Source organism: Physeter macrocephalus, chromosome 14 (assembly GCF_002837175.3).
Source record: "Physeter macrocephalus isolate SW-GA chromosome 14, ASM283717v5, whole genome shotgun sequence".
In the NCBI taxonomy this organism is placed as follows: Eukaryota; Metazoa; Chordata; class Mammalia; order Artiodactyla; family Physeteridae; genus Physeter; species Physeter macrocephalus.
Window position 1 is genome coordinate 104,977,089 of NC_041227.1, and position 72,089 is coordinate 105,049,177.

A 72,089-nucleotide genomic window follows, 5' to 3' on the forward strand; every position below is an offset into this window, starting at 1 on the left:
CTATACAGATGAGAAAAGTGAGGCACATGTAGGTTATGTAACTTAATGTCACACGCTTAGGGAGTAGTTAGAGTCCAGCCCAGGCAGCTGAATGCCCCTCTTACTAGACGTGAAGCAATGGCAGCTTTTAAATAGTAACTGCCTTCTCATACATTCTCTGTCTCACGCACACACACACGCACACACACTGGATTTTAAATCTTTCCTTCATGGCTCCTCCAAATGCTATCAGAGTACCCACTTACATTAATGAGCGAGAAATTAGTGTTGGAATGATCTGGTAAGTCTTCAGAAAGGAGTTTTGGTGCTGAAGCCCTTCCAGGGAGGAAAGGCTGTCCCCATGTACATACCTCCCAGCACATGACAGTGTACAGGCTGCCCAGGAGCCATACATTCTCTGTCTCTCTCATACACACACGCACACACACACGCACACACACTGGATTTTAAATCTTTCCTTCATGGCTCCTCCAAATGCTATCAGAGTACCCACTTACATTAATGAGCGAGAAATTAGTGTTGGAATGATCTGGTAAGTCTTCAGAAAGGAGTTTTGGTGCTGAAGCCCTTCCAGGGAGGAAAGGCTGTCCCCATGTACATACCTCCCAGCACATGACAGTGTACAGGCTGCCCAGGAGCCACTTTGTTTAAGTGAGAAGTTGGTTGGTTCCTCACTTCCTGGCTCTGGCTCTGCACAATGACCTTCCCGGGGCTGGGATCCACACCAGGGCTTTCCCGTGATGATACCGATAACATCTTCTCTAGGACCCTTCTGGAATGCCTTCAGCTGCTAGTGACACAAAACCCAATTACAAGCAGCTTCAACAAATAGGGCTTTTTTTTGCTGTTTGTTTCTTGTTTGCTCTCACCTGATGAGTGTCCTGAGGAAGGCAGTTCAACTCTGGGGCAATGCCAACTGCTCACGTTGTTTTCGTCCTGCCATCTTAGCTTGTTGACACGCTGCCTTAGGATTTTACGACGGTGTCTATACCTCCAGGCATTTGGTCATGTCCCAGGAAGAAAGGGGGAGGGCAGAAGGGCTGTGTCTTTTTATCTGGGAAAGGAAGCCCTCCCAGGAGAGTCCTTGCACTTCGTTAGCCAGAACTGGGCCGCACGTCTATATGCTGAGGCCGAGGGTAATGAGATGGTCAGGACTGGTTTAGACCTGTAGGTATCTCCCATCCCCAAGATCAGGGAGTCCCTGACTACTACCTGAGTGATAACAGAGGCAGGAAGCATGGATGGCGCCTGCCGCCGTAGCTCCTTGCTCTCCTCCAACAATCTCTTCCCTAATCACACCTCCACCCTGCTTCTCTGCTTAGGCTTGGGACAAGAGGGTGTGTGATCTGCATTCCCATCAGTGATGTAGCTGCCGGAATGTAAGCACAGAGAAGGGAGGGACCACCTCTGCTGGGCTCCCCACGTTATCCCCAGAGCTTATCACGTGCCTGATGCATCGTAAGCACTCAGTAAACACTGGAGTGAATGGATGAACGAATACTGGCCAGGAGCCCGTGTGCTGGTCACTGTCTCAGGAATCAACACGAGGATCGGGCCTCCCGCTGCTGCCGGCCTGTGCAGAAGGGACGTGTGTGCGCACAGGTGTGTGACTCTGTGTGTGCGTGCACACCTGCAGCTCCTCCCGGCCTCAGATTGAATTGCGTCTAAACAGGCCTACGCCGACCTGGCAGAGTCTGAGTTTCAGCATAACAATGTCCATCATTTCCCAAATTCTTCTGATTTGGCCAAATCCCAAAACCAAAACAAAGCTCCCCACCGTCTTCCGCTCAGCCCGCGGAAGAGCTCTGCTCTTTGGAGCCCGGTGCCCAGCTTGACAATGGGCTCTGGATGTTTGGGACTCCAGAGCCTACTAGTCTGCCTTTTCTTCCTCCGCATGCTCTTGCCTGGGACACGGCTTCCTCCTGGCCTCTCCCTGGAGGTGTGCAGGGTCAGCTCCCAGGGCCCTCTGGGCCCCTCCTCCGAATGGGCTTTCTCCCATTCTGCATTCTGGGTTTCTCTATCCAGGGCATCTGTTGATGTAATTCTCTTGACAAAGGAATTGAGAGCAGTCTCCCTCTGTCTTCAGGAATCCCGTGGACCCCAAGATGGATGCTGCTACAGTCTCTCCAGCCTCTCGACCCTAGGAAACAGTGTGTGGGTGGCCATTTTCATTTAACTTGATCCTTAGACCCCAGGATGTACGAACCACCTTTCACTATTATCTCACGTGTGTCTAGGATCTGGCACACATGAATTTGTGAGCTTCTTATAAATCAAATAGGAGGTTAGATTAGACTCTCTTTGAGGTTTCTTCTAACATTGACTAGGTAGTTATAACAATTGTTATTATTTTTAATATAACCGAGGAAGCTGAGCCACAGAGAGGTTAAGGGAGAGGCTCAAGGTCACACAGCAAATCAGTAGCAGAATTGAGAAATGAACTGAATCTCAGTCCAATGAGCTTTCCGTTACACCATCCTGTCTTTCCAGTTAGTTTCCCCATGAATCCCCAGTGGATTGAGGCACAGAACCCAGTCTTTCTCCATGAGGTTTCCACCTCTCTCCCAGCCCTTAAGATGGTAGCCCACAAGCAGGGTATGTTCTCCAGCCAAGGCTGCAGTGACGAATGTTGTGTGGATGGGCCCCAAGACAAAGAGCGTCTGGAACTTGGAGCCTGGCACAGGCAGTGGCCTGGAACTTCCTTACCCCTTACCTCCCACCACAGCCCATGCCTCCTCTGTGCTAATTAAAGCGGTCCCTTTCTCAATTCCTGTTTTTTTTTTTTTTTTTCTCAAATGCATGGACAAACACCAAGTACAGTACTCTATTGCTAGGAAGGAAATAGCAAAAGGCTAGGACTTCAGAGAACAGGGCTCGAGGCTTGACGTGGCCACTCACGAGATGGGGCGTTTTCTCACATGTTTTCATCTTTCAGGATCTCAGTGTTCTCTTCTGTGAAATGGATGTAGGGAGGTGTTAGACTAGATGGCCTCTAGGATCCCTTCTGTTCCGAAAGTGCTATAGTATGCCTTTGCAATGGTATAATGTAACAATGGCACAGACCTACATGAGATCAGGAGCAGAACATTATGGATGCTGTGTGTGTTTCCATATGGTTTGGAAACCTGGAAACCCAGGAGTCTGTTAGGTGGAACTTGTATGTTAAAACTGCAGCAGGATCATTGGGAGAGAGAGTGGACAGTAAGGATTAGGTGCTGGGCATGTCACACGCCTCTGTCTTAGTTAATCCTCGTGTGGTGGAGCTTGAGGCTGGCCCTCTCTAACTCCTCACTTCGTGTTCTTTCTATGGAGCTACGCTGCATCTAATGGCATCTTCTATTTGGTGAGCGTTTATGATGTGTCAGGTACCACTCCAAGTAACTTAAATATGCAATTTAATTGAATCCTCACGATAATCCTAAGGAAGTTAATAATGGATCCCCACTGTATGGATGTGGCAATGGAGGCACAGAGAAATGCAGTAACTTGCCCAGGGTCACACAGATAATGAGTGGCAGAGCCTGAATTCTCACCCAATTCTGTTTGATTGCAACACCCATGCTCTTAACCACTAGGCTGTATTGCCTCGACTTTGCCTTATTGATAGCTACTGTCCCTCAGCAGGTTGTCTACTGTGTACTTGCCCAGAGTTTTTCAAAGTGTGTTCTGAAGACCAATTGCATCAGAATCTCCTGGTGCTCTTGTTAAAATGGCCAATTCCTAAACCTCTCTCCAGACCTCCCAAAGCTGGCTTTCTGGGGGTGGGACCCAGGACTGTTTAATATCAAACTCCCCGGGAAGTTTTATGCCCACTAAAATTTGAGAACCACTCAACTTGGGAATGAATAGGTCTTATTCTCATTAAGCAGACTTTTCCATGAGCATGGGAGATCCAAGACGTGGAGAAAATTTCCAGCAGGGAGCCAAGCATCATTATTACCTTACTGAGACACCTGTGGAATATAGGTACTTTGCAGTAGTTTTCTGAATATGGGCTTTCTTTGTGCTTTAACGTGAGGTAAAGCCTAGTGTTTCAGTTAGCCAAGACTAGGTTAGGCTGCTGCTACAAGCAATCTTCAAACATCAGTTGTTTAAAACAATAAATATTTGGACAGCTACATGCAAAAGAATAAAATTAGAACATTTTCTCACACCGTATACAAAAATAAATTCCAAATGGATTAAAGACCAAAATGTAAGACTGGAAACCATAAAACTCCTAGAAGAAAACATAGGCAGAACACTCTTTGACATAAGTCATAGCAATAATTTTTGGATCTGTCTCCTAAGGCAAAGGAAACAAAAGCGAAAATAAACAAATGGGACCTAATTAAACTTAAAAGCTTTTGCACGGCAAAGACAACCGTTGACAGAATGAAAAGAAAACCTACTGAATGGGGGAAAATATTTGCGTGTGATATGACTGATAAGGGGGTAATGTCCAAAATATATAAGCAGCTCATACAACTCAATATCAAAAAAACAAAGAACTTGAGTAAAATAAAATGGGCAGAAGACATGCATAGACATTTTTCCAAAGAAGACATACAGATGGCCAACAGGCACGTGACAACAATAAAAATTTATTTCTCTCTCAGACTACATGTCCAGTGTAGGTCTGTAGGGTGGAAGGTGAGGGGCTGTACCCGTATTTTATTATCTCACAGTTTCTGTAGGTGAGGAATTCAGGAGTGACTTAGCTGGGTAATTCTGGCCCAGGGTCTCTCATGAGGTTGCAGTCAGGATATCAAGAGGAGGTGCAGGCTTGACTAGGGCTGGAGTGTGTGCTTCCAAAATTGCTCACTCACATGGGGGTTGGCAGGAGGCCTTAGTTCCTTATCACGTGGGCATCTCCACAGGTTGCCTGAGTGTCTTCACGACACAGAACCTGGCTTCCCTCAGAGCAAACAATCTAAAGGGGAATGAGCAAGCAGGAAGCTGTGGTGCCTTTCATGACCTAGTATTCAAAGTTGTACACCATCACTTCCGCTTTATTCTATTCATTACAACTGAGTCACTAAGTCCAGCTCACACTCAAGGGGAGGGAAATTTATTTTCAATGATTGAAGGGAAGAGTATAAAAAAATCTGTGGACGTTTAAAAACCAGTACAGTCTGGGCTTCCCTGGTGGTGCAGTGGTTGCGAGTCCGCCTGCCGATACAGGGGACATGGGTTCGCGCCCCGGTCCGGGAGGATCCCACATGCCGCGGAGCGGCTGGGCCCGTGAGCCATGGCCGCTGAGCCTGCGCGTCCGGAGCCTGTGCTCCGCAACGGGAGAGGCCACAATGGTGAGGGGCCCGCATACAGCAAAACAAACAAACAAACCAGTACAGTCAACCCACTGTTCATGACCTATTTATGTTCTTCTCCCATGCAAAATCTACTCACTCCCACCCGAGGCCTCCAAGGTATCATTCCATCAGAGCATCAGTCTGAATTCTGGAATTTTTGTCATCTAAATAAGGAGCTGATGAGGTTTCTCAGGTGCAATTCCTTAAATTCAACTTCTTAAATATAGTTCCTCTCAAATACAAAGACCTGTGAATTCACACACTCAGCATATAATGATGGGACAGGCATAGGATAACCACTATAGACATTTTTGTTCAAAAATGGGAAAAAATGGAAGGCAAAAAGAGCTCTGGTCCATGGCAAGTCTGAAATATAGCTGGACATGTGTTGGTCTTACCCTTGACTGGGAGTAACTCTTCATGGCTCTTTGCCCTGCCCTCTGGTGTCTTGGTTCTAACTCTGAGTCATCCTTACTTTTCCATGATATGTAGTCTTGTTTGCAGATGTATAGTTTTCTCAGCCTGTTTCCTGCCAGAATTTGTGAGGAGAGGTTTAAAGATCATTTTCATTTTCTACTGTTCTGTTCCTTTCAGTCCAAATTGGCTGTGTTTTTGCAAATATAATTTTAAAAAAAACTTTGTGAGTCTCCTGTGAACAATATTGGGTTTATTACAGTAGAAAAAGGCTACACCCAGAAATCTCTTTGAGATAAGTCAGTGGGCTTAGGTGGAAATGGCTGAGGGACAATATTCTTAAACCTCTTAGAGACTCTATTGTTTATTGAGAGTATCTGTGAGCACATACTTAAATTTTTTAGAGGGATTTCTCTTCTGACTGAACAGCTTTCTGAGATATTACCTTGGAGCTTTCTGAGGTCTCAATAAAGGACTTTACTGTCACACCCTTGGCTCCATCTTCTACATGTTTCCCTTGCAGGGCCCTGGAATTAATCATTGTGTGGAAGACATTTCTTAATTTTAGCCTTGTTTGCCATCTTGGGAGGTTGAAAATTTTCAGTACTATCAAGTTCTGGCTCTTTCATGCTTAACAGTCCTTTTTTTTTTTTTTTTTTTTAGCCTATCCGTTTCCTTTCACATTTTATTTTAAGCAACAGGAAGAAACCAGGTATCATCTTTAACACATAGCTTAGAAATTTCCTTAGCTAGACCCACTTCACTAGGTACGTTTTCTTTCTGCATAGCTGCAGGTGACAGTGTTGCTAAACTTTCTACCACTATATAAGAAGGATCCCTTTTCCTCTCCACTTTCCAATAAGATTTTTCTGTCTCTTTTATGCCCTCATCTGCAGACTCCTCAAAGGTCATCATGCATCTGCAAACAGATTTGTCAGAGCACTTCAAGTTTTCACTAGCATTCTCCTCAAAATCTTTCCAACCTTCTGCTTAATTCTAAAACCTCTCCTACATTTTTAGATATTTATTATGACAGTACCTCACTTCTCGTACCAAAATCTGTGGTAGTTATCAATTGCTGTGTAACAAGTTACCCCAAAACTTCACAGCTTAAAACAATGTTTTAATCCCACCAGTTACTGAGGACCAGGGATCCAGAAATGGCTTAGCTGGATGGATCTGGCTCAGGGTCTTTCATGAGGTTGCAGTCTCTCAGGTCAGGGCTGGAGGAATCACTTCCAAGATGGTTCATTCACATGACTCTTGTTTGCAGGTCTCAGCTTCTCACCACGTGGACTCTTCTATAGCGCTTCAGAAGTGTCCGTATAGCATGGCACCTGGCTTCCCCCAGAGCGAGTGATTTAGAGAGAGAACAGGGAGGAAGCGTCAGTGGTTTTTAGCCTTGGAAGTGATGTGCCATAACTTCTGCCATATTCTATTTGTCACACAGACCAACCCTGATACAATATGGGGGGGGACTATTCAAAAGTGTGAATACTGAGAGATGTAGGACCATTAGGAGCCATCTTGAAGTTGCCTACCATATACCTCCATTGAATCATCTCTGTGGGTTGCATACTACTGCTGTGCGTTGCACTGTGATAAGGACAGGGAGATCTATTTTTGTTATGCTTTGTGATAGTAGCCTTGATTTGATACAGAATTTCAGCAACCTTAATTCTTTTTATTTTTAGTCACAGTGACTCATTTTCTAGGATCTGGGCATGAGACTATGAGGGAGGCTGGCCAGGAGAAAGAACACAGAAGCAGATGCTATGCTACTGTCAGAACCACCTTCCCCCTGAGTAAAGAGGATTTGTTTAGTCTGCGACCCTCTGCCCCACTCTCTGTTCTCTTAGGGTGAGGCATTTCTTAGGAGGCCCCCTCAACTTTTTGTGTGAATAAATAAGCTTCTGGTGGGACTCCAGAACATCCTAGAGTCATATCTTAGTCTCTAGCTACAGACATAGCTTAGGCTCAGGCTGGGACTTTGCTAAAAAGGTCAAGAACTAAGAGGGTATAATAAGGTGACTTAGGGGAGAAAGAGAAGTAGAAACTGTCCTGGAAATGCTCTCCATAGGCCCATGGTCCCTCAGCTGATACAGGCTCTGGGGTGCATCCTCTGGGTACAGAAGCCTTGACATCCGTGGTTAGCCAATAAGAATCCATTCTGGCAGTACCGAAGAGTTTGATAAGACTCTCTGGGCTGCCCCATTTGGAGCCCCTGCAGCCGTGGCCAATCCTTGGATCCTCCTCCTCCAGACTTAAGATTTCTGATTTCTTTCCAAACCCCACTGTGTCTTTCTGGAATGATCTGAAGTACTCTTTGTGAATGAATACACCTATTAGTGACCCCGTGGCCCACCACTGGTGCTGTGTTTTGGATCTTGGCCCAGATATTACTATCTACCATGGTGAAATCTGATTACATTCTCAGTTCAGCTTCAGATTGCCTCCTTACAAGGGCCTTTTAAACCAGGTATAGCCTCAAAGGGGGTAATTCTAGATGTTCTGAAAAATTCCCAACTTAAAACTCATCCACCGGCCCACTGACAGGTATAAGCAAGTGGAAGGGGTGTACTCACTGTTCCAAGGAGACACGTGCATCACAGCGATGAGCACTGTTCCCCTAAGACATGATATGGCATTTTCTATGAGTAGAGCTGACATGACTTAATCGGAAAGTACTCTGTGCAGGACCTGGGTGTCAGGTGTGATGAAGAACCTGCCAACAACCATCAGAAGCACTGTCACTGCCTACTCTTCCTGAATTCCCTGAAAATCACTGATGGGATGAGTAGATGTCTGGGCCACCAAACTATTGGGATTTTTGATACTGTAGATAAGAAACTGAATTACTTGAAGATATAGGAGGCATATCCGTCTCTGTGTCCCTCATCTTCTTTTCTCTCCTGAGATTAGGGCTTTCAGCTAGAAGGAATCAGGGCCCTTTACAGAGAGTAAAATAAAACAGGATTTGGTATCTGAGCCCATGGCTTAAGATAACAGAAGGATGATCTGGGTTTGGAACGCCGGTCATAAAATCCAAAAAGAATATATGTGAAGGAGACTTGCCTATCCGATCAAAATACTTGAAACTGAGGGAGAAAAAAGTCTCAGATAAAATGCTGTAAATTGTACAAGTGAATGAAAAAATTCTTTTGTCTTGAACCAGAAGTCTTCTTAAGACAGAAATTGTTTCATTCAGGAAAATGCCTACATAAGCAGTTTGGGATTGAAGGTAAGACCCTGTAGAAATGATATAGTATGAGTCAAGGAAAAAAAAGGATCAGCTAAACTTTTGCATGTTGGTTAGAAACAAGAATTTGGGGCACATGGGGGAAAGCTGGGAAGAGAGTAGAAAGTAGAGAGAAGACAAGGTAAAGCATCATATCAAGGTAGACGAAGGAAAGATGCTCCATGTTCATTTGGAGTTGTTTCTCCGCTTGTGTGAGTGTTTTTTTGGATACCAAGGATAAGTACTTGGCTTTAAAGCTTGGTTATGTGATGCGGCAAGGGGAAATGCAAACAAAATGGCAAGATGGTCCATAAACTGAGCAAAAGCTCAGGGCCAGCCTCTCAGGCAAAGGTAACAGGAAACAGAGGTGAAAACAGGGAAGCAGAGAGGCTCAGGGGTCTGGGCACCAGCACATGGAGTAGAGGAACAAGGCGAACTTGACATGTAACAGGAAGAGGCAAATATGGTTTCAGAGAGTTGGACACCTGTTGGGGTGGTGCTTGTCCAACAATGGGAGGATGCAACTGGTTTAAAAGAGACAGAGTTCTTACAAAGGCAGGGAGGAGTTACCCAGTAAAAACAAGGAGTGTGAAAATTAATTGACCTGAGGGTGAACAGGGTAGAAAACTTGGGTAATGAAATATGAAAATGATAATTATTTCTGCTAATGTTTTTTGCTTTTTTTCTCTTGGTAGGTATCATCAAAGCATTTTACATGCAATATCTCATTTAATTTTCACTAGAGTCATAAAAATTGTGAAAATTTTCACTACCATCTCCACATTATGGATGGGGAAACCAGTGATCAGAAGGGTAAAGCAAATTGTCCAAGGCTACCCAGATAGGGAATGGAGTGAGAATCCAGACCCAAGAAGTCTGCAGAGACTGTGGTCTTATGAACGTGTGACTACTTGTGTTGCAGGAAGGGGGACCCCTTCCAGGGCTCGAGAGTGGGCTCTAACACTAGGAAATGAATTGTCCGAGGAGGCACACATATTGACAAAACGAAAGACTTTACTGGGAAAGGGTGCCCCGATGGAGAGCAGTAGGGTAAGGGAAACCAGGAGAACTGTTTGGCCGCATGGCTCACAGTCTCAGGTTTAATGGTAATGAGATTAGTTTCCGGCTTGTCTCTGGCCAGTCACCTTGCTTGGCCTATATTTGGTCTGACTCAGGGTCCTTCCTGGTGGGATCTCTCAGCCAAGATGGATTCTAGCAAGAAGGATTTTGGGAGGTTGGTAGGGCATATGGACTGGTATCTCCTTCATCCTTTCGGCCCCTCCCGAATTCTTCTGGTTAGTTTTCGGCGACAGTCCTGTTCCTTACCAGGACCTCTTGTTGCGAGACAACTCATGCAAGTGGTTATTATCGTGCCTGGCCTAGGAGGGCAGGTTCGGTCAACGGTTCCCTAACACATGGACTAACAGAAAATACAGATGGTTTTTTTAAAGGTTCTGCTCCCCGGCACAGATACAGGCAAAGAAACCATGAGGACTTCCAACTTGCAAGTCATCTGCTGCGGGTGGAGTTCTCATGATCCTAAAAGCCCAATGTTTGGCAAAAGTCTTTTCACTGTGCATAGCAAATAACATCTTCTCTGAAAAGACAAAGGAGACAAGGAAGAATGCTATCTCTTGGCAGTTTGCACATTGAGGGATGACCTTGCTCTCCCTATGAAAATTATGGGAACCTTGGAAGAAAGAGATGTTGTAATCTTGGAGGTTGTGAGGGTGAAGAAGAGGGTGTTGGCCACAAACATGTGCCCCAGACATTAGGAGGGCAGACATATGTATTAAGCAAGGCACTTTCACGGGCAATCAAAAAAAGAGAGTAGATTGGCCCTTGTGACTAGGAAGCCCACGAGTGACTGGCTTCAGGCATTGCTGTAGTCAGGAGCTCAGACAAGACAGTTAGGGCTACTCTGATCTCTCTTGTCTCGTCCCTTGGTTCTGTGTATTGGCCTCTGCAGATGGGTGGGAAGGCAGTTGCCTATAATTTCAGATTTATAACCCAGGTGGAAAAGTGCTCTTTATCTCTCTCCCTCTCTATTTTTCAAGGCAGGCCAGATCTTTTAGTGGCCTTGCTGGGTCTCATGCTCTTCTTGGGACCCATCACCATTGCAAGATGGAGCACATACTGTGGCTGACCCAGCCTGGGTCATTGTTTCACCCAGCAATGGAGGTTGGGTTGAGGATGGTGGGTGAGGAGCAGTTCCACAAAGGAAATAGGGCCCCTGGGACAACATGGTGATGTCCATCATAACGCGTTTTGAACATTCATAGAGAAGTCTGGTCCAGTAGCTGATGACTTCATAAAGGAAGATAGAATGTTCTAGAAAAGACATTGTAACACTACAGTCAGAGCTGATCCCAGTGAGGAGCAAAAGGGGGAGGGGGAGTGACTAAAGCCACCCAGGGGCTGTGCAACTTTCTCTCGGGTGAACTCTGACCTTAAAAAGACATACAACCCCAGGACCCTGTGGATGAGAACCAAAGAGAAGAGTGGGTTTGTGGGAATAGTGACGGCGAGGCTGAGGCTCAGGGTAAACTCATATTTAAAGAGGGAGACATTCTGAGGACAATACAAAGTCTTTGTTTGGGCTGTGTTTAATGAAAGAAAAACAGTGCAAGTGTAGACCCATTGCTCGGGCAAAAGAAAATAATGTTAGATAAGAGGGCAGAGAAAATCAAATAGAAGTTGAAAATATAAATTTTCTATTAAGGATGTCAAACTAGAAAGAGAGGAACAAACAATATGTAGAGGTTTGAAGTCCATGGAGAGACAGTGATAGCCCACTCAGTGGTTACTTCCTCCCTCCTTGTTGGTAGATGGCTGACTTTTTAAGGGTTAACACCCCTTCACCACGTCTGAGGGATAAGTTCTGAGTTGTCCAAGACAGTTGTGTGGTTCCATGCTCCTCATCACTGATTGGTTTGAGGATAAGCAAGAGACTTACTTCTGACCAATGAGATGTGAGGACTGCTCTGTCAAGGTTTCTAAACAGTGTCCTTGCTTCTAAAACATGTATGGAACCAGCAGTCCTTCTTTTACTGCTGGCCATTGTTGTGTTTGCATGGGATTATTAGAAATGCAAAAACCATCTTTTGACCATGAGGGACTTGAATTGACAACCTGAGGATGGCAGAGTAGAAGGGTAGAGAGGTATCCTTGAAGATGTACTTGAAGTAACCAATCCTGAAGTCCCTCTACCTACCACTTCTCAGTTTATGAGGTAATCAATTTTCCTTATTGTTTAAGCTAGTTGAACCTGGATTTTCTGCTCCCTGCAGCCCAAGGCGTTCTGACTGGCTCAGAGCTCAAGGGAGATGAAGAGATTAGATAAGAAGGGGGCAAGAAGCAGGATTCAACTGGGTCCAAGTATCTGACCCAATGACTCACATCCCGAGGTGTGGAAAGAACTTTCCGGTGGGATTGGGGAGCCACTGTCAGTAAATTTTAAGTAATTGTGGAGAATAGAAGGTGGTGCCAGAATCAGGAACTGGGCAGAGATTGTTCTGATTTTCATAAAGGAGAAAAAAGATTGTTTCTGGGAACTCCAGACAAGTGAGTTTGAGGTAGATCCTTGACAACAGAATAGATTAAGAAGCAGATGGTGGGTGAGCATTTAGGAAGGAATGTGGTGGTCAGTCAAAAGCAAAATGACTTCACTGAGCACAAGTTATTCCAAACTAACCTCATTTCCTCTTCTGATAAGGTTACTATGTGCGTGAATCAGGTGTATGCCCTAAACATTGCAGGTCTTGATTTCAGCTTAGGGTTAACAGTTCCTCTCATGGTTTCCTTGCGGCTAAGATGGTGAAATGTGGGTTGGATGAGAGTAGTGGTTTTATGTATTTGCAGCTGGCTCACCAGCTGAATCCAAAGTGTTGACTATTGGATGGATGTCACTGCCCACGTGCTGAACTCGGTTGGGGTGGTGGAGAGAAGTCACACATTGGCCTGAGCTTGGCTGTGGCTCACTCTGGGTGAGAAAGCCCTGGGATGGGCAGGAGAAGTTCCAACAAACCCTGGGCCTATTGCCCAGAGAGATTGGGTGAAGCTGAGTGGAACACGTGGATATAGGATGGGGCAGAAATGAAAAGAAGTGTCATCAAGAAGACCCAGAGAGGTGGACGCAGACAAAGAGGCAGGTTTCAGGAGGGAGGAACAAGAAGGCAGAAGCAGATGGCGCAGCAGAGGGGGAGTCAAAGGCAGTCCCACGGATGGGTGTGTATGGAGCCCTGCTCAAGCGCAGGGCTTAGAGGGGCCTCCTCACTGCTTAGAGGGGCCGTGTTCCACTCGTGACAGTGGATGTCAACCTTCAGAGAGGTTTCTTGCAGAGTGCCAAGGGCTCTCTCCTTGATCCTGTCTGATTTATCACTAGATGAAAACTCAGGAGGCATACTGATCAAAGGTGTAGATGTCACAAATCCGGGAGGGAGAGCTAATACCAGAGGTGACAGAATGAGGACCCAGAGTGGTCCTGACAGGTTGGAATGCTGGGTCAAAAACAATAAGACACAGTTTAACAGGCCTACGTGTAAAGTCTGGCTTTTACGTGCAAAAAAACAAATGGCAAATACACGGAGTGGGGGAGATTGCCTTGGCAGGAAATCATGTGAAAAATATCTGAGGCTTCTAAGTGACCACCAGCTCAGAATAAGCCAACAGTGTGATGTGATTGCTATAGCAGTCAACATAGCATGAGACAGAAGAATGGAAATCCAGTCCTCTTGGGAGGGAGCCGTCCCATTATACTCTTGGTTAGATGACACCTGGGGTATCATGTTTGGTTTGGGGCACCAGATTTTGAGAAGGGCATGAACAAATTGGAGTGTACTCAGAGACGAGCTAAGATGGAGAAAGTTCCAGAAATTATTTGATGTGAGGAGAGGTTGAAGGATAGGAAAACATTCTGCCTGGAGAAGCAAACACAAGAGGACTTGGGAGAGGGATTCATGTCATCCAGGAAGAAGTTGGTCCATTCTCTGAGATAGGACTAAAACCAAAGGGAGAAGGTACGGAAAAGCCAATGTACATCCATATAGAGAAAACTTTTCTGATCATTGTAGTCAAGAGAAATCATGATCACTTATGAGTTTCAAAAGCATGAGCTCATTTGTGAGATGGTCATTGTTTCCATGTCATAGATAAGGTAACTGTTTGAAATAATTAAGAAATTGTATGCTGATGTATTCCCCAGTGCCTCGAACATTCCCTGGTAAATTTTTGTCCAATGAGTGCGGTTTTAGAGAAGCTGAATGCCTTTCTGGAGGTCACACAGATGGATACCTCACTCCATGACAAGCCTTGGAGCAGCTGTCAGACACCATGGGCCGCCCTTGGGCAGTTGAGCGCGACGTGAACACCGGCAGGCGAGCGTTAGAGGGCTTCCGGAATGGGGTGATGGGGGACCAGAGGGCCTCAAAAGCCCTTCCAATTCAAAGGTTTCACCCAGAATGTTCCTAATCCAAAGACTCCAAATTGCTGCTTGAGAACACATGCGGGGCGTGGGATCTGTCCTCACACACGCCGCTGCTGTGGTTGATGGTATCTTCCCTGGAATCCTCTCAGCCCTCTCCCTATAGATCCCTATCTTGGGTGCGGGTGTGTATAACTAGTGCTTTTATATCCAGACCCCCAGGGTAACATTTACTCATACAAAGGCCCCAGGAAGATGGAATTTCAGCTCACTGAACCGCCGAGATATGCTTTCGACTTCTGTGCTTGTCGCTGACTTGTATCACAAGTGTAAATCCTCTCTCTGGCTTTGGCACAGGAGGAAACTGCTTTTCTGCAGAACGGGAATTTGCAGAAACTGAAGCGTGATCATCCGAAGCGAATTCAAATCTGGCTCTTTCTGTACGGACCCCCGGGACAGACCAAGGAAGGTGTTTTTCCCTCTTCTTTTCAGGATAAATTATGATATACCTAGAAAGTCCTCACCCCCTTTTATTGTGATGGGGATGGGGTGAACGGGCCGAGCGTCATAAAATGGACATCAGTGTACGTCTGGGTTAAGTTCTTTTTCTTCCAAGAAAAGTGCAAAAGAAGTCTCGGGTGAGTCGAGGGTCTTGACTGGCGGGGGCTCTGCCGTCTGTCCTCCGGCAGGATGTACTTCTGCTTAGTGGTGTCCACCGTCTCCACTAGGTGGAGAAAAAGAGCGGTGACGAGCTGTACAAAGCCCCAAATCAAAACCACAGTCCAAAGAGTAAAATCCAATTCTAAATGGAACTCGAAAACTTGAGAAGTAATTTAAGGGAACCACATTAAATACGAGAATGTTTAATGGGGCCCATGTGTCGTGAGCAGAGAGAGAGAGGGCGAGAAACGGGACAGAGGAAACCCGGGAGACAATATGTCTGTGCGACTTGTTCTAATTAGGGGCAGAGCGCTGCTAGCATCATTCATTATAATTTGGTTGAATCTTCAGCCTGGGCCGAGGCACCTCTGCTGGGTGGTGTAAAACAAAGGGCTCTGTCGGAAACGGGGTGAGGGCCTCTCCCTTGGAGGTTAACGCCAGTCACCAGGGAGGGCCCAGGGCTGTACATCACTCTCCTGCCAGCTCTTCTTTATGGCTCCAGCGCCGGGCTCCAGCTAGCAGATGTCTGCAAATTTCGTGGAGGAGAGAGGGGAGGGGAGCAGGGGGGAGGGAGGGGGCCCCGCGGTGCTCATTGTCTCCAACGTGTCTGTCGCTTAATTCAGTATCTCTGTCTGCCGCTGGAGCGGGATGGGAAGAGTTCAAAGGAGGAAATCAAAACAATCCATAGATCAGAGCTTGGGAGTGATCTGCGTGGCACCCAGAAATCACCGGCACTCCTCCAGCTCCGCTTTGAAATGGGCAGGCCGGCGATGATTTAGGGGGGCCTGGCTGGCGCTCACACCAGCAGCGCGTGGAACTCTCACTGGGGGGTTATTTTGTAACAAGGAGGAGGCAGCCAGAGGTCCGACGGGGTGTGCGTGGTGTGGGGTCAGGTTCAGGTTTGTCCCAGGTCAGAGGCGTTTTTTAGTTCAGAGCTAGAGGTGATGTAGGGGTGATAAGAAGGACCTGAGGGCTTCCCCCGTGGCGCAGTGGTTGGGAGTCCGCCTGGGGGACGCGGGTTCGGGCCCCGGTCCGGGAAGATCCCACGTGCCGCGGAGCGGCTGGGCCCGTGAGCCGTGGCCGCTGAGCCTGCGCGTCCGGAGCCTGCGCTCCGCAACGGGAGAGGCCACGGCAGTGAGAGGCCCGCGTACCGCAAAAAAAAAAAAAAAAAAGAAGGACCTGAGATGAGGCTGACATCCCCCCCACTCCCACCCCAGGAAACACACCGTTTGGGTTTTGGACTCTGCAGCTCAGTCCATGTGGCTTGGGTGCCTCACCCAGGCCTCCTGCCAAGCTCTCAAACTTAGGAGGGTGCCATTTGTTTGTTTTCAGCTCTTTCTTTGTACCCCACTGCCCAGCCAACATGCTGGCTTGCTGTGGCCCGGGCAGGGCCTCTGCCAGCCTCCAGGGCATCTTCAAAGCAAGGTGCCCCCCTGGAGATAAGGGCAGAGCTCGGCCAGGCCGATGGTGGCTTCCTGTGACCCGACGCAGCTTTGAGCTAGGCACACAGCTTGTCACTGAAAATGCAGGGTGACTTCCCTGCCATGCTTGACCCTCCCACCAAGTGTCTGAGCAAAACACAAACTGCACCTCTTAGGCACCAGCCGGGGCATGGACAGCCCACTAGTCTGGGGCCTTATCCCAGCCACGCTTGTAGGGTTGAGGCCTAGATTAATTCTCCAAACAAAGCTTCCTGGGTGTTAGGTCCTATGTTGGTCATTGGCCGAGCCTGTTTCATTCTGGTGAGAAAGAGCTGCATTTCCTGGCTTCATCTCCACCCTCAGATGGTCCAACTGCAACTGGATGCTATTGACAAGGGTGGAGACCAAGGGAGAGAGTGACTGAGTCGAGGTGACTTGCCCCTTGACTAGTAAACAACAAAGGCACAGTAAATCCTAAAGGTGGAATAAATGCCCCATTCCATGTTTCCACCTCCCTGGTTGGGCTGGATGTTTCTGCTCTGTCTTATATATTTATCTGCCCACTTGTCCAGCATGCCCACCAAACTGTTAACTCTGCAAAGGCAGGGCCTGTGTAGCTCCTATTCACTTTTACAACCCGGCACCCTACCCAGTGCCCGATTCAATAAATCCCTGTCTCTACACATGCAAGGGAAAGCACATTCTACTACCCTGGCTCTGATTTAGCTGAGTGGTAATTGTAATTTAATTCATTGATCATTTATTGAGCATCTGCTATGCTGACGCTGTGTTATGTGCCAGGGATAGAAAGATTCTTAAAATCAGTGCCTGATTCTAAAGAATTCACCTTCACATTCAAGTGAGATGAGGGCTGTGTGGGGACAGTAGACAAGGACACTGCTCAATCTAAGGATGCTTATGCGCCAGCTGCGCTAAGTCCCAACCAAGGGGGCGGCCCAGTGTGAGAAAGCCCCAGCAGCATCAGGGTTCAAGCACGGAGAGGTGGCCTGCCTAGAAAATTGTGCTGAGTATCATGCATGTAGCAATTAGCCCAACGCTGAAAACCCAAACGTCCTGATGGGACAGGACTTGCCTGCTTCCTCTGAAGATTCTCAGAGGTACTTCTCTGTTAACCAAGCCCCCAGACCATTCCGGTTCTTGAAAGACAACACCAGGGCCTAACCCCCTGGGTGCCAGATTATCTAAAAAGCCTGATTCACAGGTGTCTTTGGGTAGGAACGGAGTAAATGTTTTGCTACCACTCCATTGGGAGTGTCAACAGAAAGGCCTGAACTGTTGCATCTTTCCCATCTCTAAGGTTGGCCCAGTCTTGGGCTTCTGCTGAAGGAATGAACATGGGAATAAAGGAATGAACGAGCAGTATGTGCTCCCATACGCTGCGCACAGAACCGCAGAGGGGCCAAGGGACAGAAGTTTTTTCTTCTGCAAAGTGAAAGAGACAAGGTGGAGTCAGTCAGGAAGCCTTCATGGAGGAAGGAAGGGCTGACCTGTGTCACGACTGAAAGTGTTCTGGCTGCGATGAGCAAAGACAGCAGACATGTGTGGACCCGCCCCCTCAGAGCCTTTCCTGACCCACATGCTGCCTGCAAGTCACCACGTGCAGAGCTCACCTGGTCTGACTGCATATCTCACATCTTGGGCTGGAGGGGTGCCTCCACATAATCTTCCAGCATTTATTTAGCATCTGCTGTATGCTAGGCACCATGCTGGGCGTGAAGGAAACAAAGATGAGGAAGATGGGGTCTCTACCCGGTACAGAAGCATAGGCCTGGGAATGAGGCTGCGATGTCAAAGGATACGCAAGGACTTTCACACATTTGCATTTTATTTGCCGAATCTCTTGCGAATTTCTCGAGGATAGACAGGAATGCCGGGAGCACCGGCTCCAAAGTCAGGCTGTCGGGTCCCTATCCCAGCATCACCTCTTGTTGCTGAATGAGCTTGAGCAGTATTCATTCACCTCTCTAAGCCTCGGTCCCTTCAATCATAAATCGGGGCTGATAAGGATGTCTTCCTCAAAGGGCTGATCTAAGTGGTAACTGCGGTAAATGCACAAGGATACCTAGTATGCAAAAAATGCTCCACAAATGTCGGCAAATATTATTTTTCTGTTTCCTCCGTCTCTCTTTTGCAGCACCTCCAAAGGTTCTCTGCAACTAAATGATTTCAGAAGTGAAGATTAGTTTGGAAAGACACCGAGAGAGTCCTGGAATTCTGGTAGCACTTAGAAATTATACTGCACAATCTAGGGCCATAATTGCATAGTAATTCTACAGACATTTATTGAGTGCCTACTCAGACCCTGTGCTACACAGTGGAGAGGCAGACAAGGGAACACCCCCAAACATGTGGTTGCTTGATCTTAAGGAACTCAAAGTTCAAATAGGGAGTCATATGGGCAAAGAGATTCAATGTCCTGCAGCAGCTGCTATGATGGTGATCCACGTAGCAGTGGCTGGGGACACAAAGAGGGAGTGACCAGCCTGCTGGGGTGGGTCAGAGGGGGCTTCCCAGTGCAGGATCTGCTGAGCCGCATCCTGAAGCCTGAAGAGGCGTTGGTTAGTTTTATGCCCTGACTCATCCATAGAGTTGGAAGCTCCTACCTCTGGCTCCTGTCTCCCAGCCGTGCTGGCCAGGAAGCAGTGCCCAGTAGTGTAAAGACCCAGGTGAGCTGGACTCTACTTCGAGCTCTGACAGTGACTTGCTGTGTGGCTTTGAGCAAGTCACTTCCCCTCTCTGGGCCTGAGGTAGCTTGTCGGCCTAGCTGGCAAGAGCTTCTCAGATTGGATGCATTCATCTGGTGTCCAAGAAATATTGTGTCCGCCAAGTGTCAGGCGTGGTTAGGTGCCAGGGAACCAAGAGTGGGCTGGCTACCATTATGGCTGGCTAGAGCTTAATCCCATGGGGGAAGTTTGGGGAAACTGTAAAACACAAGCCCCAGAGTTATCCTGCCCAAGGGGCAAGGGAGCTGGGGTATTTATACGCAAACTCCTGTCAGTCATTGGTCGAGAGCTGTTGGGGAGAGGTGCGGTGGGTAGGGTAATTAAATTCTATGCCGTACACACAGTCAGAACGATGTTCCAAGACTGGGGGACATTGATGGAGGCACTGACAGCTTCTGCTACAGTTTGAAACTGTGATACACACAGTGAAGGAAAGGAACATGAGGATGAGAAGGGGAAAGCTTTGTAAGTGCTCAGTCCTATCCAAGGGTAAGAAAGCTTACCATTACCAATGATAAATATTCTTGAACTTGCCTTTCCTCAAGAGCTCCTTGGTGTAAGTGGCCTGTTTGTTTAGACCAGTGGTTCTTACCTGAAACTGATCTTGTCCTCCAGGGAACATTTGGCAACTTTTGGAGACATTTTTGGCTGTCAGGACTTGCAGGAGGTGGGGGTAGGGATGCTACTGGCCTCAGTGTGTGAGGCCAGGGATGCTGCTAGACATCCTCAATGCACAGGACAGGCCCCCACAACCAAGAGTTATCTGCTTCAACGTCAGTAGTGGCCAACACCTGGTTTAGGCCTCTGGTTTTCCAGTTGTCACTTATTCTGGTCCACCAGGCAGATGGGGGGAGTCACCTGTAATAGTGGGGGAGAGAGAGAGACAGAGAAGGAGAGAGATTGATTGATTAGGGCGAGTTATCTGCCTGTGGGTACAGGAGGAAGAGTACATTTCTGTTCCTGATGCAGCCTTCAGCACCCCATGAACCTTCTGTAGGAAACATGTCACCATCTGGAGGAGGAAGTGAGTTTCCACTTTTCCTTTTTCACCTGGGTCGTGCCATTCCTGAGTGTGATTGGGATCAGCAGTGACCACAAGGGAGAGGGAAGGGTCCATCATTACCCACTTAGCCAAAGGGTTACGAAAGTCTTTCAGAGCTTGGAGGCAAAGGTGAGTTTTGCTGGCAGTTTGATGGAGCACGTTGTCATGGGAGTGGGGGTGAAATCCCCAAGTGGTTGAGTAGAGAGGAGGCATTCAACAGGTGCCCCAAAGTTCCCAGGCAGCAGAGCCTGGAGGCAGAGAGTACAGGTCCTGGGTCATTTTCTGGGACTGAGTCCCTGTGTTAGTAAATCCCCTCACTTAGCCACTGTGTAACTTTGAGCCAGTTACTTAACTTCTCTAAACTGTAGTTTGTCCTCATCTGTAAAATGGTGGGAATCGAGGGGTTCCTGCTGGGTGTTAGAGGAGATAACCCATTGTATGTGTCAGCTTTAGGATACATACATGTTAGCCGCCAGCATCTTGGCAAAGTTGAGGCTGGGCAGGAGCTTGTCACAAAAGAAATTGTCATTAAATTGCACTGAGGCCCTAGGGTTGTCAAGAAACATGACATAAGATCTGAAAGTAGACTGGTCTCTCCTGATTCTCTTTTTTGGCCAATGCCTTGCTCTCAAGTGTCCTTGAAAAGGGCCTTAGAGCTTCCTCATCAATGGAGTACAGAGGAAGTGATGCCACGAGGCCAGGTCACAAAAGGCCGTATGGCTCTACCTGCCTCTCTCGGGATGCTCTTTCGTGGAATCCAGGCACCATGTTGTAAGGAAGCCCAGGCCTCATCTCAGGTGTCTCAGGCTTTTCAACCAAAGAACCAGAAGTCAAGAGCTTGAAACATGGGCTCTACCCGGAGGGAGGTGGGGACAGCATTAAGGGCAAAGATCTCACCACAAGCCCACGCAGTGTCTCTGAAGTCTCATTCATCTCCTTAAAAATTAGTGTGGGGGGACGTCCCTGGTGGCGCAGCGGTTAAGAATCCACCTGCCAATTCAGGGGACACGGGTTCGAGCCGTGGTCCGGGAAGATCCCACATGCTGCGGAGCAACTAAGCCTGCGTGCCACAACTACTGAGCCTGCGCTCTAGAGCCCGTGCGCCACAACTACTGAGCCCATGTGCCACAACTACTGAAGCCCAAGTGCCTAGAGCCCGTGCTCCTCAACAAAGAGAAGCCACTGCAGCGAGAAGCCTGTGCACCGCAACGAAGAGTAGGCCCCACTCACCGCAACTAGAGAAAGCCCATGCACAGCAACGAAGACCCAACACAGCCAAAAATAAATAAATAAATAAAATTTTAAAACAAAAACAAATAAAAATAACCAACTTAAAAAAAATTAGTGGGGGTTTCATGTGACTCCATAGTAAATCCTTTTAACCTAAAAACAATTTTAAAATGACATACCAGGGCTTCCCTGGTGACGCAGTGGTTGAGAGTCCGCCTGCCGATGCAGGGGACACGGGTTCGTGCCCCGGTCCGGGAAGATCCCACGTGCCGCGGAGCGGCTGGGCCCGTGAGCCATGGCCGCTGAGCCTGCGCCTCCGGAGCCTGTGCTCCGCCACGGGAGAGGCCACAACCGTGAGAGGCCCGCGTATCGCAAAAAAAAAAAAAAAAAGACATACCAGCAAGTAAAATTGACCCTCTAAGATGTGCCCTGTTTATTCTGTGGCTTTAATTCCTCCTGGCATGCTGGTGTACCTTGGGGCCACACGCAGCCCACTTTAAGAAGCAGGGTGCCCTGCACACACCCCTTTCCCTGCTTCACTTTTCCTCTCCATCCCCCTCCTTCTTTGCCCTCGTTTGCCCTGTCTGGTCTCCTCTGTCCCGAGCAGCACCAGGGACATTGTCAGATGTTTCTTAGCCTTCACTGTACTGGTGGTGTTCAGAGCTGGAGAGAGAAGTCACTCCCCCTGCCACCTCCGCGTGGGGTGGCATCCCTCCCCTAGCCTCACTGACCCGCGCTTGCATCTGTGTGCCAAGCATGATGCCGTGCCCTGGGCATGCCATGGCGAGCAAGCCCGGTGAGCCCTGCCCTCACGGGGCTTCTAGTGGGAGAGTGGGCGGGCAGCTGTTAATCACGTGATCACAGGAACAGCGGAGAGGTGAGAGAGGGGCTTGCAGGGAGCGAAAAGAACGTGAGACAGAGATGACTAACAGCACCCGAGAGTCAGGGAAGGCTGCCCTGGAAAGTGCTTTCTAAACTGAGACCTGCAGGCTGAGGAGGAAGGGGAAGGATGTTCTGGGTGGAGGAATAATGTCAACGAGGGCCGTGTAAGAGAGAACATGGAGCCTTTTAGGACCTGAAGGAGGCTCAGCCTGTCTTGATATGAAAGGGACAGTGGCCAGAGATGAAGCTGGACACCAGGCAGGTCGGCCTCAGAGCCCTTCGTAAGTCAGGTAAGCAGTTTGGGCTTTATCCTGAGGCCATGAGAGAGTCACCAGAGAGAGTGTGTGCGTGCATGTGTGTTTGTGTGTGTGCGCGTGTGTTTGAGTGTCTATGTGTGTGTGTGTATTTGTGTATATGTGTGTTTGTGTGTGTCTGTGTGTCTATTTGTGTGTGTCTGTGTATTTGTGTGTCTGTGTGTATTTGTGTGCATGTGTGTTTGTGCATGTGTGTGTGTATGTTTGTGCATGTGTGTATGTGCATGTGTGTTTGTATGTATGTGTGCGTGTGTATATGTGCACGTGTGTTTGCGTGTTTGTGTGTGTGTGTGAGAGAGGGAGAGGTAACAGAGAGAGGCTCTTCTAGCGCTGCCCCTGGAGCTCCGTGGTCCAAGTGGGAATCTCCTGACCAGCAGGAACATAATGAAAAAATAAAGAGGCTGATATTTCATCATCGTTGCCTGATGCATTTAAGGACAACATAGACCCAATGAGTCAGAGAACAAATTCAAAGATGAATCAGAAGAGACATGTGGAAAACAACATGGTTTAGGGCAAGAGGGTTAATGTTCTTCGGATGCTTCCTGCAGTGAACCCATTACTTACTGAGCATCTGACCATTCAGTGGCCTTTGGGGACTCCTCAGCATTGCCCAGGTCCCCCTGACCAGTCTCTGGAACCGTGGCAGGCTGAGGAAACGTGGGCTAATGATACCAGGTCCATAATGCACTGATTCAGACCAGAGAGTTACCCTTCCAAGCCTGGGGGGCTAACCCATCACTGAATGTTAAGCAGAGGAAAATGGCGGGGACAGCGTGTAGGGAGGAGTGGATGGCATATGGGGAGAAAGGTTTCACCTCTGCATAGGCCGGGTGACCGTCCAGGCTGAAGCAGTGATAGGCTTACAAGTCACCCACACAGCTACCTGCCCCAGGCCCCAAATCTGGTCCACTTCTCTCTCTGAGGTTCCCAGGAGTGGGCCTTCTGGATGTGTTAGCTGTAGAAGAGGGATAGCCTTCTACAACCTAAGGCATTTCCTAGCTAAGCCAGTGTCAGGAATTGGTTTACCTGCTCATCTATTACCCCTACTCTCCTCTTGAAAAAGGTAGGGCTCTGATAGACTGAGATGGGGATGGGTAAGTTTTAACTGAGGAAGCAAGTCAGGAAAGATCTACAGCATGAGGTTGTGCCGTGGAGCCTTGGGTGATGCTGTAAGGCCATAAGGAAAGGTTCATTCATTCAAAAAATGTATCAAGTACTGTGGTAGATGGTACGCTCCCCAAATGGCCATAGCAGTAGTTTCAAGCCCATGTCTTCTTCCAGAACACTGAACTTCTCATCAAAAGGCAGAGTCGATTTCCCCTACCCCTGAGCCTTTGCAAGCGCTTAATTAATAGAATACAGAGGAAGAGGTGTTACGAGCCTGGGTCATAAAAGGCAGTGTGGGGCTCTGACTGGCTGTCTTGGGTTGCTCCAACTCGGGAGTCCAAGCACCACGCTGCACGGAAGCTTAGGCCGCATGGAGAGGCCACGCGGGGATGTTGTGGCTGGCGGCCCCACTGACATCTTAGCTGGCAGCCAGCATCAGGTGCCAGGGCTGTGAGTGAGGGAGCAAGTCTTCATACGCTTTTAGTTGCCAGCCTTGGTGCTGCCCCAGTGGACACCAAGTGGAGCAGAGATGCACTACCCCTCCCGGGTCCCGACCAGCTACAGGTTTGTAAGCAAAATAAATGTCATTATTGTTTTAAGACATTAAGTGTCGGGGTAATTTATTTTTATTTTATTTTATTTTTTTTTTGTGGTACGCGGGCCTCCCTCTGCTGCGGCCTCTCCCGTTGCGGGGCACAGGCTCCGGACGCGCAGGCGCGGCGGCCATGGCTCACGGGCCCAGCCGCTCCGCGGCACGTGGGAACCTCCCAGACCGGGGCGCGAACCCGGTTCCCCTGCATCGGCAGGCGGACGCGCAACCACTGCGCCACTAGGGAAGCCCCGGGGTAATTTATTAAGCAGCCACTATGACTGGGAAAACCACCTGCTACAAAATACCTGAGAATGACAGCTAACGTTTGTAAAAGCACTTTAGAGTTTACAAGAGACATTCACGCGATGATCTCAGTCAGACCTCTGAAGGGCCCTGTGAGGCTGGCGTTGGGCCAGTTTCGCAGAAGGGAAGCGGAGGCCTGGAGGGATTGCGTGAATGGCTCAGAGACGGATATCTAGTAGCTAGCAAAGGAGCCAAGGGGAGCCCAGTTTCTCAACGTGTCCTGGTGCACCTGACCGAGGCCCAGTCCCAGGGTCTGTGAGGGCTATTGAGATGCAGCAGACAAGAGCCTGGCATGAAAGCATCTTCCACGTGGTGGAGGTGAGTTAAGCCCAGAAATAACCACACTACAGGGTGTAAAGTAGTAGGTTCCCCAGGAGGTAAATTCATTCATTCATTCATTCAAATAATAGTTACTGAGCCCCTGCCATGTATCAATACCAGGCACGATCCCTGCCTACTCGGATTTTCACTCCAGTGAGGTTTGGATAGTTTGCTGTTAGGGACAGAATTATGTCCCCCTTCAGTTGAAGTCCTAACCCCTAGTACCTTAGAATGTGACTGTATTTGTAGATAGGGACCCTAAAGAGGCAATTAAGGTAAGATGAGGTCATATGCGTGGATCCTAATCCAGAAGGACTGATATCCTTATAAGAAGAGGAGATGAGGACACAGACACACAGAGAGGAAAGACACTGGGAGAAGATGGCTATCTACAAGCCAAGGAGAGAGGCCTCAGGGGAAACCAACCCTGACAACACCTTGATCTCGTGTCCCCTTGTATACCTGTAGCCTCTAGGCCTGTGAGGAAATAGATTTCTGCTGTTGAAGCTTCCCAGACTCTGGTTCTTTGTTACGGCTGCCCTAGTAGCAAGCTAACACAATTGCTGAGGGAGTTGCTGAGGGCGTTGGTGAGGGGTTGGACTACTTCTTCCAGGACAATGGGGGAAGTGGAATTCATTTTTTTAAAAGAAGGGATCTGGAGATACTAGGGTGGGTTAAGGGCAGGGTTGGGGGAGTTAGCTAGAGGTAAGGGGTGGGTTGGTTTACAGAATTAGGGGCATCAAAAATCGTGACATTTTATAACCCTGTCGTGCAATCCAGTTAAAGTGGAGGCGGGGATGTTGAGAAGTTATGCCAGCCCCGTCCTAATCTACCCCTGGGTTCTACAGATCACCTTGGCTCAGCCCATCACCCAGCCCATCCGGGGACAGGCACATGCAAGTCCCCTCCCCCCATCTATACAAATATTAGCGAATGGACACCCGTTGTTCTGGGACAAGGGGATAAAAAGACCCGGGGTCTTTTTGCAGATCTGATTGCTGGGAAAAGGGAGATCAATTTCCTAAGACACCCAAGGCCTTCTGAGAAGCGAAAAGATAGTCATGCCATCCCCTGTTCCCCTAAGTTCAAAGTAAAGTGGTTCCAGTGCCCAGAGAAGCGACAAGTTCTCTAAACAAAATTATTCTAAGAAAACAAAGAGTCTGTCCTGCGGCCTTGGGTGACCACGTGGCTTCAGGGTCCTCGGGGAGGGCCCATCCCCAGAGCTTATGGCTGGCAGTGACCCAGCTTCCCTGACACAGTGAGTGGTTGGCTCTCGGCAAGGCGGGCTGGGGATGGAGTGGGAATTGTAAAGGATTGTCTTGGAGATCATGCAGACAGGGGCCTGGACCAGCAAGGACGCCCCACTAACCATGGACCCATCCTCAGTGATCACACCACGGGACAGGGGGAGCTAACAGTGACAGTGAACTGGCCAAAGTCTAGGGCTCCTCTGCTGGAAAATTTAGATGGGGACTGGGTTCTCTGGGCTGAGTAAATTCCCAAAGTTCTCAGGAAAGTTGGGGCTGGGGTCTCAAGAAAGAGATACTGGACCCTTGTTGTTGAGGCATTGGGCGCTTGAGCTATTCATTGAAAAAAACAAGGGAAAGTAAAATAAAAAAAGTGACTGTGAGATGTATCCTGGTGTGTACCTTGATTATGTGGAGAAAGACATAGTTCTACACAGATCAGGGCTGGGAGGGACTGTTGGGTCTCCTAGTCCCGAAGATCATTGCCTGCCTGCCTTCTTTGTTTTTGCAGAGAATAGTAAGGTTGAACTCTAGGTGTTTTTCACTGGAGTGGAGGTTCCTGACAGGCAGGGTCTGATGCCTTGGTCATGTGGGCAACCCCCATAACCCATGCACTTAGGAGGGGCTGGGACGTGCTGTCTAAATGGCCTTGGCTAGTCCCCTGACCATGTTGTCTCATCTTGAAATGGCTCGCCTCCTGCTACCAGAGGCTGAGGCCCAGGATCACCTTACAGAGGGAGTCTCAGGATCTCCCAACCAGGAATAGCCTTTCCTGGACACTCTCTCCTCACTGTCCAGATGGCACAGGCCATGGCAGTTCTGGGAGCAGAAAGCCAGGTGGTAAAAATGCTCTGTGCCATGGGGTGTGTGTGTGTGTGTGTGTGTGTGTGTGTGTGTGTGTGTGTGTGTGTGTGTGTGTTTCAGTGTTGGCTTAAATTCTTTCTTTGCCACAGCCTGATTCCTTTGTCAGCAAGTCCCCTGAACCCAGGTTCGGCTTCTGTGTGTGGAAGGTGGGAGCTAGAGGGAAATGGGTTCTGTGTTTGCTTCCTTGGCAGAGTTAGGACAATGGGACGCACCTCCACATTTCCCGGAGCTCAGGCCTTATTCAAACAAACCTGTGTCTTGCCAGGATGTAGGCAAAAAAGGAAAGAAATGATCAGGGGGTGGGATGGGCTGAGATGATCTGGCTTTGTGAAGGATAGCTCTTGCCGTGGGCTGGCATTTATTATCTCACAGTTTTCCATTATTTTCATGTGCTCTCTTGAGTGGAGAGCTGTGATTTTTACCAGCACAGCATCAAAAGAGTGGTGAATTTCACCTACTTTTGATAAGTCGTACCTCACTTCGTAGAGTTACCATTTTTCTCCCCCTGGGATATTATGCTGTGATGTTGGGGGCTCCCTGCACCCCTAACTCCCTCCCCCCACCCCTTTACTCAGACTTTATCTGGTCTGGATGGAGCTGGGAGAAGGGGTGTCTTAGCCCTGCACTGGCTGCCCTACATTTTACATATACTACCTCACTGAATTCTCTAAACAGCTACGTGATAGATAGGATTTTTACAGAGGAGACCAAAAGAGGTTAAATAACATGCCCAAGATCATACGGGGCATCTGTATCCACCTGAATGTGTTAGGTTGAGGAACCGAGATTCAAGCCATCGTGCTCCAGACTCCGTGTTCTGAATTGCTCAACCCCATAGCCTGGCTGGGCATCAGATGTGACTTGAGGTACCCACAGCTGGCGCCCCATCTGGGTGGGTGGGGTCATGCAAGGAGGAGAAGATGCGGTGCTCCAGGGCCTTTGTCTCTGACTGGAAGGGCCTGAATGCCACACCATATCTGTCTGCAAAGTAATGGATGTACCTGGTTTCTCTTGCAGCTTTTCCACTGGGCCTGCTCACCCAGTATGGGTGGCCTGGTTGTCAAAGTCTGCACAGGAGAGAAGAATGAGTCACCTCTGTCCCCTTTCAACCCCAGAACCTGGGGCTGCCTTGGCATCCCTCACCTGGCACACCCGGAGGAAGTCTCTCCCACGCCCCACCTCCCTTCTCTGTGTGGCCTTTCGGCCCTCAACCCCTGATGCTCACATTCCTGGGGCCAGTAGAGGCGGTGGGATGTGAAGCCAAGATGGAGGTTGGAAGGTCAGAAACCTCATAGCCACGTCTACTGGAGCCACCCTGGATGATCAGTCATGGCCTGTGTGAGGTTTCTCGGACGCGGGGAAGGAGTGCTAGAGAGATGCAAAGCCTTCCCCTTTGGGCCTGCCCAGAGCTGTTTCCTCTTCCCACCTGTTTTTGGCCAAGGTTCCAGAAGGAAGAAGGTTAACATCCAAAGACTACGGGCAACGCTGGCCCGCTTTGCTGGTGGGGGTCTCTCGGGAGCTCTGCTCTGGCTGCTGACTTCTGTTTCAATGACCCGTGGAGAAGAGCGGCCCCGAGTGAGGGTTTCCTCTGCACATTTCTGGGGGATGTCAGAGGGCTGGGCCTGGTTTTTTTGGTTGGGTGGATGGGGCAGTGGAGCTCCAGAAATGGGGGATGTGCTGGCCAAGGCCTCTCCACAGGCTGAGGACCACACCCAGGCCCCGGGATGTCTGGCCCAGTGCTGGGGTTCCCATACCTTGCAGCCTGCTGGGCCCTGCTGGCTAACAGAGGCAGCACCCTGGGGAGAGGAGGACGGGGGGTGGGTGGGGATGGGCCTCCTGCCTTCTCCTTGGCCCCCAGGCCGGTCTGCCAGGCTCCATGGAAGAGCCGGGAGCTGGTGTTCTGAGGACATGCCAGAGAAACGAGAGAGTCCCTGCCCTCCAGGGTGTGACGGTCTTCCAGGGCTGCTGGGATCTGTGTGGAAGAAATAGCCACAGAGCATTTACTAAGTAATTGGGTAATAGGGAAATAAGGAATCTAGGCCGCTTGAGCACAGCGCCCCAGTTGGGTCAGCCCTGAAGCGTATTCTGAAATTAGGCCGAGGACTCACTTGATTTCACATCTGTGGGAACAACCCCCCGCCACCCCCCCCCCCCACCATTGCATTTAGTGTTCTGGTGACACATGGCCGGAATCGTAGGATACGAGGGACCTTGGCGTGGGCTCCTCGGGCCAGTGACTGACCTTCCCCACGGCCTGACTCTTCTCATCTGTAAAATGAGACCGCACATTCTCCCTCAGGGCTAGTCTGTGTAGAAAGCTCAGTCACATGCCTGGTGCGTAGGAAGGTCTTTATTATGGGGACCCTCTGAGGATGAAATAAAACGTAAGAGGGGGCAGTGCCTGACATAGCGCATGGCATCCAGCCCCTGCCTCTCCGCGCATCCTCTCTAGCAGCCCTCTTTCTGCCCAGTCCCCCCTCATACCCCCAGCCTCACATGCTGCATGCCTGGCCTTATGTTGCCTGCAGGTGGAATGCTGCAGCTCAAGCCTGGGAAGGTACGCTTTCGTAGGACACCATGGAGGCTAAATGGCCTGGCCTTCTAAGACAGGAATGACGAATCCCTGATCACCTAGGTGGGGAGGAGGGCTTCCAGCACACTCAGATCCTACCCCAGATCCACAAAAAGTTCAACTGATAGACCAGTGAGTCTCAACTGGAGGTGATTTTGCCTCTCTCTCCCCTCCTCCCCTCCAGAGACATTTGGCAATGTCTGAAGATGTTTTGTTTTTGGTTGTCACAAATGGAAGGGTGCTACTAACATCTAGTGGGTAGAGGTCAGGGATGGGCTGAACATCCCACAGTGCACAGGGTGCCCCCTGCAACAAAGAATTATCTGGACCCAGATGTCAGTGGTGACGAGGGTAAGAAACGCTGAGATAGACAAGAAGAGGGCACTCACCCGTAGATATAGAAACTGCTGGAAGCCATTACCGGGCAACACGGGGCAGGAGGAAAGACTGAGCATAAAGCAGGGGCATTTCTACTGGGAAAGGGCTGGGGGTGGCCAGGAGAGGCACTGAAGCAAAGGAGGTACTGGAGTGAGTCTTGAGTTTTATAGGCTCTCCAGGCAGGGAAGGCATGGGGTGTGGCCTGGAGGGACACCACTTCCATCTGGGCCAATAGCATCGGTTCCTGGGGAAGTGCTTCTTGTTAATGGCGATGAGTGCCCCAAACACCCAGGCTGCCGATCAGGGCAGAAGCTTTGCTTGGCCCGGCGACTGGCTTCCCTGGATGGCATCGCTTTGGCAACTGGGGCCTTGTGGATACAGCCAGAGTTAACTGATCAGTGTTTGCTGTGGTTGTGACTCTGCCTGTGTGTGCCCCCTGTTGTTTTTTAAAATCCACTAGAGGGCATATCAATGCTAAGATCTTCTGGCAGGTTGGACAAATGACATGTTGTGCGAACTTAGCCCGCTGAGGCTCCTGGCCCTGGGTGGCGAGGGGGACGAGGAGGGGGTGGGTGGCGGAAAATGGGGTTATTGATTCCCGCCCCTCCTTATGCCCCCCCTCCCCTTGCCAAGTGATGACAGGAAGGTGATTTGTGAATTCATGGAGACAGCCAGCCGGGATTCTCCCAGTGATGACAGGTACTGTTCAGGAAGTTAAGCTGGGAGAAGGACAGACGGGAAGGCAGGGCCAGATTCCAGGGAGGGAATCCGACAGTGGTGTGACCTTCTGGGAAGGGAGCCTCTTCCCTTCCCCACCCCCACCTCCCCAAGAACCAGCTTGCCACTGGGGCCTGGCCTGGTGCAGTTGGGTGGTCTTTACCCCCTGGACCCAGCAAAACAGAGTGGCTGCTGAGCCCGCAGAGGTCTCCAGAAGCTCTAAGTGCAGCAGCCAAAGCACTTCTGAAAACCATCACTGCGCATGGCTGGACCCCCCCGCCCCCTCTGCAACCTTTGTGTGCATACCAGCCTGCGGAGCCTGGGCACAAAGGTGTGACTGACCCAGAAGCAGGCTAGGATGAGGGTGAACAGAATTATGTCGTGTTATCGTCTACCTGGGTGTCGTCTGAGTCGGGGCAAATGGTGCGGGGAGCTGGGAGGGTGGGAGGTGGTGGGGAAAGGGTGGGGCAGTGGGTACCTGCCTTCAGGAGGGAATCATGGGGGTTCTGGGGCTTGGACAAGAGAAACCAACACCCCTCTGAAGGCAATAGATCTGCGCTGAGTCCGGAACAAAACTTGCTATTTTTAGTTTGGATGATGGTTAGGCAGGGTATTTGAGGGAGCCTTTGCCCTCGGGATCTGTCTTCAGAAGTAGTAGCCTCCATCATCTTTATCCTCCTGACACCATTCAGAGGGATGTAAACATTGGACCATATATTTGTCTATAAAGAGACCTGGGCCCAAAGCCCAGCTCAGCCACTGGCTTGCTCTGTGACCTCAGGCAAGTCACTTAACCTCTCTGAGCTTCAGTATTCTCATCAATGTATCTCCAAGAATTATTGTGCAGATTAACTGACATAATGCAGGAAAGTGCCCATCCCAGGACATAGTTCAAAGTTAAGTGCCCAGTAAGGTTCATTCTTCCTATTAGCAATCTGGAGTCTACACAGGGGTCACTTGGTCACCAGGGAAAAGGTAAGGGACAAAACCAGGCTCAAGGATGAGAACAGAAGCAGCAACCAGCAAGACTGTCTTGGTGTCTAATAATAGCACTAGTACTAGTACAGGTGGTGGTAGATGTTTATTGAAAACCCACCATTTTACATATTTTATTTCTTTTAATCCTTGACAGCTCACAAATGATAAAACTGAGTCTGAGAGAGGTTCAGCAAATTTCCCAGAGTCACACAGGCAAGGATTTTTACAGGGGGTGTGTGTGTGTGTGTGTGTGTGTGTGTGTCTCCCAGATCTGCTTCAAATGACAAGTGACTACTGCTCTGTGCTGTACGAAACATAAATGAAGCCTGAGGCAGATGGAAAAATCAGTAATACTGCCCTTGTCTTTATTTGAAATTTTGATATTCTGTTCATCCTGGGTTTTTTCATTAATTTTGATTTTTAAAAATATTGCAGTCCATCCTGCTTATCTGATTGCGGCGTGTTTGGGTGGCCCTGCGATGGGGGGCTCCACTCTCCCTCCAGGTCCCGCGGCACCCCTGTTTCACTTCAGCACCTCTGGGTAGCAGGACTCTCAGAAATGCAGGGTAGAGCTGAGACCACTGTTCACTAAAAGAAACAAAAAGCTCCTCTGTCAGTTTTGAAAGAGGTCTTTCCGGGTGGTCAGGGCCTACAGGCTAATGTGCACGATGGTGAAAGCTGCTGGCCAGTGTGGAGGTCCATGCCTGTCTGCAAATCAGGTAATTGCAGGGGGTGGCCTCATAATCAGTAAATATGCATGTTTATCAGCTTAAGATGTTTCTATCTATAAGTCACCCACACTCATTATCAGGAAAAAAAGTGAAGAAATGAGAGACACTTTTGTACTGCTGGTGCAAATATATGTGGGTGTGACTACTTTGGAAAGCAATTTGGCAGTGTCTGTTAAAACTAAAGATATGTGTGCCCTTCGACCCAGTTAGTCCCCTCCCAGGTACCCATCCTAGAGAAAGGCTGGCCTGTGTGCACGGAAGCCGTTCAGCCATGTTCACTACAGCTGCAGAACACCCCATATGATTATATAAATTATGCTGTCTTCATACTACAGGAGAATTATGTAGCAATGAAAAGGCATTAAGTTGGCCAAACGTGTTGAAAAATATCGAAAGTCAAAAATGAAAAGTTAAAAAAGAAAGAAGTCAAAAAGTCAAAAAAAGAAAAGTAAAATGACTCGAAAAAATGAACCCCCCCCCAAAACAAACAAACAAACGAAACCAGCCAAAACCAGGGCAGAACAATACCTGCTATTTGACTCATTCATGTGTTAAGACCAAGAATAGACCCCAAACCCAAAGCAAAACTGTATTCCTTTATAAGTATGTAAATGCATAGAGTAGCCTGGAAGTATGATTCAGTGGTCACTCTGGGTAGGTAGGATACAATCAATGGGAAAAGGTTACAAGGGACTTTCCCTTTGACTCTGGTTTGGTTTTATAACAGGAAGGTAGTAGTCATCTATTATATCTTTTAAAAAAAATAAATATTTTTTAGAGCAGTTTTAGGTTTACAGCAAAACTGAGACGAAGGTGTAGAGATTTGCCATATACCCTCTGCCCACACACATGCATAGCCTCCTCTCTGATCCCCCAGGATCAGCATCACTCACCAGGGTGGTACATTTTTCACCAAGGATGAATTTACACTGATACAATGTAATCACCAAAAGTCCATAGTTTACCTTAGTGTTTACTGTTGACTGTTGTACATTCTATGCTTTTGGACAAATGTATAATGACATCTGTTCAAACCCATCATTATAATGTCATACAGAGTATGTTCACTGCCCTAAAAATCCTTTTTGCTCTATGTATTCATCTTTCTCCCCAACACCCCACCTCTGGGAACCACTGATCTTTTTACTGTCTCCATAGTTTTACCTTTTCCAGAATGTCATATAGTTGGAACCATACAGTACGTAGTGTTTTCAGATTGGCTTCTTTCACTTAGTAATATGCATTTAAGTTTCTTCCATGTTTTTTCATGGCTTGACAGCTCATTTCTTTTTAGCGCTGAATGATATTCCTTTGTCTGGATGTGCCACAGCTTATTTAGCCATTGATTTTTAAAGGAAGAAACAGGGTAATTTATTTTCTTGGAAGTCCTTTCTGGATGTGACAGAGCAGATAGGATGGAGGGTACACTCTTTCTATTGTACAAAAACTTGGGCAGTCTGCGGTCAAACTGGCCACTGGGAGAGTCCGAGGGAGGCCATGGATTCTCTTTCCCTATCTCCAGGAGCAGTAAGTCTGTTCTCTCAGGAAGAAGAGGATTGGTCTCTTCTGAGATCTGTAGATTGCAAATGACTCTGATGAGCAGCCTCTAAGCCTGTTACTAACTTCTCCCATGTTGGAGCCACTCTAAACCCCTGATTTTCCCACTATACCATGTTGCCATCCTCTGCTGTTATTTAGAATTTTAGGCAAGAAAGCTCAGTTGTGGTAACAAACAAAGCCCCCAACCTCAGTGGCTTAATACTACCAAGATTTATCTCCCATCCCCTCAACTTCCCCATGTGAGTCGAGTGAAACTTCAGGGTACTTCTCTCCTGGCTGGTGACTCAGGGTCCAGGAGGTTCCTATCATGCCATTGTATAACCTCCGTGATCACTGAAGCCTAGAAAGAGAAGGCTGGAGGGCCACACCGGGACTTATATCACCAGGTTTGGAAATGGCATACATCATTTCCTGTCACATCCCATTGGTCAGAACTAGTCATGTGGCTTGAATCTAACTGCAAGGGAATCTGGGAAATGGGAGAGAGTAAACGGTTGTTTAGTAAGATTTTAAGGTCTCTGTCGCAAAAGGAGAAAATGAAAAATATGAAATTAGAAAAATATCAGTGTTATCTCTGTAAAAGTAGCCAACATAGGAGGCTGTTCCATTGCTCATGGATTCCTCGAAGGCAGGGATCCTCTTGTTAATCTTCACCTGCATTCCGGTCCTGTTGATTAAAAGAATGACAGATATTTCCAGAGAGTCTTTACTTAATATTAGCCAAATTGAGCTACTACGTTTACTCAAAACCTTTTTTGCAACATTTCTCTGGAAATTTCCCTCTCAGTCAACTTACAAATTACACAAGGAAATCAATTGCAGTTTTTCTTTTATCTTTGGCCCCTGTACCGCCATGTTAGATTTTTGAAAAGACGTCAAAGTAAGACAAACTGTCAATATTGGTCAAGAAAAACTGAGCAAAGGCACAAATACTGTGAATGCAGAATGGGACATCATTACAGATGACAGACATCCAAAAGACAATAAGAAAACACTCCCACATCTCAATACACTCCCCCAAAGCCTCACCTGTTTTGTCTGTTTGTTCTAACCCAAAAAGCCATTACCCAGCTTGGAGTGATCATCTCATTCCCTACCAGACTGACCTGTAGCTATTCTTTTAAAAAATTAATTATATTGTCAAAAGAAGATATCGTAGAGTTTAAAAGGGATATATAGCAGACTCTGAAGGCAGTCCCCAAGGAAGTACGGGACTTGATTATTTGATGTGTCATTGGAACATGGCCTCCTTAGAGTCCAAGTTTGAAAGATGACTGCTTTTGGAGGCTTAAGGATACATAGGTTTGCTTAAAAAGTTACTAGTTCCTTTTAATCTTTGATTATACCTTGAACAGACTTGGGTTTAGCCCACTCCACTCCCTGCCCTGATAACATGAAGTTTTTGAAGCTGGAAAGAGTTGAAGAGGGACTTAAATCCAAGAAGAGATGATTCTGAAGAAACGGTTTAGAAGTATCACTGTTCCAAACATTTTACTTGCAGTAAAATCTGGGCCCTGATGAATACATGTGCCATTTTCCTTTAGAAGATGTCTCTCTTATGGAAACAGTCCATCGGGTCCTCCTGCCCCACTCTGGTTCAGGCCCTCTTACCTTAACAGTTTCATGACTGTGACAGCCCCCTCGCTGCTGTCCGTGTGTCCACTCCATCTTCAGACACCCCCTACCACATGAGTATTCCTAAAACTCCTCTCTGATCGTGTCACTCTTGGAGGAGAAAACCTTCAGGAGCTTTCTACTGTCTAACAATTCAAGTTCAAACGCCTCAGCTTAGCTTTCAAACCTGCTAAAATGGCCCCACCCTACCCAGCCAGTTTTATTTCCTCCTGCTTCCGGACACACACCCTCTTCTCCAGGCATGTCTGTCTCCTCCACATCCCATAAACATGCCATCCTTGTTTTGTTGTCTCTGTGCATTAGTTCACGTTACTCCTCAAGCATGGAATGCAGCCCCGGGTCGACGTCATAGGAATACTTGACTGGATTCCTGGGGTGTCACTTCAAGTGTGTGTGTATATGTGTGAAAAGCAAATCCCATCTCCAGTGCTGGATGTTACGGCTTCAGAAGTTGGTCTTGATTTGTGATGGTCTTTGATTGGCTGTGGGCCCAGTCTTTCGTTTTATATTTTTGTGCCTCTTAGTTTCTGCCAATCTATAAACCAGCACTTAAATCCATCAAGGAAGTTCCTTTAATAAAAGCATCATCTTTGATAGAAAGTTAGGAAGTGCTCTTGTATTTTTAAAATTTGTTGTTAAGCCTTGGATTATTGCCAACCGAGTTTTCTTAGAATGAGGCCTACTTGTATGTGTCAAACAGCTCCTTTCCAATTTGGGATTCCAGAGTGGTGTATACCAAAGCCACCTTTAGGGCTTTATGTCACCACATCCTCAGAGATTTTCTCTTCTCACTTAACCCCTATTGTGCAGGCTTAAGCTTCAGCCAACCCCTGTATACCTGGCATCCATCAGGGGGCTGACCAGATGAACTTACCAGGGTGTTTTGTTTTGTCTTGATGAGAAAGGCTTATGTGACTGAACATTCTGGGACCGACAACTAGCCCTTGGACTAAGACTTCTTGGCTATTGATTAAAAAAAGGTCATCTTGTCCTCCTAAAATGTTTTATTGGATGTGGAGAAAGAGGAGAGAAGTCTGGTGGGAGAGGATGTCCTAACTTGATGTGTGGACCATTCTCAGGACCGGTTCAGGGAGAGCTAGTGATACTCAGGCTTTTGGCTTGGTTCCCTCAGAACAAGTTCCAGAATTTTCTGGGGATGGGAGCTGTAAGAAGAGGGAAGAAAATAAGAATGGCTCACTCTTCATGGAAGCAGTGTCTCAAAATAGCTCTGTCTTGTGACTTGGCATAAAATGTAATTGGGCTAAAAAGATACAGCCCTCAGCCTTCCAGTCAGGTCCAGCATGAGTCTTCCCAGCTGAGGTCCTAGATGTCTTGGGGAAGAGTCAGCTATCCCACTGTGCCCATTTTGCATTTCTGACTGAGAGAATCCGTGGGTAAAAGAAAATGATTAGATTTTGCATTTCTGACTGAGAGAATCTGTGGGTAAAAGAAAATGATTAGATTTTGCATTTCTGACTGAGAGAATCTGTGGGTAAAAGAAGATGATTAGATTTTTTATACCAGTCAGCTTGGGGAGACTTGTTATACAGCAGTGGTAACCGCAACAGAGAGCTACTTCTCTGAGGTGATCAGATAAGATTTGGTTGGGGGGCGGGGAATGAGTGAGCTCTCTAGGGAATGAGACTGGCAGTTACAATGATATCAGAATTCTCTGAGCCCCCAATCATCCAGGCCCTACCTGTATGACCTGGAAACCTGGAGTTCAAGTGGGAATAGAAGAAAACGAGGGCAATTTGTGAGACCCCTCTGACCTCGCTTGTTGGCCCAGAGTGGCCCTTTGGATGAGGCTGCAGTTTCAACCATCTCCTTCATGGGTGAGAGTCAGGGAGAGTTTTCTGGCTTCATGACCCCAGTACCTTCTAGGCTAGAGACCTTATAACTACTGATTGTATCTATTATATTCAGGGTAGAGTTGAAGAGGTTTGCAGGCCTCTTTCCTTATTGCTAGGACAGCCAGGGGAGTAAAACCTCGCTAAATATGCAAAACTTTGGCTGACACTTGTGATTCTCTCTGTAAAATTTGAAGTAGCTGATACAGTGGGAGAAAAGAAATGGCTTCAGCTCACTCACGTGGTGCCGATTTGAACACCACCAGCGATGCCTCTTTTAGGCTGGGCACTTGCCTGTGGGGGAAAGGCTGGGGGTTCTGCAGGGTTAGGCTGGGTGTGGGGTGCAGTAAAAGCCAGTGCCCTTGGACTCCACTGACCTCTCAAGTCTCCTCCTCAATCACCTCCGAATACATTACTTAGAGTGAAGCTGGGTGAGTGTCATGAAATTACACACCCCAAGTAAGATGTCACCGCTCTTGGAAGGCTAGGAAAAAGTGTTCCCGTTTTCAAGGGGCAGCTCAGGTACTGCTTCTCCCAGGTAAACTCTACCGAGTCCTCCCCCTCCCACCGGCCCCCTTTCCTCTTGCCTGCGTTGCCTGTCTCACCTAGTGGACTGTGGACTCCTCAGGATGCTTTCTTTAATCTTTAGATCTCTAAGGCATACTTGGTTCTGAGCACGTCCGACTGAAGAAATGTTTGCTGGAAAAAAAAAAAAGGATAAAGAAACATTGTCACAGTGTGATGTATATCTTTCAAAAATATTCTCCTTATGTATCTTTTGTCTTTTTTGGGGGTAATTGCAATGATAGTAAACATACAATTGTGTGTTGTGTCTTTTCTTTTTTCTTACCATAATTTCAGATGCATCTTCCCTGCTGTAACATAATTTCAAATCTTAGTAATAGTAATAACTCCACTTATTGCATATTCTGCTATGTGCCAGACGTGGTGTCAGGGGCTCTACACACAGTTTTTCATGTAATCGTCCCAATTTGCAAGGTGGTTGTTGTTTGCTCCATTTTAGAGATTGAGAAACTGAGGCTCAGAGAGCTTAAGCAGCTAGTCAAGAATTACCAGCTAATGGAGACTAGATTGATCCCTCTGATTTCAGTATTCATATTCCTGCTATTTTACCGTGCCACTTTCCATCATTTTAAGTCACCTCACAATACTTACTCTTTTGTGTGGATAAATCATAATTTGCTTAATCATTTCCCTATTTTTTGTCATTTAGGACATTGATTAATTTTAAATATTATAAACAATGAGGCAATGAACATCACTGTGCCAAAAGACTTCCCCCATTTTTGGATATCACCTTGGAATAGAGTCCCAGAAGTGGAATTACTGGGTTAAAGGGTAGGACTGTGTTTATAGCTTTTGATATTTATTGCCAGATCGCTTTCCCGGAGGACTGTACTATGCGTAACAGGTTCAATTTATAGGTAGGCCCAGGGGAGTTACCGCGCTGCTCCAGGATGTCAGGATGCCCTCTAACCACTAGAGGGTGTGAAAGGATATTGCTTAAGTGACAGGAGCCTGGCCCCCCTCTAGGAAATCCCCAAATTTCCTTGAGGAGCTTTCAGAGTTGCCTGGGAGGAAGGCGGGTGGGGGGATGCTTAATTAGTTAGAAGCTCAGTGCTGTAACGAACTGACTTGCTTAGATTTACATTGAAGGCGAGATGGTTGATGATCTGTAACTCCGGCGGAGAGAGCAGTAAACAGTGCCTCAGAGGCCTTGAGTTTGAGGTTGGCCATGCCACCTCTTGCTTGGAAACCTTGGGTGACTGACCCTCCCTTCTATATCTCTGTCTTTGAACTTGGAGCCTCAAATCTCAGCATCAATTAGACTGGCAGCAGCTCTGAGCTCCTCCAGTGGAGACCATGTGACCTGTCCATCTTTGTAACATCCACAATAGCCAGCACTTAATAAGAGCCCAGAAAATGGTGGCTGAACTGATAGAGGAAAAGAGGCCAGAAGTCAAGAGTGGACATGGGGAGGAAGGCACGGAGTATGGCACTGGCTCCCAGGCCCCACAGATGGTTTACTGAAGGAGGGGTGTTGGCCGCTTAACTCCAAGATGTTGAAGATGGAAGGCTACTTAGAGATCATCTTGTCCACAAACATGGCCCAGACAGTTATGATGATGACAAGGTCCTCACTTCCATTCTTTCCCTTAGCCAACACTTACTAAGCACCTATAGTGTGCCAGGCTCTGTGCTAGGCATTGAGGATGGAAAAATAACTGTCTGGAGCCCTTGCATTCAAAAAGTTTATATTGATACTTTGTACAGGGATATGAGACACCTGTATTAAACACTAAGCAAAAAATGAGCCCTCTTCTCAGTGAAACTAAGAAAGGCACATTGAGAAAGAAAGGCTGGCCTCAGACGTCCCCAGAGAAGCACTTTTTCAAACATGTTCCTTGGAGCATTCAGTTAGACATTTAATAGATGTTGACTAAAGAATGGTTTGGTAGTTGTATCAGTCAGTTATTACTGCACTAATGCTGAGTAACACATCAACCCCAAACACAGTCACTAATAATAATATTGATTATGATTTATTTTGATTTTTTAATTTTGCTCAGAGGCCTGTGGGGTAGCTGGCGGCGCCTCTGCTCCGTGAGCCTCTTATTCTTCAGGGATCAGGAAGCTATCAAGGGCATGGTTTTCTCAGGATGATGGAAGGACAAGAGGGCAAGCTTACCTGCATGAGCATATTTCAAGCCTTTTCCTCTATCATGTCCATTAACATCCCATTGGCCAGACCAAGTCACATGGCCAAGATCAATGTGACTGAAGCAGAGAAATAAATATATTCTACCACTAGGGGTAGGAATTGCAAAGTCACAACAGAGTGTGGATACAGTGAAGAACTGGGAGCAATAACGCAATCTACTACAGTGGTCATAGGAATTCAGGAAAAGCTGGTGAAGCTGGTTTCGTCATTGCATGATTTCTCAGAGCCTTTAAAGATGATTCAATTTAAAGCCTTCACTTTAAAAGCAGGAAGCATAAGCCCAGAGAGGAATGTAACTTGACCTGGATTTGCAAACACTGAGTAGCAGGCCTGTAGTGAGACCCCGGACTTTTTGACCTTTAGGCTAGGGCTCTTTCCCTAACCCCACCCTGCTAATGTGCCTTGGCTACACTGGGCTAAGCAGGCCAGAGGAAGCTGGTGAACATGGGAGCGCTAAGCAGCTGCACATAAAGGAGGCTGAAGTGGTCCTCAAAGGACCCTAAGAGACACGATTCTGAGGGTGGCAAGGAAGCCACAGTCAGACCTAGCCTTGAGGAAAACTCGAGTGGACAAAATTAAGGGCATGTACTGTGGAGTCGAGCTATCTGTCTAGGTAACCTTGGTCAAGTTGTTTAATAGCCTCTGTATGCCTTGGTTTCCTCATTTGTAAAACAGGGAAGGTAGATATACCCACCTCGATAGGGTGGTTGAGTTAATACTTGTAAAGTGCTTAGAACAGGAGCAGGAATGTAGTAGGCACTCAATATAGGTTAGCTATTATTAGTATTTATTGTGATTATTATTAATATGATTTTTACATAGCCTATCTCCTCTACCATGAGTTTCCTTATTACTGGGTTTTCCACCCCACCAGTCTTCTTCCCAATACCCCATTCTTTTCTTTTTTTAATTGAAGTATAGTTGATTTACAATATTGCATTAGTTTCAGGTGTACTGCACAGTGGTTCAGATATGTATATCTGATTCTCTTCTTCAGATTCTCGTCCATTATAAATTATCACAAAATACTGAGTATAGTTCCCTGGGCTATATAGTAAGTCCTTGTTGGTTATCTATTTTATATATAGTAGTGTGTCTGTGTTAATCCCAGCCTCCTAATTTATCCCTCCCCCCACCCCCTTTCCCCTTTGGTAACCATAATTTTGTTTTCTCCCAATACCCCACCCTTGGTATTAGTTGGTTAACAACTAGTCTCCACTAAGCTGCATCAGGATAACAACTATTATTTAATGTTAAAAAGGGGGGCGGGGACCCTGGAACAGTTCAAGGTCCAAAGCAGTGGCAGGGAGTGGAGCTACATTTTAGAAATGGGAATCTTTTCCGATGCCATATCAAATCTCACTCCCTGGTTGACTATCTGTCTCTTCAGATATTTGGGTGGAAATGGGTTGAGTTTGACTAGGAGGAGTAATTCACCAAAATCTGTGCCTCTTAATCCTGGGTACAGATTGGACGCACCAGGGAAGATTAAAACAACAGCAACAACAAAAACCCTGGTGCTTGACCCCACCCTGGACCAATTAAACCTAAATCTCTGGGGCGAGGCCTGGGTACCGGTATGATTTAAAAGCTCCCAGGGTGATTCTGACATACAGCCAGATTTGACAGCCACTGCCCTAAGGCATTGGATGGGCCCACTGAGACTTTGGAGTCAGATACAAGTGAACTTGCATCCTAGCCTTGCAATTCATTAGCTGTACGACATGGAGCAAAAAGCTTATCTTTCTGAGCTTCAGATTCCTTCTGTATTAAATGGGAATAATAATTGCTGTCTTGCAGAGATCTTATAAGAAGTCAGTGGAAACCCATGTGATGCCCCTCATGTAGCTGGCATATAGAATGAACTCACTGAGTTATTTGTTAATCAAATGATAGTCAGTGAGAGCAGTGCTGGAGAGCAGGGTGGGTGACATCTGATCCCAGGCCAGCCGTCTGCCTTCCCGGCTGTTTGTGGTTGCTGCCTTCTATGCTCTCAGGCCTCCATGAGAAGGACTGAGTGAGACCCGAGGGGAGGCCTGCTCCAGAGTTACTATGTCTATTGACTGATCAAAAACACCAGGTCTGGGGAAGAGCAAGGGGTGAAACCCAGCCTTTCTTCTGATCGCCGCGTCTTGTGCCCACAGGGCAAGGCCAGCCTAGGGGAGCCAACTTTTCTAATCAGTCCTCCCAGAGGGGGCGTCTTATCCTAAGTCACACAACCATGCCGTACGGGCTAGCTGTGGCCCTGCCCGCTCCCTCTGTGTCTGGGGACAACGCTGCCAGGAGGAGCTCATGCTGGCTGCTCTGCCAACTTGCCATTCGAGCCCTGACAACAGCCGCCAATAGCTCATCTGGGCGGAAGGTGGGGACGCAGTGAGCAAGGATGGGGTAGCTATTTTGAGCAAAGGTGTCGGGCGCTGTCTACATGGTGGTCTAGAGGTTTCCTCCAGGTGGCAAGAGGCCTGCTTTCTGGCTGGGTTCATGCTTAGCATGTGATAGCACCCATACTTTTGTTTATTGATAACAAGATATCTGATGAAGCAACTGGGTTTCTTCGGTCTCATAGCTTTCCATTCAAAGGTACATGGCTGGGAAAAGACCATCGGGACAGACGCTCTGAATCATGGTTATCTCAGCAGTTAAGAAACCTTTTAAAAAAACTCCTGCTACCTGCGACACGTTCTCACTCTATCTCCTGCTTAGCGCCACCAGTCTAGAAGATTTTGTGGGTTTGACTCTTTGTAGTTTGTATTATGGAAACAATAGGTCCCCTGAATGTGTTCCGAGACATTGACATGTCCCGCTGGGGGGTGTAGCTCAGACGAGACTCCTGGCATGACTCATGAAATCCTCCGGACCCGTGGGAGATAGACTTTGTCATGCCCCTTCCTCAGACAAAGGAGCCGAGGTGAGTAACGTCTCGAGGAGGCAGCATCTAGATTCTAGCCCAGATTTTCTGAATTCAGTCCGTGATCTTTCCATGTTTGTAGGGAAGAAAGGGAATCAGTGTCAACAAATTAGTATAAAAATATAACAAACAGAATTTGAATTTTCAAAGTGCAGTTTCCCATCAGGAGGAGGTGAACATTAAGATTTGCAGGCAGAAAGTCAAAATATATTTCTTAGCCAGGGTGGCAATTTTATACGGGAGTGAAAGAGGTACCTACCTTACTAAGTCGTCTAACAAGAGAAAGGTTTGAAAACGCTCTGTAAATCAAAGGGAAAGGCGAGTGGTTGCTATTTAGAATCAGAGATACTTAAACTGGGCTTCACAGACCCTCGGGAAACCCGTGCATGAGTAATTCACCACGTGAACTGCCTATATTTGCAAGCAAAATTTTGTGTGTACGCACATACCTGATTTTCTCTAGGGAGAGAATGCATAGCTTTCATCAACCTCTTGAAGCAGTGTGTGACTCAAAAAATGATTAAAAACCACTGCTGTAGCCCAGCCCTTTATGTCATTTGCCAGTAAGAAGAACAAAGTAATAATTTCAGGATCTGAAGTGCCCCCTACACCCTCTGCAAGTATCTTTCCATATCAAGGGAACCCAGGGAAGAGGTAAAAGAAAGTTTTCCAGGGGAAGGAAGGTTAAGTAAAGATGCCCTCTTCCCTGTGGCCATAGGCCTTGGGATTCAGCCTGGGGTTCACATATCCAGCTAGAGAGAGAGATGCAGGAAGGCGTCACTGCTCGAGTAGATAGATGGCAGAAACACCATCCCCTTCAAAGCGATGAAGTGCGATCGCTCAGACAAATGCTTTTTCAAAGTCTTGAACCTGTGAGTTTTGCTCCGAGTTCAGGAAATAACAGGATAGAAATCTGCCCGAATCATCTCAGCTCACGCAAATTCAGTGCCAGGCCACAGTGGTTCTGGCAACATCTTGTTCTTTTTGTGTAATGACTTTTGATGCTATGGATTTGGATGGATTAGGCCATTTAGGGGAAAGATGGGAATATTAATATACAAAATTGTTAAATGTCACATAAAATCCCTTAATAATGTGTGTGTTTAGGAGGAGTATGCAGGTACTTTGAAAACTCTTCTAGCACTAGCTCAAACATTTAAGAAATCCATTTTGCAAGTTCAAACAAATAACCCTCCGCCAATTATGCTGGACCTGTGTGAGTCTGGTGGGTGATTCTGCAGTCTTGGCTGGGAGTGAAGGCCTATTCTCTCACTGTTGTCAGTAGCCCTGGCACAATTAATACCTCATCCAACTGGCTGAATGCTTAAATCCCACAGATAAGTGTACGGCTTGCAACCAAGAATTGGTTTTCATATTTCCTGCAAATTAATTACCTAAGGGGTTGATTTTACTTGTTTTAAAGGCCAACGTGTGTTAGATGATCTGGACAGTTCCTACCCTGGAGGCCGCTACATTGTGGTCTTGCCAATGAGAGCCTGGGATTTGAAATCATTTGGGGGTGGGGGGAGGCAATTGAGAGGTGTCACCAAAAGAATTGAAAGTTGTAATGAGAATGTAATAATTTATATCATATTGTAATATTATATATTCTAACCAGTGTAGGCTGAAAACATGACCATTCTTTCATTTATTGATTCAAAAATAATATCCTATCATAAAGCTGGACAGGCATGTATATGGATCATCTATGATTCAGTGTAGACCCTGGTAAGTCCTCTGACGGAGACAGTAATGAAAATCTAGGGGACACAGAGGAGAAAATGCAGTGTCTTATGGGGACAGTGGGAAGGAGCAGTCAGGGAAGGCATCTTGGAGGTGATAGCATTTAAACTGGGCTGTGTTTGAGGTATAAAGTTTAAAAGTGACTTAATTCCCATCCTATAGTAGATGTTGGCTAAGTGTAATCATCTCATTATAAAAACCACAGAACTACATCAGACACCGTTTAGAAAACAGAAGAAGAAGTACCACTCACAGTTCCATGCCACCAATATAAATTTTGTTGGCATTTTGCTGCATTTCTTGCCAGCTTTTTTCCTTGGGTACAGCGTCTCCATAGCGGTTGTTGTTATAGCTGATATCGTAGGTTATCGTAGTAAGCGTACACATATTGTTAAAAAAATGAATCATTAATTAGAAGGCTTTTTCCATGTTATCACAAGAATGGGCAGATTTAAACTAGGTGGAGCTGGGGGAATAAGCATTCCTAGGGAAGGAGAGAGTAAAAGTTCCAGTAGTGGGAGGTGGCATGTTGTCAGGGAGTCCACTGTGGCTGCACCTTAGACTTTTATGCAGGATCTGGAATGTTCTCCTAAGGAGCTGGAGGTTTATCACACTGGTGATGGAGAGAATTGCAGGTTCTGGGTGAGACAGTGACATAATTAGAGTTTGACCCCCTCTCCAGTGCTGGCTTTGGAAATTCTGGGATTCCCTGCGGCACTTGAGAATTTGGGGGTTTCTTGTGGAGATGAGTAAATAATTCGTCAGTCATTATATAGAACAAAAGCATTAACTAGTACCTGAACGAAAATGATAATGCATTTTAAAGTACTGCTTGGTATTAGCTACAATAGGACAGCCTGTTTCATCACAGGACTTTGTTTTAGAAGCTTCATACCTAATCATTTGATCTCAACCATCTGTCAGAACCTAACCCCTGCTTCTCCTTGCCAAGCTTGATCGTCCAGTTCATAGATGGCAAATAAGCTCCAACTTACCTAACATCTCCAGTAGTTGGCTGCAATGTCCTAGGAACTGCGTTGAGAAGGACTGAGGGCACGTCTGGACATAGTAGGAAAGAGGCCAGCTGTGTGGGAGCAAGAAGCATCAGCATGTATGTCATATATTCGCCATCCTTATTCTCCCTCAAATGTTCACTTAAGATGTCTTCTGTTTAATTTTAGTATGGCCCAAATTGATAGAGTGGAGCCAAACCAACTGGGGTCCAAAGAAAAAGCTGATGGAAGAAAATTCCTATTAGTCAACATCTCCATAAAGTAAAGGACTTGATCCATCCATCCACCCACTTGTTCAAATCTTGATTCTGTATCTACAATGGGCTAGACAGTGTGCTAAGTTCTGGGGACAGAGAAGTGATTCTTGTCTCCAGAATTCAGAATCGAGTAAGGAAGCAACTGAAGAGACGGTAATTATAATACAGTATGTTCCAAGCTAAGCAGAGGACTGAACACAGTACCATGGCACAGAAGCAAAACCTACTGACCCCAACTGGGGCAGGAGAGGTGGTGGGGGCAGAGGTGGGCTGTGATTTTCTCATTAAGCTCAGACCTCCATGAGGACAGGGGCCATGCATCTTAGTCATCATTGCATCCCCAGTACCTAACATAGTGCCTGGTACATAGTAGGTGTTCAGTAGATTTTTTGTTAATGAATGAGGTATCCAAGGAGTAGAAGGAACACCCAAAGGTCATCTGGTCCATCCACCTGCCTCTGGGCTGAGCCACACCGAAATCATCCCAAGTGCTATTTCGGGTGTGGTTATTCTTAGCTGGCCTCTCTGACAACTGGAAAGAGTCAGAGAAGCAGCCTCTCCTCTGAGGCTTTAGTGCTACAGGCCCCATTCAGGAGGAGCTCTGTTTGGTGGAAACAGGAGCTGGGAAGAGAGAGAGGCAAGTGGGTCCCAAGCCTGAAGCTTGGCTGGAGGGAACTAAGGTGGGCAGTCTCCTCTTCCTGGGTGGTCAGGAGGAGAAACTGAGAAGGTGGTCTTCAGGAGAGGCTTGGAGAGTCGGTAATTGAGGCTCCGGAAGGACTGGGGCATTGTTGGGTTCTTAGCCTGGGGACCTACCAAGGGGGGAGGAGGAATTTTCATGGTCCTCTTTGGATTTCCCCCACTAGAAGCCTCTGTTAGGGCAGAGGTCTCTTGAAATGTGCAGACCCTCCTGTTTCCACGGGTTGACTCAGGCCCTATAAGCCCTGCCCCCACCTCTGCCAAAACCTTTGGTGAAAGAGGAGTTTGAGGCTGCAGCTCCTTAAGGAGATCTTTTCTTCCAGGACCTGTTTTTTCCAGGGTATTTCACAGTGGCCGGGGAGTGCTGGGGCCTAACACAGTCAGGCTGTACCAGGAGCCAGAGCCCACAGTATTCTAATCTCATGGGGAGATAGGAAGAAATGATTAGTGTGCACTGAATGGCCCTGCTGTGAGCATTCTGAGCTGGACTGGTCCTGGGGCAAAATCAAGGGCAAGTTCTAATCTCATTTTCAGGTAGGGGAAGGGTAGAGAAGTGACATTCTGGGGCAGTCTCTTGAAAAACAGGCGTAAACAGGGAACAATGGTACCATTCCTTTCTGACCTACTCGACCTGGTGCTTGATACAAAATGAGTGTGTGTGTGTTTGTGCTTGTATGTGTGTGAGTGTGTGAGTGTGTGTGTGTGTGTGTGTGTGTGTGAGAGAGAGAGAGACAGAGAGACTAAGTATAACCTTGTGAACCCTCTTAGGAGGCTAATGCTTGCTCCCAAATCCCCCCCGCATAGGGATGGCTTTGCCCCTTTTTTTCTTCTAAAAACCTGTGTTTTCTAAATGCAGTACGAAAAGTGGTTCAGTGGAGCCACCTCTGAGCTTCAGGGCCCCTTGATGGCTACCCAACTCCCACCCCTGTTCCCCTCTGTCCCACCCCCTGCCACCCAAAGCTCTTGAACTAAAAATAAAAGTTACAGAACAAGGCCGGGGAGACATCTTCTGACCCTGGGAGAGTAGGAGACAAAGGGCTGAAGGCTCATGGCCCGGGAGGGTGGAAGTGCAGAGACATTGTGCATTGGATCCGGCAAACATTACTGTACATGACCATGTGCCTAGAATTGTGCCAGGACTTGTAGACACTACAGAGGGGGGCGGGATGCTGTCTCTGCCCAGGAGGGTCTTCCAACACTGCTCACTTCACGTCTCTCTGCACAAGGTCTTGCTTTAAAGACAAATCAGACACACCTGCTTGAATGATGATGGGAGCTAATATTCAGTACTTTCTTTATTGTGAGCCTGACAGCGTACACATGGTCAAAACCTCCCAGGTTGGCATCTCTGAAGATCTAACTGCTCCTCATCAAGCCCGCCCTTATCTGAGCTCCTCACAGAGGATTCCTGAACTTGCTGTGTCTGTCCCTTCTTTGCTCTTGAAACACACTGGATGTGTCCTGGCTTTGTCACTCACTGTCTGTGTGATGGTGGGAAAATCACTCTTTGGGCTCAGGTCCCCTCTTGGTACTAGGTTGAACCATATGAAACTGCTGGGGTTTCTTTAGGTCAAAAATGACCTAAAATAAGATGAAGGGGCTGATGTGAAAGTCCCTTAGATTGCTAACATTTTAGACTCCTTAGATTATACCCATTTTTTTCCCCGACTCCATACTCCACAAGCTGAGTTCACCACTATTCATCACTTAAACATCAGTGTACCTGGCCTGGCTGCACAGCCGGCCCCTTAAGATGCACTTACTGTCACAACAGCTTTAAGGCAAGTCCCTCTCTGCGTTTAGTGGGCTGCTTCTGTTTTCTGGATCCAAAGCTCTTTCACGTTCCTTCTGTGTTGGAGCACTTTTTGTCCTTCAGTGCCAGCTCCATGTCACCTGCCTTCAGGTACTTCCTCAGCTCTCTCAGTCAAAAATAACTTCTCCTTCCTTCAGGCTCCAAGAGCCTGTCTCATATTTTTTGTGACATTTTCTCTTACTTGAAATGTAAACATGCTCATTGTAGAATATTTGGAGCTGGAAAAGATACAAAGAGGGAAATAAGAATCATGTGCCATCTGCCAACATCTAGTGTCAGCGTTTGATATGTTTCCTCCCAGTGTCCTTTTTATGTCTCTACTAAATGTATCTTTTTTCTAAACTGCCATAGCCCTTTATAGTAGGTAGTAGGTTGTATTTTTAAATAGACTTCACTTTTTGGAGCACTTTAAGGTTCACAGAAAAATCGAACAAAAGGTACAGAGATTTTCTATATACCCATTGCCCCCACACCTGCACAGCCTCCCCCATTCTCAACACCCTCACCAGAGTGTGGCGCGTGTTTTACAACTGATGAACCTGCACTGACCCACCATCATCAGAGTCCATAGTTTGCATTAAGGCTCTCTCCTGGTGTACATTCCACGGGTTTGGTTCAAATGTGTAATAACATGTATCCGTCATTATATCTCATACAGAGTAGTTTCACTGCCCTAAAAATCCTCGTGTTCCACCTGTTCATCCCTTCCTCTTTCATAACCCTTGGCAACCGCTGATCTTTTAAATGTCTCCAGAGTTTTGCCTTTTCAGAATGTCACAGAGTTGGAATCGTACAGTATATACCCTTCTCAGATTGGCTTCTTTCACTTAGTGATATGCATTTACATTTCATCGATGTCTTTTCATGGCAGTAGATTACATTTTTGGCCCTAATTCCTTATCCCCTCCTGTATGTGTATCCTTTGTCCTGTGACTTTGCAGTCTCTCCCACTAATGGGGGTGGAGTGTATCCCCTACACCCACCTTAACTTTGAGTTTGGCCATGTGACTTGCCTTGGCCAGTGGATTTTTATTGTTTGTTTACTCTATGATAATAACCTTATTATAATATTTATTTATTTGAAAAATATATTTATTAATTAAATTTATTTATTTTTGGCCGCACTGGGTCTTCGTTGCTGCGCGCGGCCTACGCTTCGTTGTGGTGCACAGGCTTCTCATTGAGGTGGCTTCTCCTTGTTGGGGAGCACGGGCTCTAGGCGCACGGACTTCAGTAGCTGAGGCACACGGGCTCAGTAGTTGTGGTTTGCGGGCCCTAGAGCGCAGGCTCAGTAGTTGTGGCGCACGGGCTTAGTTGCTCCGCGGCATGTGGGATCTTCCCGAACCAGGGCTTGAACCCGTGTCCCCTGCATTGGCAGGCGTATTCTTAACCACTGCATCACCAGGGAAGTCCTATAATACTTATTTAGATGACTTATAATGATCTGCTTTACTAGCTGACTCACAGATTGAGAGTATCTAGAGGGCGTTGAATGGATCTTATTCATCATCTCTTTTTCCTTAGAATCATTGTCACAGAGCAGCTGTTCAATAGGACGTCATATAACCACATTTGTTATCCATGTGGATATAATAAATGATCCCTAAATTTAATGTTCAGAACAACACACGTTCATTATCTCACAGTTTCTGTGGAGCAAGCATCTGGATGTGGCCTAGCTGAGTCTTCCGGCCCAGAACCTCTGATGCTGGGGCTACAGCTGGGGCTACTATCAACTCAAGGCTCGACAGGGGAAGGGTCTGCTTCCAGTCTCACTCAGGAGGCTGCTGGCAGGATTCAGTTCCTCACAGGCTGTTGGACTGAGGGCCTCAGTTCCTCACTGGCTGATGGCCAGAGGCTGCCCTTCTCCATAAGGCAGTTTATAATATGGCAGCTGGCCTCCATAAGAGCAAGCAAGCTAAAGAGCTGAAGAGGGCTAACAAGACGGAAGCCAGGATCTTTTGTAACCTAATCTTAGAAGGGACATCCAGATCCTACCTGCTGAAGAAAGTTACTAGGTCCAGCCCACATTCAAGAGGAGGAAATTATGAAATACTACTCAGCCATAAAAAAGAATGAAATAATGCCATTTGTAGCAACAAGGATGGACCTAGAGATTATCATATTAAGTGAAGTAAGTCAGAAAGAGAAAGACAAATACCATGTGAAATCACTTATATGTGGAATCTAAAATATGACACAAATGAACCTATCTACAAAACAGAAACAGACTCACAGACACAGAGAACAGACTTGTGGTTGCCAAGAGGCAGGGGGGTGGGGAAGGGAAGGATTTGGAGTTTGGGATTAACATATGCAAACTATTATATATAGGATGGATAAACAACAAGGTCTGGCTGTATAGCACAGGGAACTATATTCAATATCCTGTGATAAACCATAATTGATAAACTATATTCAATATCCTGTGATAAACCATAAAGCACAGGGAACTATATTCAATATCCTGTGATAAACCATAATTGATAAACTATATTCAATATCCTGTGATAAACCGTATAGCACAGGGAACTATATTCAATATCCTGTGATAAACATATATACACATATATGTATAACTGAATCACTTTGCTGTACAGTAGGAATTAACACAACATTGTAAATAAACTATACTTCAAAAAAATAAATTTTTAAAAAAGATCATTCCACATCAGCACTACAACTCTACCTCTTGGTTTTAAATAGCTGCTTAATGTTCTCAGTATTAATAGATGAACCACAGTTTATTTAACCAAACTTCAATGATGGACATTTAGTGTTTTGCCATTATGAAAAATTCTGCAGTATCTTTATATGCTTAACACCATGACATGCTTTTGAGTATATATCCATATGGTAAATTCTTAGCAGTAGTCTTGCTGTACAGTAGGAATTAACACAACATTGTAAATCAACTATATTTCAATAAAATTAATTTTTAAAAAAGAGAAGGAAATTAGCCTAGGGAATGAGTTCTAGGAGGCAGGGACCCTTGGGAACCATCTTCGATGCTGATCAGGGTTTACATAACTCTGGAGAGCCCCAACACACACCTTATCGTTTGATTATTTGACAGTGATAAAGAGAAATGGGAGCAGAATCAACCATCCAGATCATTCACATACTAGATACCTGGACCATGAAGAGATGACATACACAAAACAGCAAATTCTACAACACAGTGAACGAGATCGCGGGTTCTTCAAAGGGGTTCTGTGTATGTATAATTTTGTGTTTATGTACATTGGGGGCATGGAGTAAAATACATAGCTTTCAGCAAATCCTCTTAGGGTTCCCTGACCTCTAAAGAGTGACTACCCTCAAGAGCTGAAGTAAAGGATGGGTGAAGCTGGGTGGGGGGATGTCAAGACTAAGAGCTAGGCTGACAGCTCACTGGGATGTTGCCCTCATGTGATTCGGTTTTGTGTCAAAGGGACTTCATGCCCTGCCTGACCCAGAATGGTCAGTTCATCTCTGAAGGACAGGAAGTGTTGGTTGGAATATTCCAAAAAAAGAAGCATGTGATGTGTCAAAGAGCCTGAGTGAATTAGGAAATATTAGAAAAGAAGTTGCATTTGCCTGTGTCCTTAAGGTGGGAGCAGGGGATGGGGCCCAGAGGCTCAGGGTTGAAATTAAGCAGGCAATGCTACAGGTGGCTCAATCTCTTCAGCATGCCGGTGCTGCGGAGAGAGCTTTGGGTCAACTTAGGCAGACTGAGATTGTGATCCTGACTGGCCCCTTCCTAGCTAGAGGAGAGGTGACGTTGCATAATATTTAACTCACAGGGCTGATGAGAGATAGTTTGCTTGTTTAAACCTCTACTTTGTTCACAGGGGATTCAAGGCAGCACTTGGAAAATAAAAAGGCATAAACACAAAAGCATCTACCACAGAGCCTAGCATTTCACCCACCCTCCCACCATTTACTCACCTGCCCATCCGTTAACCCATCCACCAGTCCAGCTCTTCACCAACCTTCTATCCAGCCACCTATCCACTCTCCATCAGTTCATCCATCCATCCACCCTTCACCCACCCATCTACACATCCAGCCACCTACATATATAATCATACATCCAGCTACTCACTGTCCATCCCTCTACTAATCTATCCATCCATCCATAATATGATTTGAGCACCTACAGTTTATCAGGCACCGTACTGGTTGGCTTGGTTGCCTTAGGCTCCGGGGGAACAAGACAGCTGTGGTCCCTATTCTCATAAAGCTTACAATCAATCAAAAACAAAATAAATGTTTTTCCTTTTTCTTTTTCTCCTTCCCTCCCATCTGTCCTCTTCACCCTATTTTCTCTTCCTACCTCCTTTACTTCTTCAGGTTCTGTTTGGGGAAAGAACTGACTCCATCATGAGTTTGGGAGAGAGACTGGGACAAAGTTGTGGTGGGCCCAGTCTCCTATAGAGAGACCTTTGGCCGTGAGGAAGAGCGCAGTGATCAGTTGCCCCAGTAAACCCTGTGTGATGAAAATTAACTGCTTGTCTGAACCGCTGTGAGAGGATAGAAGGGTCCCTGAAATCCAGCACCAAGTCTCTCTATGCATCACTCCTGTGGGATTGGCCTGACCCATAGGTGGGGCAGGTAAACGCCTTCTGCCTTCGGTCCCCAGTACCCCCTCCCCATCTACTCTTTGATGCCTGGAAGGCCACCAAGTGAAGTGTGTTTCTTGAGCTTAAGGCTTTGATCCTGTGAAAATGAAAATCTCTGTGGAAGGGTCACAGTTTAAACTGGTGCTGGTTATTTACACTTGGTTGTGAATGAGTATCGCTTCCTTTTTCATTGGAATTAAATCAACAGGTATTCATTAAGTCTGCCTGAGATCAGATTGGGGGTGGTAGCTGTCAGTGTGATGGCATATTTGGAGAGAGGCCTGGGTGAGGAACGAGGAGACACTGGTGACGATTCTTGCTGGGCCACGTTTGGGCCAACTGAGACTCGTGTGGTCAGCTCCCACTCCTCTGAGTGGGTGCAGGAAGGGGCCCTTGAGGGCTGGCTTTATGGGCACGTGACCTGACCAGATGCACAGGGCCCTGTGCTTGGTTTAATGCTCTCCTGTGTCTGTCTTACGAAAAATAATTTTTGAACGTGGGGCTCAATATTTTCAGCTTGCACTGTGAGGGCAAACTAGAGAGTCGGTCTTGGTGGGGAGGTGGGACGCAGGGAAGGAGACCCAAGGTCAAACACTGTTCCCTCCTTCCCTGTCCGGCTCAGGACTTGCCTCCCTGAGAAAGGCATTTCTAAATATGCCCACCTGCCCGCATCACTCAACTCCTCCCCTGCAAGTCTGCAGACAACAGGCTCTGCTTGGCCAATCATTCGCTTGTGGATGGGCTCAGGGAGGAGTTGGCTGGATTCAAGTGCATGCACCCATTTCCCTGCCAGCACCTCGAGGCACCTCTCCCTTGCAACCTATGTCCCTGGCGTGGTGACTTTGGTCCTGAGTTAGAGTTCCGACCTCTCCTCTTACAAGCCGTTTTCCTATGTCATAGGGCGGCAGGGTGCCCATCTCCCTCCCACCTCCCTGGGTGGCAGTGGAGGGAGATGCGGGCTGGGAGGCACTGGGCACACAGTAGGCACCAACGAAATGAAAGGGTCTTCTGGACTCTCAGAGCCTCCTTCCTCACCCATAAAGAGGAGAAATCACCCCCATCTCTCTTTCGGGGGCCAGGCGCAAGGGCATCCAGACACATTATCAGCTAAAAATACCTGGACCCCCAGCAGCGCTCGCCCCTGGCCGCTCGGGAGCCCCGCCCCGCCCGGCGGGAGTCGGTCTGCAGAGCAGCATCTCTGGGGCGATTGTGCCTTGCGAGTTTCTAGCGCCGTTGAGCCCTTTGAGGTTTGAGTTACATTTTCACTTGGCAGAGTCTAGTTCTCTGATTCAAAGAGAAAAGCTGTCAGAGAGAGCAAGGGGGATGGGGGAGAGGATTGTGTTAAAAAAAGAAAAAAAAAAAAAAACAACACAAGGCTCCCACGGCTTCTCGGACTTGGAATGGAAGGGTTCTGCGGAGACCGGGTTGGGGGCGGGGGGGGGGCGCGGGCGGGATGCATGCAAATCAGAACCACATGCACAAGGCGTTCCTCCCGGCGCACGCGGCTCCGGAATGAAGGCGCCAAGCCCTTAACATTGCTGCCTTAGGACCGGCCAGGCTTGGGCTGGGGAGGAAGACGTGGAGCTTGCACCTGTGTCCTCTCATCCTATCGTGGGTGAAAGGGGAGAAGATGGGAGCAGTGGCTAGTTCTATGGCTCTACTCTTGGACTCTGGAAGGTCTTGAGACCTTGAGACCTCCTGGATCAGTAGGCCACGGGAAGCTTTTTAGAGGTAGGGGAACATCTGGCAGCACCAGGAAAAGCTGGTGGAGAGAGCACGAGCCTTAAATGTTAAACTTTAAGCTTTAAACTTTAAAGTCAGGATGACTCTGGTTAGCTTCCTAGCTAAGTCCCTCACTAGCTGTGTGACTTTGGGTAAGTTACTTAAGCTCTCTGTGTCTGGAGTTTCCTCATCCCAAATATTAGGACCATGATCACTTTCCCAACAGGCTTTTGTGAAGATGCAACCAAATTTTGCATTTTCTTTATTAATTTAATGTCTGACTGATTAGGTCCCATATGCTTCTTTTCTTTCCAGAAAGGATATGAGACAGCTCCCTAAAAGAGACGCAGTACATTAAAGAAATCACGACACAAAGAAATAAGAGTTGAACAGAAATATGAAGCTAGGGCAGTGTTAGTCCACAAACCTGCACGGCATGGAGTCTTGCACAACTATTAAAATTGGTTACTAAATTTGTCTCTGAGCTTCTGCTTGGCCAAAGTAAAGCAGAAAACATCCTTTATAAGATGCGTGTTGTGTATTTTTAAAAAAAATGGTTTCTCAGGAGAGCAGCTTTCCTTGGCACTGAGGCCACAGTCATTTTTCCCAGGGGTCCTTAAAGGGGTCACAGCTCGGGAATAAATGGGCAGCGGTTCTTTGTTGCGTTGACCGCGCACAGAAGGCGTGGGGGAGGAGTACCGGTGCACAGTAGGCGCGCTTTCCAAGGGGCTGCACCGGTGTTTGGGGGAGATTGTCTCATTGCAGGAGGACTGGGGATCTAGTGTCACTTTTTCTCCACTCTCTGTTACTGGTGGCTTGATTTCACCTCCTGCAACGCTGCCTCTCCCCTCTCCTTGCCAGGCTAAAGCCTTTGTGGGGACACCTCTCGGTTCCTCTTAGCTGGAGACGATGTAGACCTATTGGGCTGCTCTCAGGAAGCCCGAACTCTCCTCCTGGAACTCTGCATGCTTGGCTCAGTGACATCCAGCTCTCTGGGTTCTGTCCCAGGGCGGAAACGTGTGGGCACTGTCTAAGAACTCAAGCATCGCTCCCTCCGCCTTCCTCTCTTTGTCTTTCCTTCCTGGGCGAATGAAAGGAAGAGTGAATGAAAGTTCCCCTTCTGCTGGGAAAACTCACTCTGGCCCTGTAATGAGCTAGAATAATTGATTTGGGGATGAAAACCGAGGTTGTGGAATTGATGCTCCGTGTCAAAACAGTCCGGATCACTTCGGTACCAATTCATTGTCACTGGAAGGGAGCTGTTAGGCGGGCGTCTGGTGAGAAAGGGGCAAACTTGAGTGGAAACATGAAAAGATTTGATTGTGCTGAGTCTCTCCCACATGGCGCTACCACGTCGGGATCTGGTTTCTGTGCTCCAGATCGAAGGTCCTGGCTAGTATTTGCTTTCTTCCCTTTCTCGTGAGGGTAGAGACGACTTGGCAGTTGCCCCATGGCAGCTACTGTTTGAATGTGGATACTAATTTAATCTGGAGTTCTGTTACTCTTTAAACAGTTAGGGGTTTGGCTGAGGTCTTTGTGTTCTTAGGATGCGATAGACAGTGAAAAATGGAATTGGAATGTTTTTTAACTCGTTTCAGAATGGAAAAGGATTCTCAGCCTCCTTCCCTCCAAATCCCCCCACCCCCAATTCCCTGCTTCCATTTCCTCATCCTCTGACTAAAGCTTCTGATGAGAACGAAGAGCTGTTTCAACATTTATGGACAGAGGCCATGGGGTGGAGGAGAGAGAATATATACTTTAGAATCAGATAGATCCACGGAGGGATGTTCAAATCCTGGCTCCTTCCCTGTGGGCCGTGCACATTCGGGTGGGAGCTTAAGAGCTCCATCTCCTCATCTGTGAAATGGGGCTATGGACACCTGCTCTTTAGAGCTGATATAAAGATTAACTGACAGTGGGGTGTATAGAGCAACTGCAAGAATACTATTATGATTTTATGAAAATGCCACTGACCTAAAGTAATATACTCCCAAAGCACTCGTGCAGACTTCTGAGTGGGTGTATTTCTTGTGTGATGGATCGGGTTATTCCTTGGGTCTTTTGATCTTGAGGAGTTTCTTGCTAAGTAGAGAAGGCAAAGGGGTTGGGCTGTGTCCTGTGGTCCAGAGAAAAGGCACAGAGAAGCCGAGGGCTGGAGGGGTTCTGTGGGCCAAAGACCGCCATTTGATTCTTGCGTTTTATCCCTCCAACAACTCAAGGAGGGAGGGGGCATATTTTCCTTTGAAAGATGAGGAGACAAACTCGGATTCTCCGAGCTGCTTGCCATAGGTCACATGGTGGCACACAGAGTGCAGTTCTAGTCTCACTGCCTCCAAATTTCCAGTTCTTTCGACTTGACTGAGACGCTGCTCACAGCATCTGATGTTGACGGGAGGCGGGGGCCTCCACATCTCCATTAGGAGGCCCTTCCTTGGGACGCTCATTGTTTCATTGTTGGCTTATTTCCCAGATACTTATTAAGCATCTACTCTGTGCCAAACACTGTAGGAAGTAAGAAGGCAGAGACCCTATCCTCAGGAAGCTGACACTTCATCTAGAGAGACAGACAGATACGTAAACAATTTTTCAAAAAGAAGAAAGAGGAAAAATTTGGGAAGGAGTATTGAGTGCTTCTCTTAGCTGTAATTGCACTGCCAAGCCCATGCATGGGACTATGCACATAGTAGGTGTGCATTAAATGTCATCTGAGTGAATACAATCTCTCTCCCCCATCGTCATTCCCCAAACACTCACTCTTGGCCTCCCCGGGTTTAAGACACCATGTGTTCAGTGCATAGTCAGCCCTCGGATTGTCAGTCCAGGAGCCTTGTTCCGTCACAGAAGCCTTAGCTGTGGGAACCAGAGAGAGTGGTTCACCCGAGGGAATAACAAGAACAACCAAGGCTACTAGCTGTTGAGATGACTCGGGACCCAGACAGGTCTGCACATTCATTTCCCCCTCGCGACTACTGATGATGTGGGTATTCTTGCCCTGCCAATCTACAGAGGAGGAAACCGAGGCACAGGGAGGTTGCCATCTACAACTCCAGGCACGCAAGGGGGAAGGGAAGACTGACCTTAGGCCCGGCCCCAGGCAGGACCTGGTGATGCACGAGCACCTGCCTGTGGGCCCCCAGGTATCTGGGGTGGAGGGAACCCTCATCAGCTTCAGGGAGGAGGGGAGGAGCAGGGAATTGCCCAGCATCCCCCAGGCTGGACCTGACACACCCCTCCTTCCATCTGCCTCAGGCCTGCCCACCCTTCCCACGTCACTCTGGCAGGCCTGGGTGAGGGTCTCAGAGTGTGACTGCTGAGACAATGCAGGCTCCGAGGAGCCTCCCTGACTGAACCCACACTTCCTGAGCCCAAGGAGCATCCTGAGAATTGCCGGCAAGTTAACGGCCCCAGAGTGGTATGGCTATTCACTCTGCCAGGGAGAGATGTCTTCCTCTGTGTTTTCTCTGTTTCCTCTCCTAGTGATTCTTTCACTCACGCATCCTTCTCTTCCTCTTTTGATTCCTCTGGCTTTTCTACCTCCTTTTTCTTCTCTCCCTCCTTCACGCGCTATTCCTCCTCCTTCACCCATCCTCTGTTCTTTTTGCCTCCTTCTTGTCTTCTCACGGGTTTCAAAAGAGTTGTCTTTTATACACACACGTATATGAAACATATCCGTGTAGGCGTATGTATGTGACGTAAGATTACTTAACTGTGGATTATCTATGTGTGCATATAACACATATACATATATAAAACCATTGTATTTGCGCTGCTGAATATGTCCTTCTGCTAAGAATGTAGGCGATTCAAAAGGTCTGGGGTCAAAGTCTGGCGAGGGTCCCATTGGGAGGTTCAAGGATAGACGGTAGAATGGGTGGGAAAATGACAAGTCCACAAAAGCACGGGCTTTGAGTGTTAGGGATCACCTGGGCTAGTATCTTCTTTCTGATGCTAAGTTGCTGTGTGACCCTGGGGAAATTACCTTCTCTCTCTGTTTCTTCTTCATATGGAAAATAAAACCTACAATACTATACAGAAGTGCAATGATGCTCAAATAAGAGACGAGTGGCAGGAGAAATATAAATGGGTCATCATTGCCATTACAGGCTTTTATTCACACGCCCCGCCCCCGCTCCCGCCCCACTTCTTGTTTGAGTTGTGTGTGAGGAGGTAGAGAGAGAAGAGAAGAAAAGGGGAGGGGGAGCTTCCTCTTCATAAAACAGGAGAGTGTTTTTTCCATAATTCCAGTTGGATTGCTCACCCTCAATCTAAGGGAGTATTTCTTAATTTTCTTTTTACTCGTGCCCAGCTGAACGTTTGTCTAACTTTAGTAATTTGTATAATTTTTGAAAATCCTATTTTTCTTTTTTCTGTGTATAATGTTATTTTGCAACATCCAGTATGCTTTCTCCAACTCCCCCTCCTTGAAACGTGGATGAGCCCCGGCCTTGGAAGTGTAGAGAATTTGTCCTAAATTGTTGTGTGACCTTGGATCAGCTGTTTACTTGTTCGGATCCTCAATTTCCCTTCTGAGACATGAGGGCCGATGATGCCTGCTTGGCACCTATAAGGCCTGTGGTGAGGAGATGACGTCCGCAGAATCAGCATCCTTCGTCCCGACCCATGGGGCTCAAGTCAGGCCAGCAGCACAAGGCAGGGGTCCCCATGGTGGGAACAGTTTGTCTCTGGGGCCTGTCTTCTGGAGATTTAGTGTGATATTTTTTCTCACCCTCAGGAAGCTGGCCAAACTCCAGGGTCGCCTATCATGAGCAGTCTTGTTTGCTTGCACTTTGCAGAGTTGAGAGGGTAAAGGACAGGCTTTGACGATTCAATCAGTTGGGTGAGGGTGGGGAGCTGCTTTAGGCCAGAGATGTGGGCTTTTTCCTCTTTTAGGAATCAGGGATTCCTTCCAGGACTCAGTGGAAGTGTGTGTTGGGGTGAGGGGGGAATGTAATCCTTTTGGGGGTGACATTTAGTGCCGGCCAGTTCTTGGTAGATGTCTTCCTATCTGATGTTCAATCATGCTGTGCGGAGGCATGATTATCCCCATCTCACAGACGGGGCCGCTGAGGCTCGGAGAGGGTACATAATTGTTCCTAGTCATGTGCCTAGCAGGGTTTGCACCTATATCTGCGGCTTCTGAGGCACAGTGGGACTATGGGATGGAGGGAGGGATGTTTCCAGGGGGTAACAGGACACATTTCTGAGGGCCTAAGGTTTCTTATCCCTGATTACCCATTTCCTTGAAGCAGAATGAATTTGAGGAGCTGGCGACAACAGCAGCCTGACTCCTGATTGTATCCATCCAGCATCCTGTGTGGCCTGCTGTAGAGGGAGCCAGCCACTCAGGAGGGGGGTCTTCTCTCCCCAGGCTATGGATGACCATCCCTCCTAAGAACCACAGGTTTGGAGAAGTGGATTATGTCCCTGCTGGTCTTCTCCCCCAACTTTCATGGGCCTTTATTCCTTGTTCTGGGACGTCCAGCATGATGGCCATAGGGTAAAGAGAGTGAATGCAAGAGGAGGGAGTGAAAAAGTGTGAACTTATAGAGGCTGACACATCTAGACTTACATACTATTATCCACGTGTTAATGGTTCTCATTAGTTGATTAGGCAGTGAAGGCTCTCCCTCAGTTTGTCTTTACAGTAAACCACACCTCCCATCTATGTGGCTTCAGGCAAAACATGGCACAACTTTGAGCCTCAGTTTACCCATCTGTAAAATGGGGGGTGACAAATCTCCTATGCGGTAAGATGAACCGAGGTGGGGGATGGAGGAAGAGCCCAGGATGGAGTGAGGCGCAGAGGAGGAACTCAGAAGATGCCGGGGTTTTTTTTTTTTTTTTTTTTTTTTTTATTTTGTGGGACAGAAGATGTGTGCCCTAGGGACCCTTTAGTAAAGCAAAGTCCCACGCTTCCCCGCCCCCGGCTGTTCAGAGTAAATGGCAAGAGACATACATTTCATAAGCACGAAACTTCACTTGGAGAGAGAAAAAACAAGGAAGGGAAAAAGAAAGGAAGAAAGATAGATCTGCAGACAGTCATCAGCAGAGAGAGGCTCGGAGCCATTTTCACAAATCGGCTTCTTGATGAAGAGATTAAGCCTCAGTTACAGATCACACCCAGAGGTGGCCAGAATGTTTCTCTGTCACCCCAGACTCCTCGCTGTGCCCCAAGAGCGGTGGGACCCAGTTCTGATGAGGGGACTGGGGCCCTGGCCTTCCTGGTTGCAGGGACAGGAAGAGCCGCCCGGCTGGGGCTCCCTGCCCGCTGTCTGCCGTCAAGGGACAGAGCCCACTGAACATTCCGGAGCCGAAGACACAGAAACTCTCCAAGTTCACAGCTGTGGAGAAACACTTACCCAGTTTGTTTTTAATCAAACTCCCCATGCTGACACTGGGTCTCCATTCAACCATTTAAAAAGTTCCACTAGCAAATAAACACTGAGCCAAATATTTGCCCTTAATGTGTTTTCAGTAGTAAATACTAGCGATATTGCTCATCTCCTTATAGCACCCGGGCTGGGCCCACCCCTGGTTGCTCTGGAGCCGAGTGGCCTCTCCAAGGATGGGTGGGAACCCCTTCCTGACCTCCCACCGCGGAGCCAAGAACAGAGGACTCTCCGGTGAAAAAAGCCCCCTCTTACCCCAAAGGCCAGACCCGCTTAAGACCTCCGCGTGGGATTTGTACTGACGTGTAGCTTAGCTCCCAGGATGCAGAAATGGCTTCTTGCTTCCCTCTCTTTTCCCTGGGTGCTCAGCAGCCAGCCTGCGATTGCCAGCACATCTCCCTCTGAGGATCGGGTCGGGGTTTGCTTCTGCCTCTCACCCAGTCCTCTGACCCGAACGGACAGTGGGGGAGAGCTTAGGAACTGGGGGTGCAGAGTGAGAAGAGTGAGGGGGCTTCAGCTTTCACAGGGACAGAGGGTATTTGGTCACTCAAGTTACCCAAAACACAATTCCATACAGAGGCACATGCGTACACGCTAACACACACCTTCCCACTCAGCAACCATGGCATGGGTTGGCATTCCTTGGTTGCTAGCAACAGATTCCTCTACTTGGAGGAAGTAAGGGGCGCTTATAAGAGAAAAGGTTGAAAACCCAGGTTTGGAAAAGACAGTGCTCTCACTGGAAAGAACGGTCTACCATTTTCAGTCCCGGACACTGCTTATGAATCATGTTCGAGGGAGGAACCAGAGGAGGACAGGACACCTTCATTAACAGTCCCTCAAGGCTCAGTTGCGTTGGTTTTCAACTTTTCTCACACCCCCAGCACACACGAAAAGTGTTTGCAAGACATAATGGGGTGAAAGGATGAGGCTGCTCTAGGCTGTAAGTCACTGCTGGACACTGCTCATTTCCCGAACGGGCCTGGGGCCTCAGCAGCTCAGCAAGCTTGTGCCCATTCCTAGCAAGTGTTGGGAAGCTCAGCTGTTTCCAAGAGGGAGAGGTAACTCCTCAAAATACAGTCGGGATGCTATCAACAATAGCACATGGCACAGAGGCGGGGTACCATCTAACCGCCAACGTGCACTGAGGCTTCCGTCATCGTCCACGAAACGATAGGAGCTGCTCTCCTGCCTCGGCTGCTGCCTCCGCTCCTGTCCATCTCATTCCGGCCACAATATATTGACTTCCCAGCTAATTCCCCTCTCAGTAAAGGGATAGCAAGCAAATGCATTTATATCTCTGCTCACACATCACAAATCTCTCCTTCAAAAGACCCGAAGCAAAAAAAAAAAAAAAAAGCCACCATGTAAAAATTATTATTGGGGTTTCCCTGGTGGCGCAGTGGTTGAGAGTCCGCCTGCCGATGCAGGGGACGCGGGTTCGTGCCCCGGTCCGGGAAGATCCCACATACCGCCGAGCGGCTGGGCCCGTGAGCCACGGCCGCTGAGCCTGCGCATCCGGAGCCTGTGCTCTGCAACGGGAGAGGCCGCAACAGGGAGAGGCCTGCGTACCGCAAAAAAAAAAAAATAAAAAAAAAAAATAAATAAATAAACAGGTCCTAAATTTATTCAAATCATTTGTTTACTGTGTTCACTGCAGTGCTAGGGGTAGGGGTGAAAAAAAAAAAAAAAAGACCCGAAGCCTGCAGAGCCCAGGCTATGGGTATGGGTGATTGGTTTTTTTCATTGGCACCTAGAACAGTACTCTGCACACAAGTCATCTGCAAAACAGACCCCAGACTTAGCGGAACCCTATGCTCCAGAAAAACCACTCCCATGGCCCCAGACACACTCTTCTGTTTACAGGTCTGCTTGGGTGCCCTTCTTCCTTTACGATCTCTGCTAACGGAGGCTCTTGATGTATACTTATAAAATAAATGATGAGAGGGGTCAGGTGGACTCTTCCCAAATAATAATCAGGTTGAAGCATCAGATAATCCAAAGGTGTTCATGGTAGTCTTCATTTTTCAAAGCTTGACATCTGGATTCTCTTCTGAAAATTCAGTCTTGATCCAGTCTGCCATATTCTTGGGCTGGCAAAACTATAATGTGGAGCGTTTCTGCCAATTGATAACCCATGAGAAATGAAAGAAGAACTGCTCTGAGACGACCACGCCCATTGATGAAGAAATGGGATTTGATTTACAAGACCTTTTGATGAAGTCTCAGGAAGTCTCAAGAAAAGAGAAAACTAACTTCTGAGGAGAGCTTACCTGTGCTAGGTAATTGCACTTGTTATCATTTCATCGCATCTTTTCACCTTTTCAGCACACCTTTGAGGTAGATGTTATAATTCCCATTATGCAGATGAAAATACTGAGGAGTGATTTAGAAATATACCTGGGCTTGTTTTTTAAATGACTGCTCTGAGGCAGAGCTGGGGCTCAAACTCAGGTGTTTTATGTTTCTGTTTTACCTCTGCAGCTCTTTGCCTGCCCTTTCTCTAGGATCAGTGATTTTTTTGAGCTATGGTTTTTGATGCTACCTGGCACCAAAATTACACGACATGCCACCAGACTTCTTGCAACACGGGAAGAAGACACTCCTATTTGGTTAAGCTGCTGTTACACGTGGCTGTGGTGATCCCATCCAATATTAGTGAAAATATTGAATATATAAGTATATAAATGCATATTTGCACTTAATAAAGGTCGCTCTTATTAGGATAATATACAGATATACATTTTAAAGAACACTCAGTGTATGCAAATCTATATTTATTAATGGGATACATTGATGGAAGATTTTTAAAAGGAAATTCTGCTTTGCTAATAACTCAATAATTCATGTGTTTCTACAGAAAAAAGACCTGGACACTACAAAAGGGTATAAAGTCAAAAATGAAGACTTCTTTCTGCCATCCCCTCAATATTTCTCTCCAGAGGTAACCTGTGTATGAGCCAAAAACTTTTTTCTACGCAGACAGGTTGGGACTAGGGTGAGGCAAGGAAGTGCCTAGGATGCAAAAGGTAAGGCAGGGCTCACTCTCAGGTTTGTGCAGGTGCAGCGTGGATATGTCCACGAGCCTGGGGGTGGGAGGGGTGCCTCCTTACATTTTGCTCCCTATACACTTTGCTTGAATCCCCTCTCGTCTTGGCCCGGCTATGCACTTCATGTACTTATGTGGGTCTTTATATGGTTATTTAAAGAAAACTGGGACTTCCCTGGTGGTTCCAGTGGTTGACTCCACACTTCCATTGCAGGGGGCACGGGTTCGATCCCTGGTTGGGGAAGATCCCCGTGCTGTGTGGTGTGGCCAAAAAAAAAAAAAAAAAAAAAAGTGAAAAAAAACACAAACAAAACTGAAATAAACTATCTTATTGTGGCCTTTTTTTAAAACTCAACAATGAATTAGAATCCATTTGTGTCCATTCTTATAAATTTAGTTCAGATTTTTAACAGTTGTGTAGTATTCTGTACTATGAATGAACCATAGTTGAGCCATTGCCCTCCTGATGAACATTTACATTTTAATTTTGCTATCATGATGTGTCTTAGTCAATTTGGGCTCCTGTAACATAATACCATAGACTGGGGGCTTAAATAAAAATTTGCTTCCTCAGTTCTGGAGGCTGGGAAGTCCAAGATCAAGGTGCTGGCAGGTTTGGTTCTTGGTGAGGGCTGTCTTCCTGGTGGTAGACAGCCATCTCCCTGGGTGCTCACATGGCTTTTCTCAGTGTGTGCTCATGGAGAGAGCAAGCCCCTCTTGTCTCTTCCTTCCTTTATCAGGGCACTAATCCCATCACAAGAGCCCCACCCTCATGACCTCATATAAACCTAATCACCTGCCGAAGGTCCTACCTTCAAATGCTAACACATTGGGGGTTTGGGTTTCAAAAAATGAATTTAAGGGGACACAAACACAAACATTCAGTCCATAACACGGCAAATGCTATGAAATAGATAACCTAGGGCACAGGTACTTGCGAGTATTTCCAGGTGATAGATTCCTAGAAGTAGAAATGCTGGGTAAAGGGGTATTTTACATTTTTGAAAGCTGTAACCAAAGCTCCCTTTGAAAGTTTGGCACCAATTCATATTCCCATCAACAGTGCAGAAGGATACAATGGTAGACAGTTCACATTAGAATTATCTGCGGGATTTTAAAAAATAGCCGGCTTTCTTGGTATTTACGATTTCTCCAATTAGATTCATGTGCCATTTTCCAGCAGTCAGTTGACTGACTAGATCCAGACGGGCTGGCTGAAGCGTGTGTGCTGCCTTCTGGGCCAGTCCTTTGCCTTGCTGCTGGGGAATTCCACTGGCAGTGGTCGCTCTAGCTTTTCCTACAGGCCTGAGGTGGGTCTGGGCTGGCAATGGGGAACCAGGCACTCTGAAAGGCTTTCCCACGGGTCAGTATTTCATCCTTGCTCTCCAGTCTCTCCAAAGATCAGTGCAGGATCATGCAAGTGCTATGGGGCGTCAGGAGGTGAGAGCTGTAGGGGGCAACTTCTTGAATACACAGGAGCTTGTGGAATCTTGATCTTTACAGGTTGGAAACAAATAACTTGATGTGAAATAGTGCTCAGCCACCTTGGCAAAGAGGCAGAGTGCTGGACCTCATGACCATTTGAGATTTTTGAAATCCTCCTCCTCCCTGCAATTCTGGATGTCAATTCCTGTCCATCCACCTTCTAGATCAGGAGTTGGCACACTTGGCCTATGGCTCACATCTGGCCTGCAACCTCCTTTTGTAATAAAGTTTATTGGACCACAGCCATGCTCATTTGCAGATTGTCTGTGGCTGCTTTTGCAACTGCAGTAGTTGTGACAGATTGCAGGGCCCACAAAATCTGAAATATTTATTACCTGGCCTTTTATAGACAAAGCATACCAACTTCTGCTCTAAATGTCTTTTGCATTTGTCCCCTCTTCTTCCTTATTAGTTCATCTCACCCTGCCTGGACTGCTACAGTAGCCACCAAGCTGGTTACCATTGGTGTGAGCTTTCTGAGATGCAGATATAAGGGTGGCAGGCCTGCAAATGCTTCCATTTCTCCTGGTTGCCTGCGGTGTGAGTGGCTTGCCCCCTAAAGCCCTCTGAGTCTGCAGGCTGTGTGCAGCCATCTCTCCACTTCACGTATTTGTGTGCCCCACGAATACTCCATAGTCAGTTACTTCATCCGGAACACGGAGCTAATAGCACCTTCCTGGCGTTTCAGTCCCTATGAACTACTGACCTTCCCAAACATGCCGCTCACTGTCTCACCCTTTACCCTGGACCCACGCTGGTCCCCTTGCCCAGGGGTCCCTCCCCATGTCCTTGGTGAACTGCCATTTCTTCACTGATGCATTTTCCACTCTCTCATTAGCAAAGACCTTGACCCCTTCCTCTTTATTTCCAGTAAACTGCTCCAGGGCTGTCTCCCTCCACTGGAACACTTACCTGGCATTATCTGTGATTATGTGCATCTTTCCCCGTCTCCCTCACTGATCTGTGAACTCCAGCGTGCAAGGAGCTGGTTCCAAACTCCTCTGCCTCTAACAGGGTCTGGCCTGCACAGGTACTAAAGAAATGTTTGTTGAATGAATCAACACTAATATTGTTTGAGCCCTTGCTGTGTATCCATAGTATCTCAGAATCTTCACAGCGACCTTGGGGCAGAGACAGTGTCATAGCCCCACTTTACAGATACGGCAGCTAAGGGCATAGAGAAGCCACGTGCCTGGTCTCAGAGCTCGCCAGAATCTAAACTAGGCAGCTAGGCTCCAGAGAGCATGCTCTAACTCCTGTGCTGACAGTAAGTAAGTGAAGGAATGAATGAATTTGGTGAGATTGTGTGAACTGAAGGCAGAAAAAGTAAATGTTTTCTGAACTTATGAAACCCACTGGTAGGGTTTACAAAAGAAAAACACAAAGATTCCGGGAGACCTGGCAGGGATGGAGGCTATGAAGCGATCAATAGCCCACAGAGTTCAGGGAGAGTTTAATTTGAGTGAAAAATCAGACCATCCCGTGAATTCCTGGGAGTACTTGAAGAAGCTGAGGGGCCACAGGTAAACTAACAAGGCCTGTCCCTCTGCATGTAGAGAAAAGGGGAGAAAAGGCACCGACTGTAACATTTACGGCATGCCATGCTTAACACTATGCCATCAAGTTTCATGTATGCTAGCTCACAGAATGAAAATTGCCCCCTGCCCACAAAAACTTTCTGGCTCCATACATTTTCATTGACTAGCTATTACGTGCCAAGTCCTTGAAGCAGATGCCAAGGGAACAAAAATGAATGGAACTCTAGGGGTCTCCAGCCTAGCAGGGGAGACAGATGAACGTATAATTCTAGCAATGTGCTCAGTGCTATCAGAGAGATACAGCCAGGAATACAGAGGGGACATAACTCAGCTGGAGACATGGAGGAAGACTTCTGGAGAGCAGTGACTGAACTGGGCTCTGAAGGATGAATAGAAGTGGACAAGTCAGGGAAGTGCTTCCAGACAGAAGGCAAGTCAGTGCCAAGGCACAGAGACAAGAATGTCAGGGACTCTCCCTCTCATGTGAGCACACGACAAGGAGGTGGTCATCTGTAAGCCAGGGAGACAGCTCTCACCAGAGCCTGACACTGCTGGCACCCTGATCTGAGACCTCCAGCCTCTCAAATTGTGACATGTAAATTTCTGTTGTTTATTTCACCCGGTCTATGGTATTTATTGTAACAGCCTGGACTAAGACAATAATTTAAAATAACAATAGCTAAAACAAAAAAAAAGGAATGTCAGGAACCTACCAACAATTTGCTGGGGAGGAATGGCAAGTGAGGTTTTGATCAGGGAGGGTCTCAAAAGGCATGCCGTGGAGACTGGCTTTCTCCTGTGAGGTGATGGAAATACAGCAAAAGGGTTTTTAAGCAGATGGTATTTTTTTAAAAATGAGATGGTGTTTGCATGACGGTAGTGTGGAGGAAACAAAGAGAGGCACGGCTGGAGGCCGGGAAACTAGCGAGGAGGCTGTTACCTGGTCCAGCTGGGAGGTAATGCAGGTCTGAGCTAAGGACACAGGCAGGGGAGGTGAAAAGAGAACCAGAAACCAGAAAGCCAGGAAGTCTTGGTCTTGAAATGTTAAAATATGCACTAACCACCTATTTTTTGAAAAGCTTGGTTATTACGATCTTCATTTGAGGAGGCTGCACACACACAGTACTGGTAGAGTGGCCGGTATCTGGGGAGTGCACACGCATATGCACACGTACACACACACTGCAGATAAATAGTAGCATAAAAGCATCCAACAAAAGGAACAAATACACATAACGACTACTGTATTAGTCTCGTCTAAAATAAGTGGGTGTGTTGTGTAGGATGGAAGTAGGCAGGGAAGGTAAGAGTTAAGGTACGGCTCGGGGAGGGGTGAGATGAATTAGTTATCTAATGCCGGGTAAGAAATTACCCCCAAAGTTAGTAGCTTAAAGCAGCAAGTATTTTTTTTAATTGAGGTATAGTTGATTTACAAGGTTTCAGGTATACAGCAAAGTGATTCAGTTTTGTGTATGTGTATATATATATATATATATATATATATATATATATAACTTACCTGGCATTATCTGTGATTATGTGCATCTTTCCCCGTCTCCCTCACTGATCTGTGAACTCCAGCGTGCAAGGAGCTGGTTCCAAACTCCTCTGCCTCTAACAGGGTCTGGCCTGCACAGGTACTAAAGAAATGTTTGTTGAATGAATCAACACTAATATTGTTTGAGCCCTTGCTGTGTATCCATAGTATCTCAGAATCTTCACAGCGACCTTGGGGCAGAGACAGTGTCATAGCCCCACTTTACAGATACGGCAGCTAAGGGCATAGAGAAGCCACGTGCCTGGTCTCAGAGCTCGCCAGAATCTAAACTAGGCAGCTAGGCTCCAGAGAGCATGCTCTAACTCCTGTGCTGACAGTAAGTAAGTGAAGGAATGAATGAATTTGGTGAGATTGTGTGAACTGAAGGCAGAAAAAGTAAATGTTTTCTGAACTTATGAAACCCACTGGTAGGGTTTACAAAAGAAAAACACAAAGATTCCGGGAGACCTGGCAGGGATGGAGGCTATGAAGCGATCAATAGCCCACAGAGTTCAGGGAGAGTTTAATTTGAGTGAAAAATCAGACCATCCCGTGAATTCCTGGGAGTACTTGAAGAAGCTGAGGGGCCACAGGTAAACTAACAAGGCCTGTCCCTCTGCATGTAGAGAAAAGGGGAGAAAAGGCACCGACTGTAACATTTACGGCATGCCATGCTTAACACTATGCCATCAAGTTTCATGTATGCTAGCTCACAGAATGAAAATTGCCCCCTGCCCACAAAAACTTTCTGGCTCCATACATTTTCATTGACTAGCTATTACGTGCCAAGTCCTTGAAGCAGATGCCAAGGGAACAAAAATGAATGGAACTCTAGGGGTCTCCAGCCTAGCAGGGGAGACAGATGAACGTATAATTCTAGCAATGTGCTCAGTGCTATCAGAGAGATACAGCCAGGAATACAGAGGGGACATAACTCAGCTGGAGACATGGAGGAAGACTTCTGGAGAGCAGTGACTGAACTGGGCTCTGAAGGATGAATAGAAGTGGACAAGGCAGGGAAGTGCTTCCAGACAGAAGGCAAGTCAGTGCCAAGGCACAGAGACAAGAATGTCAGGGACTCTCCCTCTCATGTGAGCACACGACAAGGAGGTGGTCATCTGTAAGCCAGGGAGACAGCTCTCACCAGAGCCTGACACTGCTGGCACCCTGATCTGAGACCTCCAGCCTCTCAAATTGTGACATGTAAATTTCTGTTGTTTATTTCACCCGGTCTATGGTATTTATTGTAACAGCCTGGACTAAGACAATAATTTAAAATAACAATAGCTAAAACAAAAAAAAAGGAATGTCAGGAACCTACCAACAATTTGCTGGGGAGGAATGGCAAGTGAGGTTTTGATCAGGGAGGGTCTCAAAAGGCATGCCGTGGAGACTGGCTTTCTCCTGTGAGGTGATGGAAATACAGCAAAAGGGTTTTTAAGCAGATGGTATTTTTTTAAAAATGAGATGGTGTTTGCATGACGGTAGTGTGGAGGAAACAAAGAGAGGCACGGCTGGAGGCCGGGAAACTAGCGAGGAGGCTGTTACCTGGTCCAGCTGGGAGGTAATGCAGGTCTGAGCTAAGGACACAGGCAGGGGAGGTGAAAAGAGAACCAGAAACCAGAAAGCCAGGAAGTCTTGGTCTTGAAATGTTAAAATATGCACTAACCACCTATTTTTTGAAAAGCTTGGTTATTACGATCTTCATTTGAGGAGGCTGCACACACACAGTACTGGTAGAGTGGCCGGTATCTGGGGAGTGCACACGCATATGCACACGTACACACACACTGCAGATAAATAGTAGCATAAAAGCATCCAACAAAAGGAACAAATACACATAACGACTACTGTATTAGTCTCGTCTAAAATAAGTGGGTGTGTTGTGTAGGATGGAAGTAGGCAGGGAAGGTAAGAGTTAAGGTACGGCTCGGGGAGGGGTGAGATGAATTAGTTATCTAATGCCGGGTAAGAAATTACCCCCAAAGTTAGTAGCTTAAAGCAGCAAGTATTTTTTTTAATTGAGGTATAGTTGATTTACAAGGTTTCAGGTATACAGCAAAGTGATTCAGTTTTGTGTATGTGTATATATATATATATATATATATTTATTTATTTATTTATTTTTTCTTCAGATTCTTTTCCGTCATAAGAAAAGATATTGAATCTAGTTCACTGTGCTATACAGTTGGTGCTGTATATCTATTTTATATATGGTAGTGTTTTCTGTTAATCCCAAATTCCCAGTTTATCTCCCCCCCCCCCCCGGCTTCCCCCTTTGGTAATCATGTTTGTTTTCTGTGTCAAAGGAGCAAGTATTTATTATCTCACAGTTTCCACAGGTCAGAATTTGGGAGTGGTTTGGCTGGGTGGTTTTAGCTCCGGATCGCTCCTGAGGTTGCAGCCGGGATGCGTGGGGCTTGAGTGGGGCTGGACCATCTGATTCCGAGATGTTGAACTCATCTGGCTTTTGGCAGGAGGCCCCAGTTCCTCACCACAAGAACCTCTCCATAGGGTGGCTTGAGTGTCTTCATGACATTCAACTTGCTTCCCCCACGGGGAGTGAGCCAAGAGAGCAATGTGGAAGCAGCAGTGTCTACCATGACCTTGCCCAGCCGTTGTTCCCACAGTGCCCTAGCGGTTATGCAGCTCTGCCCTACTCGTGTGGGAGGGGGCTCTACAGGGTTGTGGGTGCAGGCGGGCAGGGTCATTGGGAGCCATCTTGAAGGCACAGATGGGCCTGGGGCTAACTGGGGGCAGAGTAGATGTGGTGCGCAGGAAAGGGAGCAAGGCTTGGAGACAGAAGCTGATTAATGAATGGTCATCTTGCCTACATTCTGCGATGAGCCTTGTCTATGAGATGAGGCTTCACAGTCCAAATGCTGGTGGACAGTAGTGAAGGTCATTTGAGAGAAGGCTTATAAAATGCTTTTTGGTACCCACAGAGCACTATAGTATGGTGCTGTGTAAAGTGACTGCACAAATGGAAGAAATCCTTCTGGATGGGAAGTTTAGACTTGATGAATCTAGGGGGACCTCACTGAAGACACTTCATCTTTTATTTCTGTGGCTGCAG